Here is a 54308-nt window from a genome sequence, read left to right as displayed (position 1 = left end):
GGGAGGCGGAGGTTGCGGTGAGCCGAGATCACGCCATTGCACTCCAGCCTGGGTAACAAGAGCGAAACTCCGTCTCAAAAAAAAAATAAAAAAATAAAAATAATTAAAAAATTTTTACATCCTTACTGCATAAGCTTTTTGCTGTTTTAAAATTAATTTTTTTCCAACTTTTAAAACATTTTTGTTAAAAAAATAAGACCTAAGACCAAGCCAGGCACAGAGAGTCATGCCTATCATCCCAGCACTTTGAGCAGCAGAAGCAGAAAGCCTCCTTGAGCCCAGGAGTTCGAGACCAGCCTGGGCAACCTGGCAAGACCCTGTCTTTACAAAACATGAAAATTAACTGGGCGAAGTGGTACACACCTGTGCTCCCAGCTGTTCAGGGGGCTGAAGTGACAGGACTGCTTGAGCTCAGGAGGTCAAGCCTGCAGTGAGCTGTGTTTGTGCCACTGCACTCTAGCCGGGGCAACACGGCAAGACCCTGTCTCAAAAAAAAAAAACCACCAAAACAGCACGCACACACTATCCTGGGCCTACACAAGGTCAGACCATCAAGATGTCACTAGAAGACAGGAACTTTTGAGCTCCGTTACAATCTTACAGGACCACCACCGTATATGGGGTGCATCACTGGTAAAAATGTTATGCCATGCATGACTGTATATTCTACACATGCTCTTGTTATCCCTATGTTACCCAGGTGGAAATGAAGCACAGAGAGGTGAAGTACCTTGTCCAACATCACACAGCTGGGTAGAACCAGAATTCCAAAAGAAGGTCAGGGGTGCCCACAGGAGCCTGGGGAGTTTCCCTGGGTGAAGAGACACTTTAGCTGAACCCTGAGGGACAGGGGAGATTTTGCAAGATCCCTTGCAATCCCAGCTGTCTGTGTCTGTGGCCTGGTGTCTGCTGCCGGTGGCAACGGATGTGTGGGTGGGCACGCGAGGCCTGGCCCTGGCTCCTTCCTGACCCGGGGCTGGCAGGGTGGGTGTGTTGGGCAGTGGCCGCGGTTTGCATCTCACTTTCCCAGGCAAGGGGTTCCAGAACGAGGCTGCCTCTTACGGGGTGCCCAGAGCTGCCTTCCTGGGGGTTGGTCATGGTGCCACGTGGATGTGTGTGCTTCGTGGGTGTGTGTACTGCAGGGGTGTATGCTGCTTGGGTGTGTGTGGACAGCATTGCCTTTGCGGTGAGTGCAGACCTCTGTGTGTACGTCTTTACAGATGAGTCTGTTTTGGCAGGAAGGTGTGCGTGCATGTGAGACAGTTTACATATGGGTAGAAGTGATGGTGTGTCCTGGTGTGGGTGTGCACTTGGGCCTCTGTTGGAGGTCTGGCTGGCTGTGGCTGTGCATGTATCTGCTTACATGAGAACACCGGCTCCCTTTCTGCGTGTGTGCCTGCCTGCATGTATCTGGCTGTAGGTGTCTGTGCATCTGTGCACATGTGTACACATGTGAGTGTTGGGGGGAGTCTGTATTTCTGCAAGTCTGTTTTTGTATGTTCGTGAGAGTGTCTGCACATGGTGGCATCTTTCATGGTTTTTTTGTTTTTTATTTTGAGACAGGGTCTCACTCTGTTGCCCAGGCTGGAGTGCAGTGGTGTGCTCTTAGCTCACTGCAACCTCTGCTTCCCGGGCTCAGGGGCTTCTCCTGCCTCAGCCTCCCACGTAGCTGGGATTCCAGGTAGCCTGCCACTACACCCAGCTAATTTTTGTATTTTTAGTAGAGATGGGGTTTCACCAGGTTGGTCAGGCTGGTCTCGAACCCCTGACCTCAGGTGATCCACCCGCCTTGGCCTCCCAAAGTGCTGGGCTTACAGGCATGAGCCACGGCACCTGTCCTTCACGTTTTTGTGTTCACACGTGTCGGTGTGTACTCTTGCCCACTTCTCTCCCCTGGACCCACGTGTCCTCAGGCCTCCCTGCCTCTCCATGATCAGGGAACATTTGCTGCTGTACTGCCACCTCCTCCGGCGCCCAACTCTCAGAAGGCCCAGCTCCCCTGCAGTCACCAGTGCCCTCCACCTTCCACCCTCCTGTCCTGGCTCCCTCAACCTCGGCCTCTCCATGTTCAGCCTGGACTCTGCTCAGCCAGCCTGCCCTGACACAGAGCCCTTGCACCCCGCCGGCTCTCCAGCCCAGCGCTCCTCCCCAGCCGGAACCCCATGCTTTCCAGGGCCCAGATTCACCCACGAGTGTCCTCTACTCTGTTGCTGCCTTGGACTCCCTGCTGGCTTCCCTGCCTCAGTCTCAACCCTAGTGTGTCCCCTCCCTCCCTGATCACAGCCCCCTGCTCACGAGACCTGCCTTTGAGACCTCCCAGCCTGCACCCACTGTCCGGTTGGTGCCTCCCCATGCTTGTTCTCTCCCAAAGATGAAGGCCGCCCTCCCAGCTGCCATCAGGCTGTCCTCAGCCAGCATGGCCCAGGCTTTGCAACTTAAGTTAGCCTTTTCTGTGTCTACCAATAAGAGCTCTGGGATAAGTGCACAATAGGCAATAAAAGAGGACAAGCCAGGGGAGGCCCTTGGACTTTCTCCTGCTCCCTTGCCGTCTGACTCACTATCTTCCATCCCCCTTTGGCTTTCCTGGGGTGGTTGTGTTTTTCAGCTCTGCCTTAAAAAAATTTTTTTAATTGCGGTGAACTTCATGCAACATACAAAGCCAACCATTTTAAAAATGACTAATTGGGCTGGATGCCATGCCTGTAATCCCAGCACTTTAGAAGGCTGAGGTGGGTGGATCACTTGCGCTCAGGAGTTTGAGACCAGCCCGGGCAACATGGCAAAACCTCATCTCTACTAAAAACCAGCCGGGCGTGTTGGCACGTGCCTGTAGTCCCAGCTGCCGGGGGTGGCTCGAGGTGACTTGAGCCCAAGAGGCGGAGGTTGCAGTGAGCTGAGATCATGCCATTGCACTCCAGCCTGGGCAACGAGGCCAGAACTTGTCTCAAAAAAAAAAAAAAAAGCCAGGTGCAGTGGCTCAAGCCTATAATCCCAGCATTTTGGGAGGCTGAGGTGGGCAGATCACCTGAGGTCGGGAGTTTGAGACCAGCCCGACCAACATGGAGAAACCCCATCTCTACTAAAAAACAAAATTAGCCAGGCGTGGTGGCACATGCCTGTAATCCCAGCTACTTTGGAGGCTGAGGCAGGAGAATCGCTCGAACCTGGGAGGCAGAGGTTGTGGTAAGCCGAGATCACACCATTGCACTCGAGCCTGGGCCACAAGAGTGAAACTCCGTCTCAAAAAAACAAAAACAAAAAAACACAAATTTAGGGCCCTTTAGTACATTCACAGTGTGGCACATCTGTCTATCTAATTCTGAAACATTTTCATGAATATAAAAAGAAACCCCATATTCACAAATAGTCACTCTCCATTCCTCTCTCCCTCAGCCCCTGGTGACCACCAGTCTGCATTCTGTCTCTATGGATTTGCCTATGATGGATAGTTTTTGCAGTGCAATTGTATGATAGGAGATTTTCTGCATCTAGATTCTTTGGCTTAGCATGTTTCTGGGGTTCATCCACTTGGCAGCGTGTGTTAGTGCTTCACTCCTTTTTACAGCTAAATAATATTCCATGGTTTGGGTAGATCATGTTTTGTTTTTTACCTTTTTTTTTTTTTCTTTTGAGACGGAGTTTCACTCTTGTTGCCCAGGCTGCAGTGCAATGGCCTGGTCTCAGCTCACTGAAACCTCCACCTCCTGGGGTCAAGCGATTCTCCCGTCTCAGCCTCCCAAGTAGCTGGGATTACAGGCGCCCGCCACCATGACCAACTAATTTTTTGTTTTTAGTAGAGATGAGGGTTTCACCATGTTGGCCAGGCAGGTTTTGACCTCTTGACCTCAAGTGATCTGCCTGTCTCGGCCTCCCAAAGTGCTGGGATTACAGGTGTGAGCCATCTTGCCCGGCCGTGTTATCTGTTAAAGGACATTTGGTTGTTTGTGCCTTTCGGTTACTGAGCTCTGCCGTCTTGGTTGTGGAGATGTCCAGCACTTGTGTTTAATGACACATTGTTCTGACTTCCTTCTGTATATGCTTGTTCTTGTGGGCAGAGCGACCTGGCCCTGGCCAGTCACCCTGCATGACACACTGAATGGCCACCAGGAGGCCCTTGGATGGAGCAAGTGCTGATGGCCTTCTCTCCCCTCAGAACTGCCTGATTTGTTTCTCTTTTTCATATCAGGATACATACCCAGAGTTTACTTGGTGTCTCTCCAAGAACGAGGCGGGGAGGAAAGCCACTCTTCCCCAGCGCCTGTCCCCGGGCACTTCCTCCAATGGTGATCAGCGTCCCTGCAAGTCCCACCGCTGTGTCCCAGACTCCACCTTGGGATTGGGCTGTGATTTGCAGACAGGGACCCTGGCCTGTTCCCACCCTCTTCTGCAGTTGCCTCTTTGTTGGGCAAAGACTGTGAAGTTTTGCTGCACTTGCTGTGCCCCTGCAGCTGGAACCAAGAGAAGATTCTGAGCCTGATCAACTTCCTTCCTCCATGTCCCCCATGCCTCCTGGCACGGGATGAAGGACTTCCCGCTCCAAGTGCCAGAAAACCAGCACAGCTAGCAAAGAGGGGACCCGTGGCTAGGACATACCATGTGCATGTTCCTGGCTTCAGTAGGGATCAGGGTTCAGGGAGACCCCTCAGCCTCCCTGGCTGTGCAGGCCACATTCTTGTCCACTCTGTGGGACCCCCAACTTCTGCCTGTGAGGCTGGGGAAGGTGGTTTTCCACAGGGGCAGATCAGTGATATGCCAGTCACGTGACAAAGATGTGCCTTCTGAGTCTGACATCATTTCAGGGAAAGATTCTGATTGGTCCCTTTCAGGACACAGGTGCATTACTAGACCTGGGGGTACCACGAAAGCGAGGGTGAGTCAGGCACTCCTGTCTGTGGCCTGGGGTGAGACATGGATGATCCATCAATGGGTCTTCCAGGCCCTTCCATGTGCTGGGTGTTGGCCCTTGTGTGTGCATGTGCGAGCATGTGCGTTTATTCACCCTTCAATTTTTTTTCTTTTCCATCGCTAAGAGTCATATCACCCTTCAAAATCTGGCTATAAAAAGATGTTTGGGGCAGATACATTTGACCAGAAGCCTTTTCCTTCTGTCTGATTTCTCCTCCACACCCAGCCTGTGCCCAACACACACAGTGAGTACTCAAATGTAGGTCAAATGACAGACTGAAAAGCCACGGAGATTTGTCTGCTTTTGCAAAATGCAGGACTGTCCCTTCCATGAAGACCGATCTCTTTCTGTGAAGCATCAGGTGCCACTCGTGTACATTCTGAAGCGAACCCTTTAAAAGAAGCAACAGTGGCTTTTTTTTTTTTTTTTTTTTTTGGCCGTTTTCCGGGAAAGTGCTGAAATCTGCAGCGAGTGAAAGCAGATTTTGATTTCACTTTAAAACAAATTATCATAAAAGAGAAACTCAGCGTCTTTGAAATGGAAGCTTCCCAGAAACAGAATCACATGCTCTGATGGATTGTGATTGACAGAGTTCTGATTTCTTGGGGACAGGGAGAATGCATGGAAAAGGGTCTGGGAGATTTGTTCCTGCCCCCAGTGAGATGGCCTTGCACTTCCAGAGGCCTGGCTCTGGGTTCATCAGATGTAGGACAGGGACGCTTCTAGGTCCTGCAGCCTGGGAGCCACAGCTCACGTTTCACCGGGCTTTGCAGGTGGCTGCAGCTATATGGCTGTGCATTCATCCAAGGATTTATGGAGGGCCTATTACATTACTTTGTTGTGCTCTGGAGAGAAGCTGGGGGCAGGGGCCACAACCACAGGACAGGATCCTGGGCTCAGAGAGAGCAGCAGGGGGGTTCCAGGCCAGCCAGAGAGTGGACAGTGGTGGGTCCTTGTCTGAGGACCTATGGATTCGGTGGCTGAGGCAGACAGTTGGAGCTTACTGCACAGAACAGGGTTCCTTCTCCTACACCTGTGGGTGGACACTCCAGGTCCCAGAAGAACCCCGTGGCAGGTTGCGAGCCAAGGGATTCCCCCAACCCAATGTGACCTTGATGACCCTCGGGGGAGGGTGCTTGGTGGCTCCTTGTTCACCCTGGGGTTTATGTAACACTGCCTTTCCCAACCGCCCTCAAAGCCACCGTGTGACATAAGCAAATGCCTGCCTTCATTGGCCTGGCGGCTGGCCGGTACACCCTCTGAGAGTTTCCAGTTTTCTAGAGAAACAGCCTCATAGTTGTAAAAATGTACACCTCTGAAGAACGTGGTATGGAGGTATATGTGGTACTCTGGGAGGACCCCAGGAGGTGGGTGGGGACCAGGCTGGGGAGAGGAAGGTCAGGGAGGGCTTCCCTGAAAAGGTGCAGTGTGGGCTGGATGTTGATGTCTGGGTGGCGGGTCACAGGTAAAGGGCTCAGGAAGCGGAAACAGCATGTGTAAAGGTCCTGAGGTGAGAGTGGCTCCCGGAAGGACTGAGGAAGGCCGGAGAAGGAGGCAGGAAAAAGAGAGGTACCAGTGAAGCTGGGAGGTGGGCAGGACCTGCTGGCCATGGTAATGACTTTGGCCTCATCAGAATGGCAAAGACAGGGACTGAATTTTGGTTTTGTTTTTGTTTTCTTGAGATGGAGTCTTGCTCTGTCGCCCAGGCTGGAGTACAACGATGCAGTCTCGGCTCACTACACCTCCGTGTCCTTGGCTCAAGTGATCCCCTTGCCTGAGCCTCCCAAGTAGCTGGGATTACAGGCACGCGCCACCATGCCTAGCTGATTTTTGTATTTTTAGTAGAGATGGGGTTTCACCATGTTGGCCAGGCTCGTCTTGAACTCCTGACCTCAGGTGATCCACCTGCCTTGGCCTCCCACAGTGCTGGGGTTACAGGTGTGAGCCGCGCGCCCAGCCAACAGGGGCTGCTTTAAGCAGAGGGATTCCACCGGGCTGTGTTATATGAGCTCTTCCCCAGGGGCCGCCACAGCAGTAAAGCGCAGTGGGATGCCATCACCCCTCACTCCCCATCTTCCTCCCTCCCTGCCAGACTTCCAGCCACTCCTGCCATTCTCTAAACTAGGCCTGTGCCCCCTAGGCTGGCCTCCCACTGCGACAGGGAATCTCTACCCTCTCCCAGCTCCCTCCCCAGGCTGTTGTTTTGGCCTTCCTCCTGCCACTTGGCAGCATCTGTTCTGGACAACCCATTGGGCAAGCAGGTCGATCTCATGGCTCTAGGATGGGCGCTGGGGCTCCAGCATGCCTTTGCTCCCTCCCAGGCCTCTGCCTCCCCATCTGCAGGACAACATGATACTTGCTTCCTAATGTGGTTGCAAGGATCCAATGCTTAGGACTGGGACCGGAACACAGAGGGGCTCCAGAAATGCTCCGGATCATGAGGACTGGTGCCCCATTCACCCAAACACTTCTGGCCAGACTCTGACATTTCAAAATAGGCATGATAAATGGTTGTCATAAGAAAAGTCAGGACTCGACTGGACTTCCTGATCCTTGCTTGATACTGAGGGTTGTTTTTAGTGAGCCTGGCGTTTCCGTGCTTAGAGCTGCTAAGGGGCTCTGCCTGGCTCTGTGGGCTTGCGGGCACTCTGTGGTCATCTCACACATCCCCTCATCTCAGGACAGGATCCTGGGCTCAGAGAGAGCAGCAGGGGGGTTCCAGGCCAGCCAGAGAGTGGACAGTGGTGGGTCCTTGTCTGAGGACCTATGGATTCGGTGGCTGAGGCAGACAGTTGGAGCTTACTGCATAGAATGGGGTTCCTTCTCCTACACCTGTGGGTGGACACTCCAGGTCCCAGAAGAACCCCGTGGCAGGTTGCGAGCCAAGGGATTCCCCCAACCCAATGTGACCTCGATGACCCTCAGGGGAGGGTGCTTGGTGGCTCCTTGTTCACCCTGGGGTTTATGTAACACCGCCTTTCCCAACCGCCCTCAAAGCCACCGTGTGACATAAGCAAATGCCTGTCTTCGTCGGCCCGGCGGCTGGTGGGTAAGTGCTGACCAAGCACCTGCTCTGATGTGCCGGGAGCTCACGTGCTCACCTCACTGCATTTTGCCAAGTCTCCTACAAGGTGCATTTGCTATTGCATTTTAAAACATTCAGATACAATTCACCTACCATGAAATGTATCATTTTCAAGTGTAGGATTCAGGGGGTTTGGGAATATTCACATGGTTGTGCAACCAGAGCCGCTACGTAATTCCAGAATCTCTTCATCACCTCCAAAGAAACCTCGTGCCCGTTAGCAGTCTTGCCCCAGCCCTGGATGCCCCAGCCCCCAGCAGCCACTGGTGTATTCACTGTCCCTCTTGATGTGCCTATTCCCGACGTTTCCCATAGTGGAATCATACAACATGTGGCCTTTGTGTCTGCCTTCTTTCACGCAGCATCACGGTTTCAAGGTACATGCCGGCTGTGGCACGTAGCAATGCTTCCTTCCTTTTTATGACTTAATATTCCATTGTATGGATAGCACCAGTGTTTATCCATTTTCTATTGACAGACATTTGGGTTGTTTCTGCTTTGCGGCTATGCCGAATAAGTGCTCCTATGACCATATGCACGTTTTTGTGTGGATGTACGTTGTCTTTTTCTTTCTTTCTTTTCTTTTTTCTTTTTGAGACAGAGTTTCGCCTTTGTTGCCCAGGCTGGAGTGCAATGGCACGATCTTGGCTCACCGCAACCTCCGCCTCCTGGGTTCTGCCTCAGCCTCCCGAGTAGCTGGGATTACAGGCATGCACCACCATACCTGGCAATTTTTTTTTTTTTTTTTTTTGTATTTTTAGTAGAGATGGGGTTTCTCCATGTTGGTCAGGTTGGTCTCAAACTCCCGGTCTCAGGTGGTCCGCCCGCCTCGAACTCGCAATGTGCTGGGATTAAAGGCGTGAGCAACTGTGCCCAGTCTCTCTCTCTTTTTTTTTTTTTTTGTCCAGAGACCGAGTCTCACTCTGTCACTCAGGCTGGAGTGCAGTGGCATGAACATGGCTTACTGCAGCCTCGACCTCCCAGGCTCAAGTGCTCTTTCTCTCTCAGCCTCCTGAGTAGCTGGGACCACATGGGCACATGCCACCATGCTCACACATTTTTAAATTTTTTGTAGAGATGGGGTCTCACTTTGTTGCCCAGGCTGGTCTTGAACTCTTGGGTTCAAGTGATCCTCCCATCTTGACCTCCCAAAGTACTGGGATTACAAGTGTAAGCCACTGCACTTGGCCTATGTTTTCAGTTCCCTTGGGTGTATATCTAGTAGTGGAATTGTTGGTTATATGATATCTTTATTTATTTATTTAGAGACAGCCTCGCTCCATCACCCAGGCTGGAGTGCAGTAGCACAATCTTGGCTCACTGCAACCTCCGCTTCCCAGGTTCAAGCAATTCTGCCTCAGCCTCCCAAGTAGCTGGGACTGCAGGTGAGTGGTGTGCTGGGATTACAGGTGCAAGCCGCCGTGCCTGGCCTCTGTGTTTAACCATTTGCGGAACTGCCAAACTGTTTTCCAATTTGGCAGTACCATTCATTGTAGATTCCCACCAGCAACATCTGGCAGCTCTCATTTCTCCATCTCCTCATCAGCACTTATGATTGTCTGTCTTTGATTACAGCCACCTGGTGGGTGTGAAATGGCTTCTCATCACGGTTTTAATTTGCAGTTCCCTGATGTTGAGCAACTTTTCACGAGCTTCTTGGCCACTTGTACATCTTGCTTTGGAGAAATGTCTATTAATATCCTTTGCCTATTTTCAAATTGGATTGCTTGTCTTTTTCATGGCTGTTCAGTTCTGTCATTGCAGCTTAAAGAATGGAAACTGAGGCTTGGAAGGGGGACACGACTGGTCCAGGTATACTGGGCTCACAGGCAGATTGAGATGGAACTTGGGTTGGTCTCCGTCTCCCACCCAGCAGATTGGGGGCCACCTTCTCGCCCCCCTGGAGCACCCCGCTAGGCCATCTCAGGTCTTGTCCTTGCATTTAAAGGGATAGGGCCCCCACAGCCAGAGGATGAGTTGGGAAGTAAGGAAACAGCTGTTCTGAGGAACCAAGCTGGTCCTCTCTTCCTCTCCAAATCACGCGGACCTGGCTGACGTGGCCCGGGAAGAAGGGACAGCCCAGGCCCTGTGGTCAGGAGCCTATTTATACTGGCTGGGCCATGTTGCAAGCTTTTCCTGCTGGTGAGGAGGACGTCACTGATTGCTGACCTCACCAGAAATGCTGACGCATCTTCCCTCATGCTTGGCTGGGATGGACAGTGGCCAGGCCTCCTCACCTCCGGGCCACTCCCTGTCCTCCTCTGCCCCACCTTGCTCTGGATGCTCTGCCAGTGGCCCTAGCCCCTGCACCCTCCAGCCATGCCCTCCTCTTCTAGGCTGCATGGACTGAATGGTGTCTCCCCCCAAACTCCTGTGTTGAAGTCCCAACCATAGTACATCATCAGAACACAACTGTATTTGGAGGTTGAGCCTTGAAAGAAATAATGAAGGGCCAGGTGCAGTGGCTCACACCTGTAATCCCAGCACTTTGGGAGGCTGAGGCAGACAGATCACTTGAGGCCAGGAGTTCACAACCAGCCTGGCAAACATGGTGAAATCCCGTCTCTACTAAAAAATACAAAAATTAGCAGGGTGTGGTGGTGGGCACCTATAGTCCCAGCTACTCAGGAGGCTGGGGCAGGAGAATCGCTCGAACTGGGGGGGCAGAGGTTGCAGTGAGCCAAGATCATGCCACTGTACTCCAGCCTGGGTGACAGAGTGGGACTCCATCTCAAAGAAAAAAAGAGTAATTAAGGTAAAATTGGCCAGATGTGGTGGCACATACCTGTAATCCCAGTTACTCTGGAGGCTGAGGCAGAAGGAGAGCTTAAGGCCAGGAGTTAGACACTGCAGTGAGCTATGAAAGTACCACTGTACACTTAAGCCTGGGCAACACAGCAAGACCTTGTCTTGAAAAAAAAAAAAAAAAAAAAAGAATTAAGGTAAAATGAAGTCACTGAGAGGGCCCTAATCCAGTCTGAATGGTGTCCTTACGAGAAGAGGCAAGGCCGGGTGCGGTGGCTCACGCCTGTAATCCCAGCACTTTGGGAAGCTGAGCCAGGTGGATCACTTGAGGTCAGGAGCTCGAGACCAGCCTGGACAACACGGCGAAACCCTGTCTCTACTAAAAATACAAAAATTAGCCAGGAGTGGTGACGCACATCTGTAATCCCAGCTACTTGGGAGGCTGAGACAGGAGAATCGCTTGAACCCAGGAGGTGGTTTGAGTGAGCCGAGATCACACCACTGCACTCCAGCCTGGGTGACAGAGCTAGACTTCATCTCAAAAAAAAAAAAAAAAAAAAAAGGCCATGGACAAGCAGAAGGAAGATGATGTGGAGACACAGAGAGACGTCATCTACAGGTCAAGGAGAGAGGCCTTAGGAACCCACCCTTGATCTCAGACTTCAGCCTATAGAACTGTGAAGAAAATCAGTCTCTGTTATTGAAGCACCAGTCTGTGGTACTTTGTTACGGCAGTCCTAGCAATGTGATCTGCATGCTCTCCTTACCTTCAGTGACCCTGGGCCCTAGGGCTTGTGCCTGGACCCTCATTAGCTATGTGCTAAGAGTGTGGTCTTTGGGCTTCATTTGAATACACTCTTCTTCTGGCGGGTTTTTTTTTTTTTTTTTTTTTTGAGACAGTATCTTGCTCTGTCACCCAGGCTGGAGTGCAGCGGCACGATCATGGCTCACCGCAGCCTCGACCTTCAGGGGTCAAGTGATCCTCCTGCCTCCACCTCCCTAGTAGCTGGGACTTCAGGTGTGCATCACGACATCTGGATAATTTACTTTTAAATTTTCTGTAAAGACACAGTCTCGAAGTCCTGGGCTCAAATGATCTTCCCACCTCAGCCTCCCAAAGTGCTAGGATTACAGGCGTGAGCCACCATGCCTGGCCCAATGCCCCTCTCCTCTTAACTGTTCGTAGGTGGCCTCAGGCAAAGCAACCTCCTCTCTCTATGCCATAAAAAGACAGCACGACCTCCCTGGACCACCGGGTGGATGGAATAAGCTAAGGCATGTGGCTGTCTCTCCCCAGGTGTGGTGGTCGGTCAGCCATAGCTGAGAGGGTCCTGGAGCCCTCTGCTCAGATCTGGTGCTCCTTTCTTGATCCAGCCCCTAAACTTCTCAGAGCTTTGTGCTCCTCACTGAAGTAAGCCGAGGTGTCTCTGTCCAGTGCTCTCTCTACCTTGGCTGCTGCACGATGAGCTCAGGTGGTCGGGCACTGTGGCTCACACTTGTGATCCCAGCGCTTTGGGAGAGCAAGGCAGGAGGATCATTTGAATCCAGGAGTTTGAGATCAGCCTGGGCAACATAGCGAGATCCCGTCTCTACAAAAAATAAAAAATAGCTGGGCATGGTGATGCATGCCTGTGGTGTCAGCTACTCAGGGAGCATCGCTTCAGTTCAGGAGTTGGAGGCCACCGTGAGCTATGAAGGTGCCACTGCACACCAGCCTGGGTGACAGAGCAAGATCCTGCATTTTAAAAAGGAGAAAAAAGATGAGATCAGGGATGTGAAATGGAGAAGGATCCCCTCTTGGCATGGCTCCAGGAAATGGCATTGTGGGAGTGGGTACAGAGATGACGACTTTAGCGGAAGCGACATTCTCAGGATGAGAATCCAGAACTGGCCCCTGGGAGTGGCGACGGGGAGGTATGGGGCCTGGTGTGGTGAGTCCCAGCCTGGGTGCCCAGGAGTGGGTGGGGGCTGAAGAGCAGCCTCCTGGGCACAGGGTTGCCTATTTTTGCCAACTATGTGATACTCAGACCTAGGAGTGGCTGGTGCACCATGAAGCCAAATAAAGGTTTGTCGAATGAATAAATAAGTGATGGGGAGAATGGGTGGGAACAGCTTTGGTGGTCACACTGGGCCTTGGGAGCAGGCACAGACAGGGTGCCTCCTCCTTTCGGGCTGCCCCCGCTCTCCTTGCTCAGGTGCCCCAGACCTCATGCTCCCTCCAGCTGGAGCAGTTCAGGGGGCTCCCTGGAAGCCCCCAGGGGTCCCACCCTGACTCCCCAGACTCCTGAGGGCCTCCTCCCACCTGGGCTCCTTAGGGTACAGGCCAAGTACCCTCCCCTGAGCCAGGTAGATGTGCTGACGCCACCAGTCAGGGTCTCTAGGCCTGGGCCAGCCTCTCGGCCTCCTTGTCTGCCTTCCCCCGGGCCTCAGTTTACCCCATGGTAAAGTCGCAGGTTGACTGGGGAGGTGCTGTTCCCAGGGCCCTTTCGCAGAGGACCAACCTAAGATCGCTATCTTTCAGAGAAAGTGAAACCTGGTCCCCAACCGTCAAGGCGGTAACTCCCCCTCCCCGGCTTCCCCTCTGAGCTCACAGCTTCCCCATCTCCTCATTCCCCTTCCCGCCCCCTCTACAACTAATACTTGGAATCTGACCTTCATCTTTGCTTTTCCTTTTAAAGGTCTTTTGCCTTTTATGTCCATGATGGCAGCAACCCTGTGAGGTGGGCTGAGAAAGGCTTTTCTCCTCCTCATTTTACACTGGGGGTCTCTGAGGCCCAGGATGGTTAAGTGACTTGCCTCAGGTCACAAAGCACCTCAGCAGACTTGAACCCTGGCCTCTTGTTTCTCTTGCTCCAAGTGTCCAGTTCTCCCCAGTGAAGCCTGTCTACAAAGACAGGGCCTGGCTTCGGGCGGTGGGTCTGGCAGAGGGCAAATGATGGGGGAAAAGAGACGCTCGGAGGCCGGGCTGGGGGATGCTGGTCTGGGGCCTGAACCACAATCTCAGGGCTGCCAGCCTGGGTCTGGCTTTGTGCCCAGAGCCCGGTGGTTTCCGCTCACAGATGTCCCAACAGCCCGGCAACAGAGTGGGAAGGGCACTCAAGAAGGAAGATGTCTCGCTCCCCGCAGCCCCCAGCCACCGTGTCCTGCAAGGCCAATGGCTCTTGGGCCAAGACTGGCCTGGGGCCTCCAGAGGCCCAGCTCGAAGTCCCTCTTGCCCATCCGGGCCCAGTTCCCCGAAGATGGCATGGACCCTCTTCCTCCCCACTCACCCCAGGAAGGCTGAGCTGCGGTTTACATCATCCTTGGGCGTAGGGTTGACCTCGAAGAACGAATTCGAAGAAAACAGGAGGAGGAGCGGGCACACCACCATGCCCAGCACCCATTGGCCACCGGTAAAAATTTTGGTTTTTGGGGTCATGTTCCCAGAAGGCCTGCCCTCCCCCCTCCCCATCCCCACCCACCTCATGAGGTGTTGGCCAATCGCCCCGGCGGGCATAAAGTGGCTGCCAGCCTGCAGGGCTCCCAGCCGGGAGGTGTCACCCCCAGTGGGCGAGGGCTGGAGCACGGGCACCCAGCATGGGGGCACCACTCACACGGAGGACGCTCCTCAGTAAGTACTTCCTTCCTCCCCACCAGAACCCACCTGCTGGGTCTCTCCATGGGCACTGGTGGGGAGCAGGGACACCTTCTGCCCTGCGGGACGGGGGGAGGCTGGGTGCCAGATAGAAGGATGCTAAGAAGGGAAGAGAACAAGGAGGTCAGGCAGAGAGAGAGGTCCACTGACAAACAGGTAGAGAAGGGGCATCCTTGGGAGGCTTCCAGAGGGAGGTGATGTCAAGATGTGGCAACTCTGGGAGCCAGGGAGTGAGAGAAGGGGATGGGCAAAGAGGCTGGGGAGGCAGGAGGGAGATGGGAGACGTTCTGGGCAGGAGAGGGAGGCTCAGAAGCTGGGCAGGGGAGTGGTGTAAGGTGTGGGGGCGTTGTGGGGCCTGCAGCTTGCCCCAGTCATGGGGTCCCGGATGAACAGAAAGTCAGCTTCTGTGAGAAGCCCCCAGAACCCACACAATCACACAGCACACACAGCCACACCCACATGGCCACACACAACCATGTGATTCATCCACAGCCCTGGATCTCCCTAGCCTGGGAACCCCCACATGCACACCAGAGCCCCCACGGTGATCGGAGCTGGTCTCCCTCACGTGGCACACAGACCGGGCACACAGCCACGCAGACACCTCAGTCTCACACGCACTGCCGCACGCACAGGCCCCAGCTGGAGCCCAGCAGCAGATACCTGGGGAGGTGGCGAGGGTGCTCTGGGGTCGCCACTCCTGGGTGCCCGGCCCCTCGGCCCTCCCCAGCAGCCTGTCTTCCCCAAGGGACCGGATGGTTCTCAGGAGGGGAACGATGGTGTCACTGCCTTCCGGGTGATTGCACCACAGGCCCCTTCCGACCACGTGGCTGCTGGTGCCCCACTGGGGGGGGTGGTAAGCGGTAACTACACCCGCCCCCAACACCTCTGACAGGCTCACAGCATCCCTGGGGAGGCTGACAGAGGAGCCACTTATGGAGAGAGGAGGGAGGCATGGGAGGTCAGGGAGAGCCCTGGCCTTGTGTGACCTAGGCAGGCCCTTCTCCTGTAACTTGGTTTGCCTGTCAGAAAAATGGGGTCATGGGCTGGAAGGTCTTCCAAACTGTTCCAGGCTGCGCACCTGGTTGAAAAGGCAGCCTCTCCTGCTTCTAGACAGAGCTGAGGGCACCAGCTGTTCCCGGGCTGCCTGCCCTGAAGCCCTCCCAGGCCCATCTACCTGGATGGCCAGAGCGGCTGACAAGGCAGGGTCCTAGGGCAGTGGCCGGTCCTCAGCCCAGAGGTCTCACAGGGAGCCATTCCCACCTTGCCGAGAGTCAGCTCCTGAGGTTAGAACCATGCAGGTTTTGGGCTCCAGCCGGGTGCTGCAGCCTCTGCTCAAAGACCTGTTAGGGAAATCGCAGCCACTGTCTTGGTCCCTCCAAGGGAGGGAGTGGCTGCTGTGTCAGGCCGTGGGCAGTGACTTACTGGGGAGATAATGGTGGCCGTGCTGGGCACGCCTGTGCGCATACACAGTGCCCCGCCCCCACCTTCAACTACAAAGTCTGGGATGAAGAGATGCACCTTTCAAGGCTCTCCTGAAGCCCCTCCCCAAGGCTCCCATCTGTGGCTCTCCTTGCCAAGTCAGGTGACACCCTCTTCTCTCCCTAGGTCTGGTCCTCACACTCCTGTTCCCAAGCATGGCAGCTCTGGGCAGCTGCTCGAAAGAGTACAATGCGCTACTGGAACAGCTCCAGAAGCAGACGGATCTCATGCAGGACACCAGCAGCCTCCTGGACCCCTATGTAAGCACTTGGGCCCCCGTGGTGTCTCAGTGTCAGCGAACTGTGAGGTCAGGAAGGGAGTGAGACGCAAGGAGGACAGGCCCAGCCCCACTCCATGTGGGCAGGTGGGGAACTGAGCCCTTGCATTATTCTAGCCTTAACCCTGAGGAGCTAAGGCTGCCCCCCAGCTTCCCTAGCTCCGTGGTCCTGGGGCGGGACTCCAGACACCATTGCCATGCTCATCTGCTTATTTCGTGTGTTTCCTGCACACCTGGCAGGCTCTGGTCTGGGCACTGGGACGCAGCAGTGAGGAAGACAGAGTGCAGCCCTTCTGAAGCTTCCCATTCCCCATAGGCATCCCACCAGCCCCAACATCCCTCTGACTTTGCCTGCAGTGATCTTGGGGTCCTCTTCCCTCTCAGGCCTCAGTTTCCGGATCCATCCAGCGGGGACATTGGATAGGGGTGCATGAGGTCTAGCATTTCAAGGCTGGCTCATCTATGAGTGTGGTCCGAGTCCTCAGCATTCACCCTGTGATCCTCCTGTTCCCCCCAGATACGTATCCAAGGCCTGGATGTTCCTAAACTGAGAGAGCACTGCAGGGAGCACCCTGGGGCCTTCCCCAGCGAGGAGGACCTGCAGGGCCTGGGCAGGCGGGGCTTCCTGCAGACCCTCAATGCCACACTGGGCCATGTCATGGAAAGACTGGCTGCCTTAGAGCAGCAACTCCCCAAGGCCCAGGACTTGAAGAGGTCCAGGCTGAACACCGAGGACTTGGAGAAGCTGCAGATGGCGAGGCCGAATGTCCTCGGGCTCAGAAACAATGTCTACTGCATGGCGCAGCTGCAGGACATCTCAGACACAAATGAGTCCACCATAGCCGGCCGGGGGACCTCCCAGCTGCCTGTCCCTGTCCCAGCCTCGGATTCTTTTCAGCGCAAGCTGGAGGGCTGCAGGTTTCTGCACGGCTACCACCGCTTCATGCACTCAGTGGGGCGGGTCTTCAGCAAGTGGAGGAAGAGCCCGAGCCGGAGCCGGAGACACAGCCCCCGGCGGGCCCTGCGGAAGGAGGTGCGCAGGACCAGACCCTCCAGGAGAGGCAAGAGACTCATGCCCAAGGGGCAGCTGCCCCGATAGCCTCGGGAGCACCCCTTGCCAGTGAAAGATGCGGCAGGTGCTCTGCGGATGAGGAACCGTTGCAGGATGATGCCTCCGGGCTCCCCAAACCTGTTTCCCTCTACTACTCACCGCTGGGAAGTGCACTTTAAGAGGTGGGAGCTGGGCAGAGTCTTTGTACCTCCTCCAGGCTGGGGGACAGAGTCAGGCTGTTGTGCCCCCTGGTTCCAAGTTCTCCAGGCCCAGTGGGGTGGCCAGGAGGTCCACGTGGGGCCAACTTTCCATTGATTCAGGGGTCTGATGACACAGGCTGACTCATGGCTGAGCTGACTGTCCCCCTGCCTTGCTGCCCGAGGCCGGCTGGTCCTTCCCTCTCATGACTTGCAGGGACGTTGCCCCCAGACTTCCTCCTTTCCGTGGTTCTGAAGAGGAGGTCACAGCCTGAGCTGGCCTCCTATGCCTCATCACATCCCAAGCCAGACACCTGGATGTCTGGGTGACCTCACTTTAGGCAGCTGTAACAGCAGTAGGGTGTCCTGGGAGTCCTGATCTGTGGGTCCAGGGAATGGAGCTCAGGTCCCAGCCCAGCCCAGCCCCATGTGACCTGGGGCAGGTCACTTTACCTCTCTGGACCTGTTTTCTGTTTGTGAAGCTAGGGAGTTAGAGGCTGTACCCCCACCGCCTGTCGGTTGCTGGGATACCCTGACGTAGGGTGGATATCAAAATCCCTGTAAATCGGGACATATGATGCAAATGGCCCTGGGAGGTGTACACGGAGCTCTCTGTAGGAGACCCACCTCCCAGCGCCGGGAAGCCCCTGTCTTCGGTCCTCGCTGCTGGCTGCTCCCCCTGGTGGTGGATCCTGGAATTTTCTCACGCAGGCGCTCTTGCCCTCCTAGAGGAGGGTCTCAGAAGCTGCGAGGCCAATTCCTTGAAGGGACATGTCTAATTTATCGATTTCTATCAATTTTTATCAGTTTTATATTTATAAGGCTTATTTATAATGTATATTTAATGTTAATATTGTGCAAACATATATTTAAAACTTGCCTGGTTTCTAAAGTCTCTGTGTCTCTTGATTGTCTTGGGGGAGAGGATTTGGGGTGGGGGAAAGGCAGCCTCTTAGAGAGGGGAGGGCCCCTAGGTGGCAAGGCCAAAAGCGTCCATGCTTTGGGGATGGGCTAGAGGTCCTTGCTCTGCCCAGGAGGGGAAGTCACATGCCCCAGCCGCCGGGGGCTGTGACTGTGGTGGGGTGGGGTGTCAAACTCAGACAAGTCATTGGTTATGGCCGGAATGGGGCTCCCTTGACACACTGGGGAAGGGGGGGTGTCAAGACGTGTTAGTAAGAGGGGAGGAAGAAAGGCTTGAGTGTGTGGGCTGCTTCTGAGCTCCCGGAGGCTGTGTGGCTGAGGTCTGTGTGCTGATGTCTGTTGCATGCTAATGTGTGTTATATACCAATGTGTGTTGCATGTATCACCTCATCTTGAAGCCTGGATGTTAGTGTCCTAATGGAGGCTTATGTCTGTATCTATATTTATGTGTGTGTGCGGGCATGGATACCTTGGTGCGTCTCTGCGGACGTGTCTGTGCACGTGTAAACTCAGGTGTCTGCCAGTGTGTCCTCTTATATGTGTCTATGTTCCTGGATCACCCTGGGTGGGGGGGGCACTGGCACATCCGGTGCCTGGAACATGGAAGGTGCCCTAGGCATTTGTGGAATGACTCAAAGACTGAGTTCACAGCTACACCCCTGCCACCAGCATCCTGCCTGAGGTGCAGTGAGCATGCCACAGACACGAGGAATGGCTGTGTGCATAGGAATGAAGACACTTGGCTGGGCTCGAAATCCTGCCTCAGCCCCGTTCCGTCTACCGGAATGACCTTTGGAAAATTCCTTAATGTCTCTGAGCCTTTGTTTCCTCATCTGTGGAATAAACAAAAGAATTACAGATCCTGCCTCAGACAGGGCCAGTGACCTGGTTTGTGCTTAAAACTGCTTCCTGAGGAACTCAAAGGGTTAGGGTTTCCATCTGAGCCCCCAAAACCCGGCTCCTCCCAAATTCCCAGGTGAGCACATATAGGCCGTAGACGTGCTGAGGCAAAGGTTCCCAGAAGCAGGTGAGCTTGACTTGGATGGGTCCCTGGCCAACCTCACTTCCTGAAATGGCAAATAGAGCTGGGGATGGTATGGGAACAAGGGACTTGACAGCAGGGTGGAGGAGAGCCAGTGCAGAGCTCCCCGTAATAGACATGATACATTTTGCAGATGAGAAGACTGAGGCTCAGAGAGTCTGAGTGGCCTGCCCACATCCTCAGACCAAATTAACCGGGGATGGGCACAGTTTGAATTCAGGATTGTGGGACTCCTGGGTGTGAACATCTTCCTGGTACTCCTCTTCCTCTGTAACTTGGCTGACAATGTCATGAGTTCCTGAAGGCAAAGGGCAAGGGGCAGACAGACAATCGACAGGCACAGGGACGAAAACAGGAGGATCTGAGATTGCAGTATGAGCTCAGCAAAAATAAGCAGGGTGATGTAACAGACAGCGGGAGAGCCAGGCGCTGCGAGTGGTCAGGGTGGCATCTGGAGAGGTGACGTCCACACTGTGGTCTGAGTGACGTGCAGATGGGGAGGTGGGAAGAGCTAGGGCAAAGGCTCTGAGCATTCAGGGAGCAGAGTGCCATGAGTGAGGGCATCAGGATTTACCCAAAGGCCCAGAGAGAGGAAGCATCTTGCTTAAGGTCACAGAACAAAGTAGTACAGGGCTAAGGCTAGAACTCTGGGCCCTAACTCCCAACCTGCAGTCTTCCTGGGCAGCTGCCCCACACATTCCAGTCTATTTAGCAAGTACCTAGCAAGGGCCCACTGGGCTCCCTGTCGCCCCCAGGGCTTCTACCGCAATGGCTGTCTTTTAGCTCCCCAAATGCCTGGGGCTCCTTCCTAACACGGGGTTTCTTCCTGTGCTGCTTCCTCTGCCTGGAATGCTGCTTCCCATCCTTTTTGTCAAGTGAGCTCCTTCCTTGTCAGACCTCAGCTTGAGTTGCATCCTCAGCAATTCTTCCCACCTGTCCAGGGTCTGGGTCCAGGAACTTGGTTGCGCCATTCCTTCCGGCAGCACTCACTCTGTGTGATGTTAACACTCCCGACAGCATCTCCTATTAGCTCAGAGGATGGAGACCAAGTCTGCTTTGCTCCATGCTGTCCCTGCATCCACAGGTGCCTGGCACACAGTAGGCGCTCAAGGAGGAGCAGGACAGGCGGGGCCCTGCTTCCCAGCCCCAAGGAGAAGACAGAGGCCAGTGTGTCGCTGGGGGAAGCAGAGGCACCGAGGTGCGCACCAGGGAGCCCGCCCTAGACAGGTGCCACCCCTAGGCCTGGCCTGCTTCAGGCCCCGCCAACAGCAATGAGGCGGCCCTCACTTGTGTCTCCCTGCCTCAGCTGGGGGAAAGGGATTGCCTCAACCTCAGCTCCTGGGAAGCTGTGGGTGGGAGGTGGCAGACACCCAAAGCCAGGCATACTCTGGTTCCTGGAGCAGAAGGGAAGTGGGTACTGTGGCTGACGCTGGGGTTGCCCTCCGGGAGGGCAGAGGTTGGCCTGTGGAGGAAGAGCTGGGAAGCCCAGTGTGGCTGCCCCTGACCCCTGGCCAGCCCCACCTCCCCCGGCCCAGGAGGGGTGTCTGAGGCTGACTTTGAACTAGAGCACACCCTCTCCACAGGAAACAGATGAGGGAGCTTGACTCTTGGGAGGGGGTCTCAGGTGCACGGTCTGTGAGGACTTGTCACTCCCATAACATCACCTGAGGAGTCACTTTGCAGGCAACCCGAAACCACCACCTGCAGTCTGATTCCTCCCAAGCCCAGTTCCTGCAGACCCAGCTGCCAGGATCATCTCCTGGCTTAGTGGGTGCCCTGAAGCCAAACTCACCACTCTGCTGCAAACCGACACTTGCTTTCTGCTTCTCATTTGCCCCCACTGCAGTTCCAGAATCCCAGCCCATTGCCTTTCTCTCCCTCGGCCCTTCCTCTCCCATCCGTCACTCGGTCCTGTGGTTTCTCCCATATCCGTCGCTTGTAGGCCACTCCTCTCTCCATCGCCTGCCAGTCTGGCTCCCTGGACACAGAGTAAAAATATCGCTATCATCTTGTCTTCTCCTGCTGGCAAACCTTCCAAAACTCCCTCCTGTTCTAGTGCACAGAGCATCCATTCCAAACCCCTGGCTGCAGCACCTGAGGCCCCCAGCTCTCAGGCACGGCCCACTTTGCCAGGTCGTCTCTGCATTCGACCCACCTTCAGCTGCTCCCACCCCTGCACACAACCTGAGCTCCCTATTCCCCTCCACTCTTTCTCCCCTGCCCCTTTGGAGAAACAGGGTCTCGCTCTGTCACCCTGGCTGGAGGGCAGTGGCATGATTGTGGCTGACTGCAGCCTTGACCTACTGGGCTCAAATGATCCTCCCATCTAAGCCTCCTGGGTAGCTGGGACTACAGGCACGCACCACCATGCCTAACTTTTCAATTTTTTTGTAGAGACGGGGTCTTGCTATTTTGCCCAGGCAGGTCTCGAACTCATGGCCTCAAGCAACCTTCCCACATTGGTCTCCCAAAGTGCTGGGATTACAGGCATCAGCCTCTGCACCTGACCCCCTTCCCACTTCTTACATCCTCCTGCCCTTGGGGCTAAGCGCAGATGCCCCCACCTCTGTGATTCCCCACCCAGAGGGGTCTGTGGGCCTGCCCTGGTGTGTGGGTGGCTCTCAGAGTGCCACTGTGGAGCTTCCTTCAGCCACAGGTGGAACTGGGCCCCATCCAATCACCCTGCCACCCACAGCACGGACTTCGGCATGACGGGTCCCCACACTCATCCACTGTGATCCCCATCCACTGGGAGAGGCAGCAGGTTGGGGCCTTGTGAGCAACTACTTTGTTGCCACCACGTGAGCTGACGCTCTGCTAGGCACGTTTCCCCCAGGGGGACGAGGCCTTCAGAGCCTACAAACAAGTGTGTGCTCCACCCCCACCAACTCATATAAAGGACAAAGTGGTCACGGGCAGCGGTCCACTGGCACTGGGCTAAGGAAGAAAAAGAGACGCCGGTGTAGTCCAGCCGCCGAATCCGCGTGAAGCAGGGTTCTCTTTTCTTTGTTACGTTTTTTAGGGTGGCGGTCCAGGAGTCTCAGTTCACGCTGCACGGTGCACACGTGGGTTAAAAGTTCCCTAGGACAGCAAAACCACGGGAAAAGGCGGGGAGGGGTCCTGGTGCGTTTTGTTAATCTATGGAACGAACTCTTAGCCTGGAAACAGCAGAGCCAGGATGCCAACCCAGACTCCCTTGTCCTCTGTGACCTTAGACTCTTTGCTGCAGGTTTTCATGTGATTTTTTTCTTCCCAGGGATGAGTTTCAAATACTTTAGAATTATGCAAAAGGAGTCAGACCTCAGCCCCCTAGCTGGGTACCCTGCCCGGGCTAAGCCTCAGTTTCCCCTCTGTACAATGGGGCCAACTTGGCCTACCTCCCAGCTGTGAAGAAGATTCCCTGAGAAACACACAGGCACGATGTTGACGGCAGGGCCGTCCCTGAGCTGGTGTGGCCGAGGCTCTCTCTCTTATTTCCCCTTTCCCTCCTTAGTGGTTTTCTTTCTTCTCTCTTTGTCCCCATTCTGTCACCTGCCCTGCCTGCCGCCCACCCTCCACCCAAGGGCTGGGATGTGGGGTGCCCACAAAAGCCCTTTTTTCAGTGCAAAGGAAGGGTCACAGTCCATGCTCCTTTGGAGCAGGGAGGCCCTCCCAAGGCTGGCCGGGCTCCCTGCGTCTCAGGACGTCGGAGGGCTGGGCTCAGGGAGGGGCGAAGGTCTCTGAGGGAGGGGGTTGGGCAGGCGTGGCCCTGGAGCCTGTGTCGAGGGTGGATCAGATGGGCCAGGTGGTGCCCCAGGCTCAGAGGTGGGTGCTGGGGCAGGGAGTGGTGGCCTAGGAGGGGGCCTGATGTCTTGGAAGGGCTACAGCCCTGTGACTTTTGTGGGGACAGGGACAAGGGGAGGCTGGTTGTGCTGCACACGGCCTGTGGCAGGTCTGAGTCAAAACACCTAAGGCCGACCCCGGCGGTCATGCGGAGGGCTGCCCAGTCATCGCCTTATGCCGGCCTGGGTCACTCAGGCAGGCTGGGCGCGGCCCTGTCAGCTGTGACTCAGGCCCCAGCGGCCTCGCCACGCAGCACCGGGCAGGGGCATCGGGCACAAGGACCCCTCCTCCTCAAGTCCCGGCCCCGCTTCTCCCCTTGGCCACCCCAAAGACCCTGCTCCGACCTGTGTCTGGCACAGACTGGGTGGGAACCTGGGGCCCTCTGCACCTGCCGTCCCCAGCCGTTTGGCTGGGGGTGGGGGGTTGGGTGGAAGTGGGGGGAGCGTCAGGGCCACCCGGCTCTGGACGGGAAGTCAAGTTGGGGGCGGGGTGAGGAGCCAGCTCCAGAGAAGATTCAGCAGGAGAGGGAAGCAGAGGGGGCCTGGCCCCGAAGACGATGGTGTCCCACTGAAGACCTGGCAAACCTCTTTCCAGATCCGGAGGGGCGTGTGCAGGCACAGACCAGGTAGGCTTCTCCCAGGGCAGGGCCAGGGTGATGCCAGCCTCCAAATTTATCCTCCACCAAAGCCAACATCACTTACTCCCTTGTGGGGCAGGGGCATCTGGTGGCCTGCACACGCTCCAGGCCTCAGTTTCCCCTTCTATGCAATGGACATGGTGAGATACACCCCGAACATCTCTCTGAGGATGTCAAGAGAGAACGGATACGTAAGTGTCATATGGACATGTGAGGGTTTAAAGAGCATCGAAGGGTTAGAGGGCAGCGGTGAGGGCTCTGGACTCGGTGGCTGGAAGGAGGCCTGGATTTGAGTCCTGGCTGTGTGGGATCCTGGGGGACTCAGCCATCTGGGCGTTTTGAGTCCTGGATTCCCAGGGGATCCTCTCCCCCAGAGCAGTGCAGGGGGCCAAGGCTACCAAGCCCTGGGTTTGCTTTTGATGGAGAGCTGGTTCCTGTATCGGAGGCTCCCAGGGTGTGTGGTCTGTCAAGTTCAAGGCCCCTGTGCCTCTGGCCTTGGGCCAGTGCAGGACTTGACAGCTCTGTGCCTCACTCACTGTATACAATGGATCTAATCATGGCATCATGGTGGCGAGAAAGGAAAAATATAGGTAGAATCCTTGCAAGGAGGCTGGCATGAGAGGGGAAGGGGCTCCACCCTAATCTTGTCATCAGCAGTTCCCAAGGACTGGGGAGAGGCTTCTCGGGGGTGAGGAAACTGTCTCCAGAGCAGGCCAGTCCTGGGTCTGGAGGCTAGGGTCCCCTGGCAGCTGGGGTAGGGCGGGGGCCTGGGTTCTGCCCCACAAGTTCCTGGTTTATTTCACCTCTGTGGGTCTTAATTGTCTCCTCTGTAAAACGGCGGTTGTAATTCCCATTTGGAAGAATTTTGAGGACCTGTAAATGGGGCCCCAAGAAGCTGGGGAGAGGGGACATCCTGGGGGTCTGAGGGGAGTGGGAAGGGGCAGCAGGGCCAAGGGAGAATTTCCTCTTCTCCCCCTCCTCCTCCTCCTTCTCCTCCTCCCAGAGCCTCCACCAGGCAGAGGCACGTGGTCCTGGCACCCCCTTGTGGCCAGTCCTCAGGGCTTCCCCGGGAGATGCTGGACATGGCAGAGGCTCCTCTAGGACCCTCAGCGGTGTCCCCTTCTCCTGCCTTGGCCCGTATCTGCCCATCCTCCATTCTGAGCCTCAAGCATCCCCGCTCACTTCTGCAAATCCCCAAATGCCACCCTGCCTGGCCCTGGGGGAGGCCCTGGCTGCTGGGCCCTGGGGTTGGTGGGCCCGTGGTCTCGGGGCCTGCTGCCTGCTGGGCAGTGGGGGGCGCTGAAGCCCGTGGTTTGGAGCCAGGCTAGGTGGTTGGGCATCAAACATTGGGCTGGGAGCCCTGGAGCTGGACCCTCCCCCAGCCCTGGGCCCAGCTTTTCTGGGGTCCTGGGCCTCTCTCTCTATCCCCCACCACTGCTCCCCACTAAACACTTTTCAAAAAACCTTTTCTTTTTTTTTGATACTGAGTTTCACTCTTGTTGCCCAGGCTGGATTGCAATGTCTCCATCTCAGCTCACCACAACCTCCACCTCTTGAGTTCAAGCAATTCTCCTGCCTCAACCTCCTCAGCAGCTGGGATTACAGGCGTGCGGCACCATGCCTGGCTAATTTTGTATTTTTTTTTTTAGTAGACAGGGTTTCTCCATGTTGATCAGGCTGGTCTCGAACTCCCAACCTCAGGTGATCTGCCGGCCTTGGCCTCCCAAAGCACTGGGATTACAGGCTTGAGCCACTGTGCCCAGCCCCAAAGAATCTTTTCTAGACACTTCAGGACTCATGGACTTATCTAGAAAAGGAAACTGAGACTCTGAGAAGCTTCCTTCTGGAATTCTCACAAGCAGATCAGGACTGAAACCCAGGGTTTCCAGCTCCCTGTCTGGGAGTCCAAGAGAGGCTACCACTAGTCCACATACTATTGGGAATGTGCCACTAATTTGCTGTGTGGCCTTGGAAAAGCCACTTCCCCTCTCTGTGCCCCACGGCTAAGATAATATCCATAACACAGTTTGGTGTGTGGCTCATGCCTATAATCCCAGCATTTTGGGAGGCTGAGGCACGAGGATTGCTTGAGCAGGGGTGATTGAGGCTGCAGTGAGCTATGGTGGCACCACTGCACTCCAGCCTGGGCAACAGAATGAGACCCTGTCTCAAACAACAGTAATATCAATAACACAGAGGACGTTGCTGCCCTCATAGACTGACAGCACCGTTCCCCAATTTTGTAGACGAGGCCACCTGCCCGAGGTTCCACAGTTTGTAAGTGGCCGAGGTGGGCTTGGGGTCTGGCTGATTCCAGAGCCCACCTAGCCTCCTCCCCTCCATGCCACAGTCTCATCTCTTCTCTGAGCTTTTCCTTTACCTAGTGGGGACGCTGAGGCCAGCAGGGCCCAAGATGGGCCCTAAGTCCCCCGCCTGTACCCGGCAGGTGGGCCCTCTGAGGGTGGGGAGCTACAGGCCACCATCTTCCCTCTGCAAGGACCCCCTCCTGCTAGCCCTCTGGCTAGGGTGGACTTAAGGGAGACCGCAACAGCAGAGAGGCTCACGGAGACACCGGCTGTCTGGACAGCCCACCATGACACCAGGCTCGGGCGTTGGTCCCACCCAGAAAGGGAGGAGATGGAAACAGGGACAGGGGTGGGGTGGGGGCGGAGGCGAGGTTGGGCAGGAGATCAGAGTGGGATTGTGTCATGCAGTCCTGTGGCTGATAAGCCACCGGGCGGCCTGGCCCAGGCCGAAGGAGGGGCTCCCAGGGGAGTGACTCTGCGGGGACCCCCTGGGCCTGGCTGTTTGAACCACACCTGGGCCTCCCGGCTCCTGTTTTAGGGAGGCTGGGGTTAGGGGGCCAGGGTGGAGAGTTGGCTCCATTACACACTGTGTGACCTGGGACAAATCATTCCACTCTGTGAGTCTCAGTTTCCGAGTCTGTCCAATGAGGATTTAGATGCCTCCCTCAGAGAATGGGGGTTAGGACTGCAGCCCATAGGGGTTCTGGTGAGCACTTGGTAAAGCTTGGTTTTGTGGGCGGCAGGGGGTGGGGTGGGAGAGAAGCTCATGAAAGCCTTGGGGGTCTATGCCCAGGAAGGTCACTACTCTAGGCTGGGAGGCTCCTAGAGGTCTAGGGGATCCCAAGGGTGCAGGGCTGGTGGGGGACGGGTATGATGCCCCGGCTGCAAGACACAGAGGAAGGCCTGGCCCCTCCAATCACAGCTCCCACCAGCAGCTCCCCCACCTGCTCCCATCCCTCCCCTCACCCCAGGAAGCTCCCCCTTCCTTCTCTTCCCAGGGAAGAGGATGGTCCAACCTCAGCCAGGTCTCGCCTCTCCATCCTCCCCACCCAGTGGGATGGGACCAGTTTATTCTTTCTATGTCATCACAGTGGCCAGACCGGAGGCTCCCATCACCCCCCCACCTGCCATCCTCAGAACAATTCCGGAGGTTCCCCTGGGCGCTGGTTGGGGTCAGGGTGGCCCAGTGAGCTTGGCTGGGGAAGGGAAGGAGTGGAGGCTAGGCCCCACCTCTGCACGGCCAGTTTCAGGCTGAGTAGGTCCTCTGCCACTTCCTGTTCTGTTTATTGCCTCCGAGTCCAGGAAATCATTGAGCGACACATCCCCCTTTTGCCCCCCAGCCCCTCGATTATTCAAAAGGGGCCGCGGTGATCTCTCTCTTTTGGAAAACCCAGTGGGAGAAGAAAGCTGTCAGCTCGGCTCTGACATCAGCCTTGTCCCTGTGCCAAGAATCCGGGTGGCCAGGGTGGTGTGGGGAGGAGGGGCTGGGACGGGGCAGGGAGGAAGCCAGCTGCTGGTGGCCCCTGTGACGTGAGGCTGCCGCATGGTTCCCAAGGGCGGGGGCTGGAGGGCGAGGAGCAGGGATTGTTGGAGACACGCTGGGGCACACGCAGGTTTGGAGGCTCAGGAACGCACGCGTGCATGTCCAGGGTTAGGCTTCCCCGCTCACTGAGCCCTCGTGCTCAGCAACCCACAGTCCCACACAAACTCACGCAGACACAAGGCCAGACACACAGTGGCACTGGCTTCATGCCCATGGGCACGCACGCGCACACACACATATAGTCACACCACCACACTGAAGATTCACAATAGCAGCCAGAGATGGGCACCGTCTAGCCTGCTCTCAGTCACACAAAGCAAGCAGTACAAGCAGATCTGCACACACGCACACAAGTGCACACACACATACACCCAGGACCAGACTCAGGCATGCACAGACACAAAGGCACTCACTACACACACACGCACAGGCAAATGCCCAGTCAGAACCAGACAGACAGACTCAGCCTCATCCCAGGGCCACTGGGAGGCCAGTGTGTGCCCGCTACTGCAGGCTGGGCCTGTTCGCCTCGGGCTGCCCTGGAAAGGCGGCTGTGGCCACTGTCTCTTCCTGCACCCTGCGGCGAGGATGAAAGTCTCCCTGGTAGAGTAGGAAAGAAAGACCTGTGACTGTCCTGGGCTCCGCCCAGGTGGGACGGGGCAGGGCAGAGAGCCCAGGGGTCTGAGGCTGCGGAAGGGAGTGGATAGTGGGAGGCTGGGCTCTGGGAGCATTTAGTCTTTGTCACGGCCCAGGGAGCTGCCAGGTCCCCCACGTTGAGCACCTGCCCTGCCCCGCCCCACCCTGTCCTGTGGCACCTCTGGCCCATTCCAGAGCTGGAAGGGAAGTCAGGAACCCCGTGGAACACTGCTGAGTGACCCTGGGCAAGTCACTCCTCAGCCCCTCTGGGCCTGGCTTTCCACATCGATACTGGCGGCTTGCAAATGTTTTGGACTGCCACCCACAGTAAGAAATACATCGCACCTTGCAACCAGATGAGGATGCAGACACTGACACACACAGGCAACAGGAAAAACAGTTTCATGGAGCAGTCCTCGCCCTGGCTCGGGGCAATGCCAGGTGATTTCGCTATTCCATTTCCTTTTTGAAAGTGTTGGTGGCAACCCTCTAATTGAATCCATGACCCACGAAGAGGCAGAGGCCTTCGGTGTGAAAACACTGCTCTCTCTACATCTGGCTGCAACGGTCTTGGGCTAGTTCGAGATTCAGGGGGAGCCTGGGGAGGTAAAAGTGCTGGCAGAGTCTCAAAGTCCATGCTCACTAAATGCTGCTGGCCAGGATAGACAGCAGCCCATTTTACAGAGCCCTGGGGAGACTGGCCAGGCCTCTGGCCCTGCCAACGATCGGGGCGTCGTGGGCTGCTGCTTCCCTTGCAATTTTTATCAGAAATGAAGAAAAAAAATGCAATCACTCTGATTCACCTCCAGGGGGTTGATTCCTGACATATTTGGTCGGGAAATGTCAGGGTGATGATGGTGACAGTTGGCGGAAGGCCAGGGTGGCTTCTGGCTTCTCCTCGGCCCTGGGGAGATACTGCTGGTCACTGCCAGAGACTGGATCAGGTGAGGGTGAGAAAGGGCAGGCGATAGGTCCCTTGCCTGGGCCTCAAGAGTCCCCAGAAGACAGCTGGGCTCTCCAGGGCCCATAGAGGGGGGTGTTACTGCTTATTTCCACGTCACCAAGGCTCTGAGATGCTACCCACTCTCCCAAAACCTACACCAAGCTGCATGAACTGAGAGGACCCAGGAGCCACCTGCTGCTCTGCCTCTCAGGCTCCAGTGCACTGACCATGGGACCCAGCCCCTGACTCGCTCTGGGGTTCAAGCTCCTTCTGCGGCCACAACCAGATCTGATTAGAAAGGCTCCCAAGTGTTAGCGTTTATCCGCATTTCCCAAGTAACATCCCCATGACTGCCCCACAAAGCTGTTAATGACAGCAACCTCATTTTCAGAGGGGGAACTAAGGTTCTGAGAGAGGAAGCCCGTTGCCACGGGCCATATAGCTGGTGGGTGGGGCTGGTGGGATCTGAACCCCCTCCCCTGGGTTGAGAACAATGGAGGCATGGTCCACTGGGGGCATCACATTCTTACTCCTCAAGCACTGAAGAGTGCGGTGCTCTTGCCTTTTTGGCCAGGATGCCCAATTGCCTGGGCTGTGCCAGGCATTCCTGAGCTTCCCCCGTCTGCTCTGGCATCCCCTCACCAGCCCTGGGCCTGGGACCCACCTTCTGGCCCCCGCACCCCCCCACCGGCCCCCCCATCCCCCCACCGCTTCCTCCCTAGGCCCACCTGAGGACTCTGTTCATTTCCCAGGTACCAACATCAGGGCAACAGGCTGAGAGCCACTGCTGCTGGGGTTTTCAGAAAACTGAGATCATAGCTTAGAGGATAGAGAAGGAAGGAGGGAGGCCAGCCTGGGCAGCTGGGGGTGCCCGGAGCGCTGTTTCTGGGTCACTGGTCTTGGGGAATTCCCCAATGCCCGGAGAGCTGCTTACCTGGTGAGTAACCGCTGCTGGCTGCCCACACAGAATGCCTGACTGTGACCTCCCACCCCACCCCTGCCCATGCCACTGCCATGCTGCCCTCTCTCCTGAGAGCCCTAGGGTCCAGGAAAGAGACAGACAGGCAGGGGGCTGGCCCCCACCCCCGCATCCCCCCCCAACCCCGGAGCTCTGCAGGGGGCGGCTGGTGATTCAAGCCCCTCAGAGCTGAGCTATGTCTCCTTCCTTCTCAGATGGGGCCTGGGGGTGAATCAGCTTCTGGGGGCGGTGAGGCCAGGTCAGCTGCAGTCCTCAGATCAGGCTTGGGGTGGGGGTGGCGAGGGGCCAGGAAAGGGGCTGGGGGGAGTGAGCACACTGCCCTGCCAGCCCCTCCCACAACCTGTCTGATCTTTCTGGGGCACCCTTGAAGCTGGAGGCTATGTGGTTATCTTGCCTTGATTTACCATCAGCAGAGGCTTGAGAGGTCTTGCTCCTGACCAGTGTTCCCCGCTCAGCCCCCTGGGGTGGATCCAAGTGTCCCCATCTGTCAAATGGGGACAAGAACCCCTGCTCCACAGGGAAATGAGCACATGGGTGGGATATGCGCAGAGGCGGCTTGCTGGGTGCCCAGAACCGTGCTGAGCCCTGAGCCCTCACAGCAAACCCACAATGATGATACCATTATTCCCATTTTACAGATGAAGAAACTGAGGCCAGGAAGTGGCAGTCACTTCCCCAAAGTCACTCAGCTCATAACTGGCAGACCCAAACCTCCAATCTGGTTCTAAACGAGGCCAGAGTCCATGCTTCAAACCATCAGACCTCTCCTTTCCACAAGAGGCTTGGCCCTGACAGTTTTTTTAAACCGTAAAATGCTTTCAGAAAATACTTACCCTCTATTCATTTCAGGGTATAACCCTGAGCCAGGTGCTGTCAAGAGTACAAGTGAGTCTCAGACCCCCTCCAAGCTCCCAAAGATTAGGGAATAAGACTCATCCCCACTTGAAACAAGAGCAGGAAGGACAAGGCTGATGTCAGCTGGTCAGGGCTGTGGGAGGGAGGGGAGGCTTCCTGGAGGAGGGTGGCCCAAGCTCACCTGCTATGCCCTTCGCCCCCCTTGGAGCAAGAGGCGCTGCAGAGATTGCTGTGGCCTGTAAGACGGAAGGCTGGGTTCCAGACCTGGCTCTGTTATTAACTCTTTGTGTGAGCCACACAAAGTGTCTTCACCTCTCTGAGCCTCAGTTTCCCCATCAGAAAAATAAACAGCTGTGACATTCCAGGAGAGACTTGTGGATGGCGGGTAAAAATCAGCAGGAAGTGAGCATGTGTTAGGGGGTGCACTCACTTCCTGGAGAGCAATGATGAGTTGGATGGCACAGTCACCTGGAGACAGAACTCCTGGGTTCTGTCAGGGGGTCCCATGTGGCCAGGACTGTTCCCCTTACCCTGAGACCGGTCACATCCCTGGCAGGCCCCATCTGCAGGAGCAGGACAGGCTGTGGATGAAGTCACAGCTGGAAGGGGCCGGGCTGGGGCTGCCACTCCAGGGTGGGGCCTGGGGTCGTGACCCTGGGAGCAGGCAGCCAAGAAGGGAGGATGCCTTCTGTGAGGGAGCGAGCTGGCCGGGGGCGGGGAACACACACACACAGCATAGAGAGGGAGGGAAGAAAACAAACTCCGAGAGACCAAAGTGGGCCTGGAGCGTAGCCTGGGCGGCCGATTTCTGGGGGGCCGCTGCCACGTTGCAGGCGGCACACGGATTTGCGGCTCCGAGATCCTGCCGGGCCTTCCCTCCAGAGGCCCAGTGCAGGCGGTACCTGGACATGGACAGGAGGGGGAGGCTGGGCCTGGGGCGCCGAGGGGCCCAGAGCACTTGGGGAGCACAAACCAAGTCAGGTACAGTGAGGGGAAACTGAGGCACCGGAAGGGGTCAGTCAGGGCTGGGGTGAAGTGGCCCTAGTGTCAGTGTCTTCTAGACCCTGTTCTCACTTCCTGTTCCCTGTGGGGTGGGGTTGAGATTAAACAGTGATGGGGGTGGATTATAGGGCCGATCTGGGGTCTGGCTTGCCAGAGGGCGTGCGAGGACCTGCAGGTCCGCATGGAAGGAGGCAGAGGAGACACTGGATGTAGGGGTGGCCGCAGGAGAACTCTTGAGCCTAGCGAGACTCAGGCCAGGCAACGGGGGTTTGATAGGTGGAGGCCACAGTGAGCCTTTGGTCACATGGATTTGGGGTCCAGGTCAGGAGAGCCAGGCTGAGTCAGGTGACAGGGGTCTGGGTGATGTGGGATGGGACTAGGGCTGGGGCAGAGCTCATGTGCTCCTAGTGGTCAGGTCCTTGTGTGGGAGATGCTGGGGGAGGGGTAAGAAGAAGGGTTGAGTTGGGGTGTCCCGGGACATGGGGCTGCCTGAGCCAGGCCAGGGCGGGTGCGTCTCCTGGTAGTGTACAGGACCCCAGAGCAAGTATACAGGAGCAGTAAGTGCCAGGTAGGGCCCTCCATGGCCCATCAAAGAAGAGATAAGGTGTGGAGGGGGGGCAGGAAGGAGGAAGGAGAGCCAGTCCGGGAAGTGCCAGCTGGGATGGGCAGTTTTATCACCTCACATCCGAGGCCCTGCGGGGGCGGGGGGACGACAAGAGCCTAGATAAGGCAGGGTGTGCATGTGGTGGGGAATGGCAGCAGGCACCAGGGCTCGTCCTGGCACGATGAAGGAAGAACACGTGGCTGGGCAGGTCCAGGATGTGGCAAGAGGCAGGAGCTGGGGGCACGGAGGATGGGAGAGGGGGCGGTGGGGCCCGGGCGAGGCTGCAGGAGCTCCCTAGCCTTGGAAAACCAACTCACACACCTTGATCTCAAGTCAGGATCAGGCGGGAGGGCTGGGAAGGGGCCCCAAGGGACTGAATCATCTTCTGGTACGGGGGTCCCCTGGCAGCTTTGGGGATGGATGCTGTCTGGCCAGCATTTCCCCATCTCATGGGGTGTATATGTTTGTACTTTTCTGATGCCCTTCTTGGAGGTGTCCCTGTGCTCATTCTGCCCTGCTCCCCACTAGTCCTTCCTGCCCTTCCCCATTCATAAATCACCTGGCCTCAGAAGACGCCAGAACATGTGACACCGCCTTAGAGCCTCTAGAAGCACCTTTTGGGGACCTCCATTATTCTCTGAGGCTGAGGTCCAAGGGGCTTCCAAGGCAGGTCTGGGAGGGACCAGTAACTTCTCAGTTCCCGCAGCCATCCCTCAGCCTCCGGAGGAGGACACTGGTTCCGATTTCGACAAGCCTCTCTCCATCCCACTTCAGAATGGAAATTCTGGACCACCTTCCCAGAAGCACCTTCCCAGAGTGTCCCCCCAGAACAGAGTCACCGCCACCCCCACCCCATTCTTCCTAGCTCCTTCCCCAGTTCCTTCCCCAGTCTCACAGGTACAGTGGTCAGCAGGGCCGGCACACTGGTGGTGGTGGAAGACCTGACCCTCTAGGGCCCTCAGAGCCCCGGGGAGCCCAATGGCAATGGGCAGATTGGAGGAGGCTACCTCTGGGGTGGCTTCCAGCGCCCATGTTTAGTTCCACTTTATGACCGTCTAAAGTCCACGCCGGCCGCAGGCCCCTCCTCCTGGAGTCTCCTTCTCAGCCAAGCCCCAGCCCGCCTCCTCCCACTGCCCCCCTAAAGCCCCCCAACCAGAGGGCGCAGGGGGCAGCCTTCATCTGCTAGTCCAGACTCGCTACCTCCCCAAACCCAGGTGAGTCAGGGCCGTCTGGAGCGCCCACTGCTGGGACCCCTGCTGACTCGGCCAGGGGCCCCCTCCTGGCAATGCCCATCTTCAGACAACTCCTGGGACAAGCCAGGCAGGAAAACCACAGGGCGTTTTGTCGAAGCCTTCATTATAATTTTATCAATCAAATTCTTAGAAGAGGGAAAAAGTCTGTTCTCCCCACCCTCCCCCCTCACTCGTCCCCCCCCCCTTCACTCTCACTTTCTTCCATTCATAATTTCCTATGATGCACCTCAAACAACTTCCTGGACCGGGGATCCCGGCTAAATATAGCTGTTTCTGTCTTACAACACAGGCTCCAGTATATAAATCAGGCAAATTCCCCATTTGAGCATGAACCTCTGAAAACTGCCGGCATCTGAGGTTTCCTCCAAGGCCCTCTGAAGTGCAGCCCATAATGAAGGTCTTGGCGGCAGGTAAATACACCCGCCCCGCGCCGGCTTCGCGTCCCCGCTGCGGGGCGCAGCGGCAACTTGGGGCGTTTGGCAGCGCGAGCCGGACGCCCACCCGCCGCAGACACACGGACACTTGGGGCGCCCGCGCAGCCACCAGAGGCGCTGGGTGGCGGCCCAGAGCGAGCGCGGGCACATGGTCCCCAGCGCTGCACGCCCGCGGCAGGTTGGCGGCGAGGGAGGGGGCACCGAGCCTTCCTCCTCCTCCTCTTCCTCCCCCTCGCCTTCTCTTCCTCCTCCTCCTCCTCCTCCTCCTCCTCCTCGCTCCCGCCGCTCTCGCTGGCTGCTATTCCCTCTGCGCTTTCTCCCGGATTCACTCTCCCTCTCTCTTTTTCTTTTCTTTCTTTCTTTCCGCTTTCTCCTTTCCAACCGCGGTCCCGGGCTGCTCCCAGGGAGGGGCACGGGCGGCGAGCAGCTTGCAAACTCCGGCCTGGGACGGGAGCAGGTGCCGCCTCCATCTGCTGGTGTCTGGAAAGCGTGTGGTCTGCGCTAGGTGAGATATAGGGGTGTGGCCCCCCCCTCCAGCAGCCACCCCGGGGCCTCAGCACTGCCTGGGGATGCTGGGTCGAACCGGGGACGAACTTGAGGCTGCCCCCGTCCCCTCTGTCCCAGCATGGGGGGTCCGGGGGAGGTCTCCAGCTTCACTTACTCGCTGACCCCAGCCCCCACCACCTTCAGGTGCTTCTGCGGAGCCCTGGAAAGGCGTCTAAGGGGACCAAGGGGAGTGGGGCTCTCAGGCCCCCCTGGGGGAGGGGCAAGCCGGGACTTGTCGGGACAGCTCCCAGCTCTCCAGTCACCTTTCACTTTCCTTCCTCCCCGCCCACCCGGCTGCCTGTGACCTTTTGCCTTTTCTGTCTCCTGGTGCACCATTTCCTCTCCCTCCCTGAGCCCGTGTGTTGAGGGGGAGGGGAATCCCCGGGACCAGGGACAGCAATATGAGTCGGGAGAGGGCATGGAGTCAGAGGCTGTCCAGAGCTGGGGGGCGGACAGAGAGTTTTGAATGATGGTTTGGGGATGGAGACTGGGGACAGCCAGAGAGAAATGGGGTGAACTTGAGCACCCTAGTTGGGGGACACTAGGGAAGGGCAGAGATAGAGGGCGATGTGGGGTGGAGGCAGAATTAGGGGCAATTGGCCCGGGGAGCCAGAATCAAGTGGCAGGTTTGGGATCGAGAGGAGGGTCAGCGGAGGACTCCTCCCCACTCGCTCATGCCCCGTGGTCCCTCTGGGTGCCTGGCTTGGGAGGTGTGGGCTGCAATGGGCAGGAAGCCCTGCTGAGGAACCTGGGCCACCCCTCCAAGTGGGAACAGAGGGATCTCCTTTCTCCTGGCACCTGCTGGGCCTGGGGCCTGGTGCCTTCCAGCCAGAGGGCCAAGGGGACTTAGGGTCTTTGCCTTCCTGAGGGAAAGGGTGGGATGGCCAGGAGTCCCTCCTGGGCTCTGCACCCTGCCGGTGGAAATGGCTTGTGTCTTGCCACTTCGTCTTTCTGTCATCTCTGAAGAGAGCAGAGAGAGCTAAGGTAGAGAGAGGGCGCCCTTGCTGGACCTCCATCCAGTGTGCCATGACCCCAGGCCACCCTTTCCTGACTTCCTACTCATGGCTTCTTCCTGCTGGTCCCCAGGAGTTGTGCCCCTGCTGCTGGTTCTGCACTGGAGACATGGGGCGGGGAGCCCCCTCCCCATCACCCCTGTCAACGCCACCTGTGCCATACGCCACCCATGTCACAACAACCTCATGAACCAGATCAGGAGCCAACTGGCACAGCTCAATGGCAGTGCAAATGCCCTCTTTATTCTCTATGTAAGTTACCCCTGGGATACTGAGGGGGGATGGCAGGGAGAGGGCTTGTAAATGTCATTAAGGGCTGTCCTGATCTGGGTTGAGGGGACCTTTTGGGGCTGGAAGGAGAGAATGGGGAGAGGGCTTGATTAAACCACCCACAGACTCCTGGCACTTCCTGCCTACACTTCCTTAGGGAAGCTTCCCCAGGGTGCCCCAGTTATCGAGGACGCTTCTTGTCTCGTGATTGCTCTGCTGCATGGAGCAAGGGAGAGAGGGGAAATGAGCATGAGGAACCAGGGGGGTGCGGCTGAGAGGCAGTGGGCTGCGGGTGCCGGGTGTGGAGGGTGCCCCGGAACAGCGTGAGTGCAGGTATGGAAGTGCTTGTGTGAGGTGCCCCAGCTGGGGCAAGACACCGAGTTTTCCTGTCTTAGGGTGGTGATGATGGTGACGATGACCGCTTGCATGGCTCAGGCTTCGATCTTTAGCAAGAGCACTCACACTAGAGTTACTTTTGGCTCTCATGCCAATTCTAGATGCTTACAGGGCAAGAATTATGCCCTCTAAGCATAATTCCCCATGTACTATGTGGGTCCCCATGTACTATGTGGGGAAACTGAGGTTCAAGAGCTTGCTCAGAGGGTTGGCGGAAGGGCTGGGACACAGACCCCTGACTCCCACATCACTTCCCCTCTGCCCCTCAGTACACAGCCCAAGGGGAGCCATTCCCCAACAACCTGGACAAGCTGTGCGGCCCCAATGTGACGGACTTCCCGCCCTTCCACGCCAATGGCACGGAGAAGGCCAGGCTGGTGGAGCTGTACCGCATAGTTGTGTATCTTGGCACCGCCCTGGGCAACATCACCCGGGACCAGAAGATCCTCAACCCCAGCGCCCTCAGCCTCCATAGCAAGCTCAACGCCACCGCTGACATCCTGCGAGGCCTCCTTAGCAACGTGCTGTGCCGCCTGTGCAGCAAGTACCACGTGGCCCATGTGGACGTGACCTACAGCCCCGACACGTCGGGTAAGGACGTCTTCCAGAAGAAGAAGCTGGGCTGTCAGCTCCTGGGGAAGTATAAGCAGGTCATCGGCATGTTGGCCCAGGCCTTCTAGCAGGAGGTCGTCAAGTGCACAGTGAACTGAGGGATCTCAGGATTGGTGTCCAAATGTGGGGGCCTGTCCTAGGGTGGCCAGGACCCAGGGCATCACCAAATCCAAACAGGGGCTGCTGGCAGACCCCGAGGGTGCCTGGCCAGTCCACTCCATTCTGGGCTGGGCTGTGATGAAGCTGAGCAGAGTGGAAACTTCCATAGGGAGGGAGCTAGAAGACGGCGCCCCTTCCTCTGGGAGACTGTGGACTGGGGAGCGCGGGCTAGACTTCTGCCTCTGCGTTTCCCTTTGGCCCTTTGCTGGCTTTGTGCAGTGAGCAAACTACACAAGTCAACTACAACAGCCCTGACCACAGGGTAAGACAGCAGGGCCCAGGGGCGTGGACCAGCCCCCAGCAAATGATCACCATCTGTGCCTTTGCTGCCCCTTAGGCAGGGACTCAGGTGGGCCAGAGGGGCTAGGACCCCAAAGGACTCCTTGTCCCTTAGAAGGTTGGTGAGTGGAAGATAGAGAGGGGCCTCTGGGATTGGAGGCTGTCTTCTTTTGAGCATGATCAAAGAACTTGGGCATAGGAACGGTCAAGCAGAAGTTTCTAGAAGGAGGTCACTGGCATTCAGGCTCTCAGGGAGCCAGAGAAGCCACCTTCAGGCCTGGGAAGGAGGACGTTGGGAGAAAGAGACGCCCTGAAAGCCTTGGTGGGTTCTTCCTTCTCTTCCCCGCCGTCTTCCCTGCAGCCTGGCATGGCCAGGGTCTGGTGGCTGGACCTGGAGCAGGTGTTTGTGGTAGGGCAGGAGCAGGTTGCTAAGTCAGGTGTAGAGGTTCTGACAGATCCAGAGTCTTCCTCTGGGTGAGAGTCTGTAAAGAGTAGCTCAGAGTAGTAGTGCACATCTGAGGCCCCGGGAGGCCTTGTGAGGTCACACAGAGGTACTTGAGGGGGACCAGAGGCCGTCTCTGGTCCCCAGGGCAAGGGGACAGCAGAACTTGAGGTCAGGGTCTCAGGGAACCCTGAGCTCCAAGTGTGCTGTGCGTCTGACCCGGCATGATTTCTATTTATTATTATGTCCTATTTATATTAACTTATTGGTGCTTTCAGTGGCAAAGTTAATTCCCCTTTCCCTGGTCTCTACTCAACAAAATGTGATGGCGGCTCCTGCACGGGCGCCGCGGCCAGGACGTAGCAGAGCCTGGCCTGGAAGTCAACGATGTTACAAGTGGAATAAGCCTTATGGGTGAAGCTCAGAGAAGGGTCGGATCTGAGAGAATGAGCAGGGGAGTGGGGGGCCCGGATCCACCCCCATCTGCTGTTGTGCCTTGCTTTTGGGTATTAGGGTCCAGGCTGCAGGGGCTGGGCCGGTTTGTGGAGAGGCCGGGTGCCTTACTCTCTTGGTTCCAGGAGTCTGTATTCTCAGGCACAGTCACATTGTGTTGCGAGGGGCATCGCTCCTGGTTGAAATTGTGCCCCTAGAGCAGTGGGCAAGGCAGTCCTGGTGGCCCACCTTGTCCCTGTTTCTGTGTCCCCATGCTGCCTCTGAAATAACGCCTTGCAACAATCCTGTCCCAGCACCCAGTCGGGAAGCGCCTCGGGTGGCTGGACACCCACAGAGGGCGCAAGGGCCTGGCTGGGCCAGACCCTGGGAAGGTGGGGTAGACTGGGGGATCAGCTGCCCACTGCTCCCAAGAGGAGGAGAGGGAAGCTGGAGACGCCTGAGACTCAGACCAGGAAGCTGTGGGCCCTCCTGCCCCACCTCCGGCCCACTCCCACCCATGTCTGGGCTCCCAGGCAGGGAACCCAATCCCTTCCTTTGTGCTGGGGCCAAGCAAGTGGGGAAACGCCCTCCAGCCTTAGAGCAGGGGAGGGAGGGAGGCAGCCGAGTTGGGGCAGCTGCTCTGAGCAGCGTTCTGGCTTCTTCTCAAACCCTGAGTGGGCTGCCGGCCTCCAAGTTCCACCAACAATGATGCTACTAATTATGGTACTTTTCACTCACTTTGCACCTTTCCCTGTCGCTCTCTAAGCACTTTACCTGGATGGCACGTGGGCAGCGCGTGGGCTGGTCCTGAGGCCTGGGGTTGGGGAGGAGGGTGCGGCCGGGAGTTGTCCATCTGTCCATCCCAACGGCAAGACAAGGATGTGGCTCTTGAGATGTGGGTCACACTCTCCCTTGTCCAGGATTCAGGGGCTGCCTCCCCTTCCCTGCTCCATCCGGCTTGGCTTGGGCTGGCTGCACTCCCCCAAGACGGGCTTCAAGAAAGACAAACTCGTGTAAAAGCCAGAGTTGCTGATTCCACCCAGAGCCTGCTGGCTCGCCCATCACCTCATCTCCCTGTGGACTTGGGTGTCCTGTGCCAGGCCCACCTGGTGGCCCTGGCTCCCAGGCAATCTCCTGGCCAGCCTGGACTTGGCCCAGAGGTGCCCATCCTCAGTGCTCCCTTCAGAACCCCTCCAGCAGCTCGGCATCCACTGCGATCAGCATCACTGAATCACAGAGTCTTTGCATGAAACAGCTCTGCCGGGCCGGGAGCTGTGCTTCTCTTCCCTTTACATCTGCTGGCGTGGACCATACCCAGGGCTGGGCCGGAGGAAGAGAGAGGGATGGGCTTTTTGTAGTTTACCAAGAGAGAAGTCTCTGGGCCCTTATTTATTATTTAAACATTTAAACAAAAAAGCACTGTTAGTTTACTTGTCTCTCCTCCCGCTCCTCCCCATCCTCCCCATCCTCCCCATCCTCCCCATCCTCCTCCTTGTCCCTGACTTGGGGCACTTCCACCCTGACCCAGCCAGTCCAGCTCTGCTTTGCCAGCTCTCCAGTGTAGACATAACGTGTGGGGTGGGAGCCCTGGGACCCGGGAGGTAGCCTGTCCCTGCAGATGGTACAGATGTTCCTGCCTTAGAATCATCTCTAGTTCCCCAAACCAACCCCGGCATCCAGCCTTCAGTCCCACCCACGTGCTAGCTCCGTGGGCCCCCCGTGCGGCCCTAGGGGTTTCCCTCCTTCCTTTCCACTGAAAAGCACTTGGCCTTGGGTGACAAATTCCTCTTTGATGAATGTACCCTGTGGGGATGTTTCATACTGACAGATTATTTTTATTTATTCAATGTCATATTTAAAATATTTATTTTTTATACCAAAGGAATACTTTTTTTTTTTTTTTAAGAAAAAAAGAGAAATGAATAAAGAATCTGCTCTTGGCTAGCTCTCTGGAGTGTACTGATATGGGGAGATGGGCTGGAAGGGCCTGAACTGTCCCTGTCCTGGGTACCAGCCAAGTGGGACTAGGCGAAGGATAGATGAGGGTGTGGGGAGCGGGGGCACCTGGCGTCGGTGGGGGGAGTTAGGTGGAGTTTTAGCCAAGGCAAAACAAGGTGGATGGTGTCTAGATCATGGGGTGACACCAAGGAAAGAGATGGATTGCTCAGAGGTAAAGGGGGTGCTGGGTGTGGTGGCTCATTCTTGTAATCCCAGCACTTTGGGAGGCTGAGGCAGGTGGATCGTTTGAGCCCAGGAGTTTGAGACCAGCCTGGCCAACAGGACAAAACCACGGCAAAATTAGCCAGACGCTGTGACGTGTGCCTGCGGCCCCAGCTACTCGAGGTGCTGAGATGGGAGGATCCGTGGAGGCTGCACTACAGCTTGGAGGACAGGCTGTCTCAAAAACAAAGTCAAGAGGGGGCCGTGGGATCTCAGCTCGTTCCCTCCCAACTCCTCACTTAATCTCATGGAAGCCCCAGGAGTATCAATCCCCACATACTAGAAGAGGAAATCGAGGCTTAGAGCCATGAGACCACATGCCCAGGGGCACCCGAAATGTTTAGGGCCAGTTAGCGCCACTCCTTCCCCTCCAGCTCTGGTGATCGTTCCCCGACATGAGACTTCGAGGAGCTGGAAGATACCAGCTGCCCAGGTCTCTGTCGCCCAGAAATGGCCCGTTGACCATCCAGAGGGACATAACAGGACAAGCCCAATTGCTCCAGCGCAGGAGGGGACAGGTGGTCCTGCTCAGAATCACATGGGACACTGGGGCCAGAACCAAGGAGGACTCTGTCTGCCCTGATGGCTTCCCCATCGGGATTTCAGGGCCTGAGCGGCTCTCCCACAGTGGACACTGCCGTCCCTCCTCCTGCTTCCCATTTGGGAACCAAACCCCCTTCCACTGTGACCTTCTTCCCAGCTGCCTGTGATCCCTTCCTGGGGGGATTCAAGGTCAGAACTGGGAAGTCACAGATACTGAAACTCTGGAGTGGCCCCAGATGTCGCCCTGTGCTTTGCTCTGGGGTTTGGGTCTGGGGCTCCCTGAGCCAAGGTTTATTTTGGGGGTCTGGGCAGTGTTTCTGAGAGTTACCAGCTTGCTCGTTCCTGCATGTTTGTAAGAGTCAGCTCCTGTGCCAGTTGCAATGCCTCCTAGAAGCTCACAGGCTGGGAGGGACAATTAGGATGTGTGTGATGGATGAGGCATGTAGAGGACGGCGAGGTCACGCTGGGGAGAGCCTCACTCTGGGAGTCAGCAGGGGGCTCAGGCTGTGGTCCCCTCTGCTCTCAGTGCCATGAAGGGACTGCATTCAACAACATGCTCGACCCAGCCTCACCTGCAAGGAAGCCGATTAGCAATGCAGAATCTTGGCCTCACCCCCAGACCTGCAGAATCAGAATGCGTGTACATTAACAACATCCCAGGAGATTCGAGTACACATTAAAGTCGGAGAAAGGCCACCCTGCGCTTTCATCTCTCATTCCTCAGGAGTCCCCCACGCCAAGTGCAAATGGCCAAGGGCCGGGCAGGCAGCTGCTTGGGAGGGAGAGGCCGGCAGGCCCACAGCTGTTTCCAAGTCTTCCCCTGAAGTCTCCCGCCCCTCCCGGCTGGCTCAGGCCGTGGGCCACACCCCAGCCGCCCAGGGGTGGAAACACCCCTCCCCTCCACTCAGGGAGACAAGGTTGAAGCTTTTCAAAAGCAACCTTTACTAGGAAACTAGAGGAAAATAAAACAAATGGCGAAGCATGGAAAGGGAGAGAGTGACAGCGATGTCCCAGGTGGGTGGCTGGAGGCCCAGGGCCTGGGGGGCGGTCTCTGCCTCTGCCTGGGGAATTCTCCAGTCTGGGAGACGGGCCTGCCCTGGCCAAATAGAACAAAGGACTGTTAATTAGTTGTTGGGTCACCCTCCAAAAAAGAGGCGAAAACAATCACTTTGTGGGAGGAAGTGGGAGAAGGGAGGTGTTTGCTTTGCTGGGAAAGCCCTGCCCTGTGGCCGGGGTCCTGGGCCTGGCACTGCCCTATGCAGTCCTGTGACCCTTTTAGTGAGCTCAGCTGTCTTATCTTGAAAATTGCCAGAATAATCAGTGATGAAAGCCATCTTACCTACTTCCCAAGATTGCCGGAAGGAATTACAGGTAGGGAAATAGAAATGCCTTGTGAATCCCGCTCCTCCAAGGGTGGAGACGGTCCAAGCAGAATGCAGCCCAGACACCCGGTGCCCTCTTTGCAGGGGAAGTGGGCCACTCTCTCCTGGTGAATGTGGAAGGGAGGATCCTGGCAGTCCTGAGTTCAAGGCCGGGGTCAGGTGGATGGGGAGGGGTAAGCCTGCCAGACAAGCATCCTAGCAGCTGACTGATCCCCTGATGGTAATTGGAGTCATGGGTCCAGAGGGCACCTGGACAGAGAGGCCCCTGGACCCCAGATGTGTGGTAGAGCAGCAAGGCAGCCCTCCTGCCCAGCCAGCTCTCAGGAGTTCACCAGGACTTGGAACTACCTTTCCCCCATCCCAAGAGAACAACTGCCAACAGCTACCCACAGGATACATGAGCCCACGGGCTCTGTGAAGCCCTACACCTTACGGTTCACAAAGCATTTTCTCACCCATCATGAGATCCTCCCAACCACTCTGTGAGGTTGTGGATGGGTTACTCTCTCTATTTCACATGAGGAAATAGGACCAGGGAGGCAGAGGGTACCCTGACATCACTCAGCTTGTGAAAGATGCTGTTGATGTTTCTCATCTTTTTTTTTTTTTTTTTTTTTTTTTTTTGAGACAGAGTCTCACTCTGTCACCCAGGCTGGAGGGCAGTGGTGTGATCTTGGCTCACTGCAACTTCCGCTGCCCGGGTTCAAGTGATTCTCCTGCCTCAGCCTCCCAAGTAGCTGGGATTACAGGCACCTGCCACCACGACCAGCTAATTTTTGTATTTTTAGTAGAGACAGGGCTTCACTATGTTGGCCAGGCTGGCCTTGAACTCCTGACCTCATGATCCACCTGCTTCAACCTCCCAAAGTGCTGAGATTACAGGCGTGAACCACTGTGCCCGCACTGTTTTCTCATCTTGATGGTCAACACCCATCCACTCACCTGGTCAAGACTGGTGAGGCCCTCTACGCACCAGGCAATAGACCTGCAGGAGCTCAAGGGTTACTAGCAGAAGAGAGTCTCCCCAGTAACCTCTGCTCGAAATTCAAAGATAATGCAAAATGGGAATTCATTACACTAAACAATCACATTTTCAGCAATAAATGTTAACATCATAATGGAACCAAGATGTATTTATTTCCCTGTTTACAGTCCTCTTTATTCCAAACAGCATGTAAAGAAGCTTATAGCAGAAGTTACCTAATGAAAATGCTGATAAAACAGATAATCAGGATGAGAGAGGATATAAACAGAGTGAGAGAACGAAGACCACAGAAAGAAAGAAAATAAATGTTTCAGATCACAAGGGGCCACATAATTGCCATGGCCGAGCTTCAGAGCTGGCTCTGAGGTCCCTGGCAGCTAAAAGAAGAAAGGAAATGTGATCTTGCTATGTGAGTTTCATAATCAAAAAAGAGGCATCTCAGGGAAAGCAGAGCCTGTCCTGGGACTGGGTTCGAAAGGGAATTTCTCCCTGGAGACTCACAGGGGGACGGGGGTGATGTGATGCCCTCTCCTCTAGCGGCAGCCTTTTTCACAGGCATATGGATTTTTGGAGGGGTCTCTGCAGCCATCTTAGCAACAGCTGGTGCCCAGCATCCGGTGCAGCTTGCTGTGGTTTGAATGTGTCCCCCAGATTTCATGTGTTGGAAACTGAATCCCCAAATCCATGTGTTGATTGGTAGTGGGGCCTTTGGGAGGTAATTGGGATTAGGTAAGATGATCAATGTGGGCCCTCATGACCGGGACTGGTGGCAAGGAGAAGACAAAGGAAGGCCTGAGCTAACATGCACACCAGCTCTCACTGTGTGACATCTGCTGCCATGTTATGATGCAGCAAGGTGCTCCTCACCAGACGCTGGTGCCATGTTTTTGCACTTCCCAGTCTCCAGAACCATGAGTGAAATACAGTCCTTTTCTTTATAAATTACCCAGTCTGTTACAGCAACGAAAATCGACTAAGACACAGTCCAACGAAGGGGGTTCTTCAAGGGGCCAGGATGCCGCAGGCACAAACTAGGACTTTCGAAGGTGGAGCAGACACTAAGCATGCCTCAGAAGCTTCTGCCTTGCCTCCAGTATTTTAAAACCCGTTTTATTGATGAAGGACTTCCTCCCTCTGAGAAGAGCCTGCAAGTCCTGGAGGATACCAGTTGGTCCATGAGGAATGCCACGAGGAAGGGCAAGAAGGAAGGCAACAGAACTGGGGCAGGACACTCGGGATCAGTGGCCTTGAGTCTGTCTCATTACAAGGCCACTTGGGAAAGGCAGCAAGTCTTGTCCTGGTCACTGGCTTTGGCATCCAGGACACTTCTCAAGCCTCCTTCTGCCCTAGCAGAAGCCTCAGCTTGAATCTGTCCCTTTGACTTAGGGAAGCACCACCCTGCTTTGGAGGCCAAAAATTTCAATTATGAGGACGTGGTCAAGCCTTGCCCACTCCAGCCAAGAGTCAACGACTAGGGGAGAGGGAAGGGGATGTGAAGAGAGAGTGTCTGGGGCTGGGGGGTGGATGAGATGCAGAGAGAGAGAGCCACAGCCGCAGACACAGACAAGCAATGGGATTGGGGGCCCAGTGGGGGTTAACCGAGCAGAAAACCACCAGCGAGAGGAAAATATGTGAGAAGCATTTTTGTAATTCCTAGCGGATCCGTCCAGCTCCTGCCCAGACAGTCAATGAATCAAAGCTGGGGTGGGCCCTACCTGTCAGCTTGCTCTTTCCTAGCCCACTCTCTCAGGGCCCACCTCCCAGCAGGCCAGCTAGAACACTCCCATTTCCCTGAAGGACCATTCTTTGCAGGTAGATGAAAAGCGTGCCATAGGCAAGGCCCAGGCAGCAGCAGCCCATGGGTCCAGGACCAGGACTCTCAGCCTCCTCCCCTCCCTGCTTTCTCTGCCCTGTCTCAGACAGGAGCCTCACCTGTACCTCCCACTGTGGAAGGGTTGAATGGTGGCCCCCCTAGAAAAGATATAGCTGAGTCCTAATCCCCAGAATCTGTACATGAGATCTTATTTGGAAAAAAAATCTTTGCGGATGTAATTCAGTTAAGGATCTCAGGCCAGGCATGGTGGCTCATGCCTATAATCCTAGCACTTCGGGAGGCTGAGGCGGGTGGATCACAAGGTCAAGAGTTCAAGACCAGCCTGACCAACTTGGTGAGACTCCCCGTCTCTATTAAAAAAAAAAAAAGGATCTCAAAGTGAGATCATCCTGGATTTCTGGGTGAGCCCTAAATCCAAGGATAAGTGCCATAAGAGGCACAGAAAGGGGAGAAGAGGAGAAGGCCGTGTGAAGGCAGAGGCTGAGACGGAGTGGTGGGCAGCAACTCAAGGAATGCTTGGGGCCTTCAAAGGCTGGAAGAGACAGGGAAGGCTCCTCCCTCGGAGCCTTGGAGGGAGTATGGCCCTACTGACCCTTTGATTCCTGACTTATTGTCTCCAGAACTGTGAGAGAATAAATGTCAAGCGTTAAGCCACTCGGTTTGTGGTAATGTGTTAGGCACCCTTGGGACACGAACACACCCGTAACTTTCCAAGGCCTATGTGCCACCTGCACCAAATGTGTCCAAATCAGCCTCCATGTGGCTCGGGCATTCCCTCCTCTCTACGTCCCGCCTCAGCCTGGGCTACTGCAGCAGCTGCCTTCAGACCCATCCCCCTGCCTCCAGCCTTCCAGTCTGATCAAACCATCTCCTCACTTCAGAAGCCTTTAAAATTCCTGCTCAAGCTGCCAACAGGGTAAGGCCAGCTCCTCCTTGTGGACCTAGTTCCCAGCTTCAAGGCTGACTTCACGCGTGCACAGCCTGGGCAACTGCCCAGGGCCCTCATGCAGAAATGCTTAATGGTTTTTCAACAAGGGGCCTGGCATTTACATTTTGCAACACATGTAGCTTGACCTGTCCAGCGGCATCTCTGGGCTCACCTCCCTTACGACCACTTCCCACAGGCCATAGTGGTGGCTTGGAGGTCTGCTAAATGTCACAGAACCTTGGTCTAGACTGCTCTTTCTCCTTTGCTATGTAGAAAATTCTAATTCTTCAAGGCCCTGTTCAAATGTCACCTCATCCATGAAGTGCTCTTTGCCTCTTTCAGGTCTGACTCTCCTAAATCCAACTGAACTCCAATTGTAGGTTTCCTTTTTTTTTTTTTGGAGACAGGATCTCGCTCTGTCACCCAGGCTGGAGTGCAATGGCATGATCTTGGCTCACTGCAACCTTCACCTCCTGGGTTCAAGTGATTCTTGTGCCTCAGTCTCCCACATAGCTAGGACTACAGGTGTGCACCAGCACCCCCAGCTAATTTTGTATTTTTAGTAGAGATGGGGTTTTGCCATGTTGGCCAGGCTGGTCTTGAACTCCTGACCTCAGTGATCTGCCTGCCTGTGGCCTACCAAAGTGCTGGGATTATAGGCGTGAACCATAGCACCTGGCCAATTGTAGGTTTCTACTGGACTCTAGAATTCACCAGATTCTTCCTTTAAAGGATGATGTATCACAAGGACCTACTGTTTATTGGCACCTACTATGCACAGAGCACATGATATATAACTTATGCAGGTAATAGCAATAACAGCTTCTATTTATTAAATGCCTGTGACAGGCTACACTAGGTAAAATGAATGGAGCACAGGTCAGCTGTGTCTACACCCTCGGGAGCTTAGAGATGCAAAACATTTTTTTGTTTTTGTTATTTTAGAGACTGGGGCTCCCTCTGTCATCCAGGCTGGAGTGTAGTTATGCAATCATAGCTCACTGCAGCCTTGAACTCCTGTGCTCAGGTGATCTTCCCACCTCAGCCTTCTGAGCAGCTAGGACTATAGGTGCACACCACTCAGCCGGCTAACTTATTTTTTGTAGAGATGGAGTCTCACCATGTTGTCCAGGCTGCTCAAACGCCTGGCCTCAAGTGATCCTCCCACCTTGACCTCCCAAAGTGCTGGGATAACAGGCGCAAACCACCACGCCTGGCCAAAATATGGAATCTTGGCCTCACTTCAGACCTGCTGGTTTGGAATCTGCGTTTCACTGCGATTCTCGGGAAATGGTTCATTTCATCAGACCAGAGCTAGTATGCAGCACCCAGCACAGGGCCAGGGCTCTGACACGCTTGGATTTGAATCCTGGCTTTATCTTTTCCAGCTGTGGGAGCTTAGGCAAGTTTCTGAAATTCTCTGTGTCTCAGTTTCCTCATCTGTCCCATGAAAGCCATTGAAAGAAGCAGATGTGATGATGGCCGCCAGGCAGGGTAAGCAGGCCGGGCAGCAGCTGAATGTCAGGGCGAGTCTGCCCCCTCCTCCGCTGCCGGCAGGGCTGTGTATTCTTGATCATCTCTAAAACTCTCATGAGTCCTTCCACATTGAACAAGGGGAACCCCAGATCTCTTGGAGGCTGCAGAGAAAGTGCAGAGATGTGTGGGGGTCTTTCTGTCTCCCCCACCCCAGTCCCAGAGCCCCCCACTCAGTTCAGCCTGCCAAATTCTCTGCTTGCCTCCCCTCCCCCATTCCCTCCACAGGAGGTCCAGCTTCCCAGCAGCAGGGAACCCCCGAGGGAGGTGCTGGAGGAGAGGGAGCCGGGCGTGAGGTCAGCCCCACGTCAGCCCCTCTCACTTTCCCCGCCGTGGCCGGGAAGAGGCTGCTGAGTGGGTGCCAGCCATGGGGGAGGTCTGTCCCCTGCTCCTGGGCCAGACCACAGGCAGCCACGCTGGTCTGCAGCCAGGCCAGGGGGAGGTGTACTCAGCCCCCAAGCTCCTCTCTGTCTGGCCCTGGGGACCCCTCCCCGACCCCAGATCCAAGCAGCCGCCAAGGGCTCTTCCAAGCAGGTGAGATCATTGTCTCCACCAGACCAGCCTGACGCAAGGAAGTCAGCCACCCACGTGGCAGGATTCATGCACCCCAAGTCCTTTCTCCAAGCCACCTCCCCTGCTGGCAGCTCTGGGTACCCCAATTCTCTCCACTTGGTTCCCTCCAAGGCATCTTCAGGAATTGGCCCCAAGCACCTGCTGGTTGGGAGGGGAACAGAGCTGGGTGGGGAAAGAAAGAAACATGGAAAAGACAGATTCAGGACCACCCTCCAGAGTCCACTTGGGTCCATGAAAAGAACAAGCTCCGGGGTGCACAGGCAGGTTCGGAGACCTCTGGCTCTGAGTGTCATTTGCTGTCCATGGAATGACAGGCTGCATCCACTGGTTTTCCATTCTGTGCACTCAGAGATTTTTATCATGGCTTGGCCGAGACTAACCCTTCCTTCTGCTTTTTAGGGTTTCCTGATAATGCCTGGTCCCATTCCGGGTGTACAGAATGTCTTTGCCAAAGGCCTGGGGAGGTTTGTGGACTCCAGAGGAGAGGGCGAGTACAGGTTCCCTGGTGAGCCCTTGACGATGTACAAACCTCAGGGAGTCAAAATCAACCAGTCAGAGGCAATCTTGCCTCCCAGGGGACATCCTGTGATGCCCGATGCCCGGAGACAGTATTGGTTGTTCTGTGTAATTGATGAGGTGTGAATGCTGGCATCAGAGAGTGGGGGCCGGGGTGCTGCTAAACATGCTTCAATACACAGGACAGCCCCCCACCGCAAAGAATCATTTGGCCCAAAATGTCCGCTGTGCGGAGGCTGTGAAGCCCCGGTCAGGGGACCCATCAATTACCCTGCCACCTCTCAGCGTCTCATCTGCTCTCCGACTATGGTGAGTGCCAGCTCCCTGGAAACTGCGGGCTCCTCAGCTTCCGATCCTGTTTGTGTGCAGATATTCGTGCAAACACACTCGCTCACATGCGAATGACAGCCAAGAGGCCAATGACAACTGCAAGTTCGTACACAGAAGCCGTGGGCAGACCCCGGAAAGCTCAGTGGGTAGAAATCTGGGAATCTAAATCCGTCTTCCTGGCCCCGGGCAGCTTCCCCCTCGCTGTGCTCTCTAGACACACCCCTTCACCTCTCTGAGCGTTAGTTTTCATGAAGTGAGGCTGGTGTAAGAGGACGCTGGCTTTCGTGCCAGACTGTCCTGGTGTGGGTCCTGGTTCTGTCCCTGACTGGCTATGGGAACCAGGACTCCTGACTGTTCTCTGAGTTCCCATTTCCTCATATGTAAAGTGGGGCCCCACATCTCATCTCACAGGGCTGCTGCGAAGACAGATGGGCTGATACACGGAAGGCGCCCAGCCCAGTGTTCCCGCAGTATAGGGCATTTCATAATGGCGGCTCTCTTTCCTGTCACGTCGAGGTTCACACCAGTTATGCCCAGGGACCTGCACACCGCTACCCAGGCTAGGATTGCAGATAAACAGTACACTAAAGTTGAACTTTAACTGGATGTCCTGAATTTTGATTTACTAAATCCGTCCACCTGCCTGTTTTAGTAAACAAAGCTTTATTGGCACACGGCCACGCCCATTTATTTATATATTATCTCGGTTATTTTTTTTGTGTGTTGTAATAGAATCAAGCAGTCATGACAGAGACCCTGATGGTCCACGAAGGCTAAAATAGTTAGCACCTGACCCTTGACAGACAAAGCTTGCTGAGCCCTGGTCTATGTCTGGAAGTAATTGCCTGAGGGTGGTGGGGTGTGTGTCTGGGTCCTATGGGGTAAGTGTCCCCTCTTTTGGGTGGTAGTTAGAGGAGAGGTGCACAGAGGAAAGTGGGCTCTCTCAGTCACCTTAGGAACATCTGCAAGTGACCTGGCCCGGGGGTCCAGGGGCCTGGGTTCTTTTCTTATTTTGAGACTGGGTCTTGCTCTGTTGCCCAGGCTGAAACGTAGTGGCACCATCACAGCTCACTGCAGCCTAGATCTCCCAGGCTCAAGCAATCCTCTGGGGCCTGAGTTCTTGAGCTAACCCTTTGCTGACTCTCAAATGACCCTGGCAGAGTCTTTTTTTTGAGACAAATCTTGCTCTGTCACCCGGGCTGGAGGGCAATGCTGCAACCTCTGCCTCCTGGGTTCAAGCGATTCTCATGTCTCAGCCTCCTGAATAGCTGGAATTACAGGTGTCTGCCACTGTGCCTGGCTATTTTTTATTTTTAGTATTTTAGTAGAGATGGGGTTTCACCATGTTGGCCAGGCTGGTCTCAAACCCCTGGCCTCAAGTGATCCGTCCACCTCAGTCTCCCAAAGTGCTGGGATTATACGTGTGAGCCACCACACATGGCTTTTTCCCCAGTTCTTCCTTCCTTTATTGGTTCAACAAATATTTATGAACCACCTACTATGCTCTAGATGCTGGCTGGATGCAGGTCTCAGTCCTTATGTACACAAGATGGTATCAGCGGGTGACAAAATGCCCCGGATGAGAATGCCACCACAGAGCCCAGGAGGGGCTGATTTAGACGAGTGTTCGGGAAAGTGACATTTGAGCCGAGATCTGATGGAGGAGGAGGATCCTCAGTTTCCCCATCTGCTGCCACCTCAGGGCTGCCAGGGCTGCTTACGGCAGGAATAGGTTGGTTCTGGCCAAGAGACTGCGTTTCTCCCAAACCCTTTGGGTAAGATCCCTAGAAGAGGTGCCTCCCATCTCACCCTCTGGTCCGTGGAGGGGCTGCCACCTGGTGAGGAAGAGGGTGGGGCCATGGGCGGTAAGGGGTGAGGAAACGGGCAGGGAGGAAGGGACCTGTCCTGACCGGGGTCAGCAGCGTCCTCCCTTCCTTCCTGTGTTCCCAGAGGGGGCGTCCTTTCCTGAACCCACAGCTGGCCAGGCGGACCTGACCCCAGCCGGAGAGCTGTGCTGCATGGACTTCCTGCAGGCTGCAGCTCGGACTCCCTGGGCGGCAGGCTCTCCTTGGCAAAATGGGCCAGAGGCTCGCTCCCAGCCTTAGGGGACGGCCTTGGCAGGCCCTCCAAGCCCCCCACCCGGGGCGGCCCTTGGAGGTAGGAGATGGCCCAGGCCTGTGTGGTGGAGGGTGGTGGGGTGACAACGGTTAGTGCCCGAGGCCCCCTGGAATGCCTGACAGCATCATTTCCTGCTCCACATTCTCTTTTCTACATAAGAGTTCTCTGGCTCTCCACAGATGAGTCCCTTCATCGACAGCAATTTTCTGCTGGACTAATCTGGTGAACAAATTGCCAACAATGATGACATGAGGCCCAGTCAGGGGTGCCCCTGGCTCCATGGAGACACCACTAGGTCACACATTTACATTTTAATTGGGGCCTTCAGTGCCCTAAGGCAAGTGAGTGACTAATGGTGGGATTTTAGGCTCGGGGAAGGTGGGGACTAAGGCCCCTTGAAATACAGCACGTATTTAAAAATTCGTCCCTTACAGGTGAATAGAGCTTTGGTGTTTACTAACATAAAACTGATCTCATCTCATAGGCATTCATTTACTTAATTCCACCGTAATAGCTCTATTGGAGAGGCAGTTCTGTGGTTTTTTTTTTTTTTTTTTTTTTGAGACAGAGTTTTCCTCTTGTTGCTCAGGCTGGAGTGCAGTGGCGTAATCTCAGCTCACTGTAACCTCCACCTCCCAGGTTCAAGCAATTCTCTTGCCTTAGCCCCCCAGGTCGCTGGGATGACAGGCATACGCCACCACACCTGGCTAATTTTGTATTTTTAGTAGAGATGAGGTTTTGCTTTGTTGGCCAGGCTGGTCTCAAACTCCTGGCCTCAAGTGATCCACCTGCCTTGGCTTCCAAAAGTGCTGGGATTACAGGCGTGAGCCACCACGCCAGGACTCCTTTCCAGCCCCTCAGTAGCTTTCTCACGGGCTGCCACCTACCTAGCCCACACCAAGGCAGGCGCTGGCTGGATTGTGGCTGCAGACCTTTCTCCTGCGTCCCCCAGGTTTCCCCTGTGACTTTGGGAATCTGGAACAGAAGGGGAGTTGACCAGGCACTGCTCCTCCTGCCCCAAATTGCAGCTTCATCCCACACTTGCCAAGCGAGGGGTTAGAGCTAAACTCTGGGTGCATGGCCCATGACCCTCCGAGGGGTCCCTGCAGAGGCCTCACCCACCCCTGGCTTCCCCAGGCCTGGCCCAGGACACAAGTCACGGCTGGGACCAGAGCAATCTTTCTAAAACACAAAGCCGCCACTGTAGCTCCTGCTTAAACCCGCCATGGTTCCCTAGGACCCTCAGGACCAAGTTGGAAACAGCCTCATTTTCCCCTGGCTTCCTGCTTTCTGCTTCAGCAAAACTGAACTGATTGAGTCCCTGGGACATGCTACGCTACATTCCAGCTTCCCCGGGAAGTCCTTCCCATCCCAGGCATTCACCCGCTCACTGTTTTTATTCTTCCTTAGATGTGACTCAGCTGAGGTCTCTTTCTTGGGAACATCCCTCCGGCACTCCCAGGCTGGCCTCTCCCCAACAGTCTATGAGTGACTTGCGAGGGTCCATCTCACCAGCAGGACTGTAGACTCTGTTCTTCCCCCACAGCCCTTGGAGCCACGCTGGCGCTCACAAACAGGTCCTGACTCCTATGTGTTAAGACTGTTCTGGACACATGGGGTTCCCAGGGAGGCCGCATTGACCGTGTGACCACAGATGGACTATGTGACCTTGGGCAAGTTCCTAGAGCTCTGTGTGCCCGTCTCCTCTGAGGAACCAGCTTACTGTGAGTGGAGTGAGACTCCGCACAGAACGTGTGGCCCGCATTGTGCTGTGGTGACAATGGAGCGTCGGCACAAGAATCTCGGGGCACCTGAGGATCCCTGTGTCACCGACTGGCTGGCTTTGGGGAAGAGCCTTTGTCCACCTGAGCCTCAGCATCCTCAACTGCAAAACAAGGTCATTGGATGGCTGATCCCCGTGTGGGTTAAACGGTGCCCCTCCCCAGCCTCCGAGATCCACCTGCATCTTGGAACCTGTGAATGTGACCTTATTTGGAAAAAGGGTCTTTGTAGCTGTAATTAAGTTAAAGATCTCTTGATGAGATCATCCTGGAATACCCATGTGGGTTCTCAACCCACAGAATTGTCCTTATAAGACAATGACAAGTGTCCATATAAGAGAAAGGGACAGAGAGGCTCGAGGCACGCAGGGGAGAAGGCCAGGTGGGGACAGAGGCAGAGGCTGGAGCGATGCAGCCATAAGAAGCCACCTGGAAGAAGCAGGGAAGAGTTCCTTTTTCAGCCTGGAGATGGGTGCGGCTGCTGGCACCTTGATTTCAGACTTCTGGCCTCCAGAACTGAGTGAATAAATGTCTGTTATTTCAAGCCACCCAGTTTGTGGTAGTTTATTATGGCAACCACAGGAAACTAATACAACCCCTAAAGGGCTCTGCCAGCTCCAACAAGAACTGATTCAGGGATTCTCACAAATATCAGAAGCGTTTCCCGTGGCCAGCCTCAGGGCTCCCGAAACCTAGAAGTCAGACTCTGGAAGAAGAACAACCCTATTCCTTCTCTGGGATATTGATCCTCGCTTCTTCATCATTCTGTAATGACCCACCAGCACTCTTGGCACTTAGCTGGAGGAATCCTTTGGGATGTTTCCTCATGCCTCTTCCCCTTATCTCAGGCTGTTCCCTATGAGGAAATGCTGTTCCCTGCTGCTGCCATCTGTTACTTGACTACTCAGCCTCCAGGTCAGCCCAGACACTTCCTTCTCAGCAATACCTCCATTTCCTCCTCCTCCAGCTGCCTGAGAGAGTTAACTCTTGGCCCTTGGTCCCAAGGGCTATGTCCTTATTCATTTTCTTTTTCTTTTTCTTTTTTTTTTTTTTTTTTTTTTT

At 55.7% G+C, this 54308-nt stretch overlaps 2 protein-coding genes and 1 pseudogene across 3 annotated transcripts; 2 read left to right on the top strand and 1 right to left on the bottom strand.

The window, feature by feature from the left end:
* The first annotated feature begins 13874 nt into the window (after positions 1–13874).
* OSM (oncostatin M) lies at positions 13875–18269 on the top strand. 2 transcript variants are annotated; one of them, XM_032256855.1, is made up of 3 exons: positions 13875–14128; positions 15979–16112; positions 16647–18269. In XM_032256855.1, the coding sequence occupies exons 2-3, from the start codon at positions 16008–16010 to the stop codon at positions 17226–17228; spliced, it is 687 nt and encodes a 228-aa protein (XP_032112746.1). In that variant the 5' UTR covers positions 13875–14128; positions 15979–16007; the 3' UTR covers positions 17229–18269. The 2 variants fall into 2 exon arrangements, with proteins under 2 accessions (XP_032112746.1, XP_032112745.1); XM_032256854.1 differs by having other exon boundaries at positions 13875–14346.
* Positions 18270–23615: 5346 nt separating this feature from the next.
* Positions 23616–40444, top strand: LIF (LIF interleukin 6 family cytokine). Its single transcript, XM_032256853.1, has 4 exons — positions 23616–23787; positions 34210–34330; positions 35987–36165; positions 36849–40444. Exons 2-4 carry the CDS (start codon positions 34312–34314, stop codon positions 37257–37259), a joined length of 609 nt encoding a protein of 202 aa, XP_032112744.1. The 5' UTR covers positions 23616–23787; positions 34210–34311; the 3' UTR covers positions 37260–40444.
* LOC116535626 lies at positions 34035–35113 on the bottom strand (annotated as a pseudogene).
* Positions 40445–54308: the final 13864 nt, after the last annotated feature.

Source organism: Sapajus apella, unplaced genomic scaffold (genome assembly GCF_009761245.1).
Source record: "Sapajus apella isolate SASKATOON/1434 unplaced genomic scaffold, GSC_monkey_1.0 scaffold95, whole genome shotgun sequence".
NCBI lineage: Eukaryota > Metazoa > Chordata > Mammalia > Primates > Cebidae > Sapajus > Sapajus apella.
Note: the sequence above shows the minus strand (reverse complement) of the source record. Positions and strands in the feature narration are given on the sequence as shown.

Excerpts from the sequence above, each read along its gene's own strand:
- OSM (XM_032256854.1), top strand. The coding sequence starts at position 14,313 with ATGGGGGCACCACTCACACGGAGGACGCTCCTCA. Across the intron at positions 14,347-15,978 it reads CACACGGAGGACGCTCCTCA|GTCTGGTCCTCACACTCCTG; the intron begins GTAAGTACTTCC and ends TTCTCTCCCTAG. Across the intron at positions 16,113-16,646 it reads GCAGCCTCCTGGACCCCTAT|ATACGTATCCAAGGCCTGGA; the intron begins GTAAGCACTTGG and ends TGTTCCCCCCAG.
- LIF (XM_032256853.1), top strand. Across the intron at positions 36,166-36,848 it reads ATGCCCTCTTTATTCTCTAT|TACACAGCCCAAGGGGAGCC; the intron begins GTAAGTTACCCC and ends TCTGCCCCTCAG.